Raw genomic sequence first — 61,552 nt, forward strand, 5'->3', positions numbered from 1 at the left:
ACTTTATTCGTAAGTAACTTCCTATTCCATCCATGGAAAACACTTTTCATATTCTTTATAATAGGCTTTACTGGATTTGGATTTTACACCTACCAGATGTTTAGATTTTACAACAATCGATTTAATGGACGGTGTATTATCTTTTTCAACGGAATCGTTTAATTCACAAAGACGATGATTTTTATAAGCAAAACGTCAAGTGACATTTCCATGGCAATCGTGAAATTACGAACACCCAGCCCACTTAATTAGACATGTATTCGAGTATAACGTCAATAGGATTTCATTGTATTTCCTATTTTTAAATTATACTGCAGGTATAATAAAAAATACTATAAGATACACGTGTATAATTGGTCTTTAAAGCACTTGCAACGTTAAAGGCACTCCGCTCTGCGTCGTGCCCTTAAACTCGTTGCGCGTGCTTTAAAGACTTGATTATACACTTGTATCTTAATATACTATTATGCCACTCTGTTACGTTTGCACGCGAGCATAACCGAGCGTGTGTGGCAGCCGCGGCGAGCATCCCTGCACAGTTCCCAGTTTTTTTACTGTCTGCGGTGGTGGAAGGTCGCGTCGTAAATGGCGAGTCGCAAGTGCAATACCATATTAGAAGAATTCATCGAAATTTATAAGTCGCTACCTTGTCTTTGGCGCGTTAAGTGCAAAGAATATCACGACAGAGACAAACGATCGGCAGCATACCGGAAATTGATAACTAAACTCAAGGAATTGGAGCCCACTGCTATTTTTTTATTTTATTATTTTACATTCGTAAATAATTTCTGTAATCCGTTGAAGTCAATCTTAATTCATTTATCAAATTTACGTGGGAAAACTGCTTTCTTTTCAATAACCAACGTTTACACCATTCAGTGCGATTTCTTTTTAACGCATTTCCACAAAAATAAAAAAAAATGCTGTATTGTGGCCACTTTGTCCGTCCGTCCGCTAACTTTGCGACGCTACTAGTTCTTTATCTTAAGAGCTATTGTTCTACTTTTTTCGCTATTTGGTTCGTTATGGTGTCGAGTCTTGTACCAAGGAAGGAATTTTTTCTGTACCGCTTACAAAAAAAGTTATTGTAAAAAAAACAAAAAACCGTTTTTTACATGTTCCATAATTTTACACTTTTGCCGTTTATTAACGATCCTAGAGATTGTTTATAATTTTGCATTGCTATCTGTCGTCTGCCTGTTGGTCTGTCCGTCTGTTCCTTTGTCTGTCTGTCCATCTATATGTCCGTGTGAACGATAACTTTGTTTAGAAATGTTCGATCGCTTTTACATCTCCGTTAGTTATGAACTGAATTGCATGAAATTCAATATGGGCATAGCTTTAGCCATATAATACGCAATGCCAAAAGTTGAATCGAATCGATTCAAAATTCACAGTGCCCTTTTCGCATCTCGACCATTTATAAACCGAATTGCAAACTTTTTTACTTATAAAAGTATTTGAATGAAATTTGATACATAGGCACTTGGAATAAAGGAAAATCAAACGCCAATTTCAAAATTTGGTTTTGCGCATGCGCAGTGCCAACTTTTTTATTTATGGAAGAATTTAAACGAAATTTGATACATAGGCACTTGGGATAAAGGAAAATCAAACGCCAATTTCAAAATTTGGTTTTGCGCATGCGCAGTGCCAACTTTTTTGTTTATGGAAGAATTTAAATGAAATTTGATACATAGGCACATGGAATAAAGGAAAATCAAACGCCAGTTTCAAAATTTGGTTTTGCGCATGCGCAGTGCCAAATTTTTTATTTATGGAAGAATTTAAATGAAATGTGATACATAGGCACTTGGAATAAAGGAAAATCTAGCGCCAGTTTCAAAATTTTATTTTGCGCATGCGCAGTGCCAACTTTTTTATCTATGGAAGCATTTAAGTGAAAATTGATACTTAGGCGCTTGGAACAAAGGAAAATCTAACATTAGTTTCAAAATTTAGGTTTGCGCATGCGCAGTTCCAACTTTCTTATTTAGAAAAGCGTTGAAATGAAATTCTTCTCATAAACTGAAATTGAAGTAGCACGTCAAAAATGGATTGCCCATGTGCAACGCTATCTTTCATATTTGTGGCCGGATTTTTACGATTTTAACAAAAGTTGCATCTTACAAATGGGAAATGAATGCAAGTGGAAATGCGCTTTATGTAAATCGTTTACGATTACTTTTTAACTTGTTGGTTTTCTGTTCCGTAGAACGAGTGTTAACCCAAGTACAGCTATCACATCGTCGTCGTCCATTGTTAAAGAGATCCTACACCCACTGTGACGAGCTCCAATGAGAGTTCATGGCAATACTGTGCATGCAAACCCTAACGTGTATGTTTAATAGGAAACTCGGTTATACCTGTCGGTTATGCATGCAAGGTTAAAACCATCATGCAAACCCTAACGTGTATGGCCACCATAAGTCGTTTTCAATGGATATGCTATAATTACAACCTTTTGTTAACCGCTCTTTTGTCCTTTACTATCGCAAATAATTTACGTAACTCTCATTGAAGACTTGCCCTTGATTTGATATTTCACTACATAATCACACAATACCTCAATAAAATTGTAGAAAACTGTTGTTACTCCCCAGAAACTAAAAGAAAACGAAATTCCCGCAATTTTCAATTTCCCGCTCTTAAGATTTGCGACCCAGCTGACGTCACAGATGCGCACTGGAATACCGGTGTGTGATGTGTGTGTCGGGCGTGTAAGGCCATCTATATATTTACAGTCAAATAAAATACAGAAAACTGCCCCTCCAGCCGACACGATACATCCGAGCCACGAACTTATAAATTAAGATGGGCTTTTGATCAAACAGTTGCTTAGAGGTAGAAATGGCCCTAGCATGGCCGCGACCATGATGTGGACGTTTTAGTTATTTTCTAGGGGAATTTTCATAGTGCTGAAGTTTTGAGACTATTGGAGCCTTGAAAAATGGCATGTGTCACAGTAATTTATTTAGCAAAGGTGAGGTTAATGCTTGTTTATTAGTTGATTTGAATTTCGCGCCAAGTGACTGCACACCATGGCTGCCCCCAATACCGCAGGTTATGTTACGGAAATGAGAAAGCAATATACCGGGTGAATATTCCAAAACCAAACAGGGAATTAACATGGGAAAAACGTTTTATGCAGATCGTTGCCCTCCATGTTAACTTAGAGGGTTTATAATGACACCAATCGAAAGAAGATTTGTTTATCATCTAATAATACGAATTAGTTCATTTTCAGGTGTATTTCTCATTATTATGAGTGTTGTGGGGTGTGTATCTCTTACGAAGTTTGCATTGTTACAATATACCGCCCTCCAAACAATAATGTGGATAGCATAAATTCATTTTTACACACATTTCATTATTTAATGTCAACCGTACGAAATCGTTACAAACATATTTATGTCTGTGGCGATCTGAATATAAACCAGTTAAAAAATGACAAACCATTTGTAGCTCTAAGAGACGTGCTAAACTTACATGGTCTAACGTCTATTATCAGAGAAGTAACTAGAGCTCAGCAACTGCCTAACTCATCTGAGATGAGCGTCTCCTCAATTGATTACATATTGACTAACAATACCAGTTCCATTAAAATAGCAAAAAATTATGAGCTTGGTCTGTCTGACCACTTTGCGCAATATGTAAAAATAAATATCGAACACATTAAACTAGTAAAAACAAAAAATGAATATAAATTATCCAGGTCACTTCACGACAGTTCAAAATTAAACGAGTTCTTGTATCTACTTAAAGGTTCTAGTTTAGGCAAACACAGTAGGAAGAATAATCTCGAGAATAATCCTAATCGAAAATTTAATACATTTTATGACAGCTTTACTTGGTGTATGGATAGGTCATTCCCAAAAATTCATAAGCGAATTATACCTACACTTGGCTTTCGGAAACAAAAAATCGTATTTTCTTCGGAACTCCAAACCAAATATAATATCTACAAGAGCCTCGCATTAATCAGCAAAGTGTCAAAAAACGATAACATGAGTAGGACCTTAAAAGATATGTACAGATCATTGTCTAAAGAAATAATTGCCGAAAAGAAAAAACATTTCTCGCAACAAATTGCTACTCACAACAAAAACCCTAAGTACTTCTGGAGTTTAATAAAAACCAAACCATCGACTACCACGACAACTCAAACCACCAACATAGAGGCAAATGATTTTGCCACATATTTTGGTGCAATGATACCATCTCCGAACCAAGACACTTTGACCGATAATAAATTCGTCTGCACCTCATCGTGCACCTCTAACTCCTTTTTTTACAATCCCTGCACACCGAACGAAATTTATAATATCATTCATTCTCTAAAAAATAACAGTTCTCCTGGATTCGACGAAATTCCCAACAGCTTATTAAAGGCATGTTCTCCTTACATCATTTCAGACCTATCTGACATAATTAATGCTTGTGTGATTAATGGCGTGTTTCCAGATGCTCTGAAATCCGCATGTGTCATCCCAATCCACAAAAAGGGAAATCGAAGTGATGTGGGTAACTACAGGGCTATTTCTCTCTTAAGTTCCTTTTCAAAAATCATTGAAAAATGCATCTATAAGAGATCAAATCTTTATTTGGAAAAATACAACATTCTATCCGAAAAACAATTTGGTTTTCGCCCCTCATTGTCAACCGAGTTCATCTAATACAACACATAATGAATGAAATGGACCTAAATAAAGCCTGCTTCGTTGTTTATTTTGATACTAGTAAAGCTTTTGATAGCATCAACATTGACTTAATGTCTCGAAAGCTTGGCGCTGTAGGGATCAGGAACGAAATACATGACTTCCTTATATCGTTTTTAACAAGTAGGAAATACTATGTTAAATACAATAATACAACTTCAAAGGAGTATACTTTGCAAAATGGAACTCCCCAAAGGAGCACCCTTGGTCCAGTTCTCTTTCTACTTTACATTAACGATCTACCACCAGCCATTATTAATGGGTTTACATTCATGTACGCTGACGACACAGCAGTAGTTGTAAGCGCTGAGAACCCCGACTTAGCTTTGCAAAAATTAAAAAGGGTTGTTCACGAATTTTTAACTTGGTGCAGCACTAATAAACTGAAGATAAACTCCGACAAAACAATAGTCATGAATATGACCAAATCTACACAGAATCATCCCTATGAGATTTTCATTGAGGATTCACTGATCTCTTGTAAACCACATAGCACGTATCTTGGTACTATAATTGATTCCAGTTTGTCGTGGCTTCCTCAAACTGAATACGTTATAAGTAAGCTTAACTCATCGTATTATCTGTTATCACGACTGAAACAACAATTCGATGAAAATTTGTTACTTAAAGTTTACTACGCGGTTGTGTATCCATATTTAAGCTATAACATTACATGTTGGGGAGCAAGTACACATACTCACAGAGAATTTATATTACAGAAACGTATAATACGATTGATGTACAATCTTAATTACGCTCAAACATGTCGGGACACTTTCAAAAATCATAAAATAATGCCACTGCCTTGTATATATATCTTTAAATTACTTATTTATCTTCATAAAAACCAACACAAATTTAACAAAATAAGTCAAGTTCACGATCACAACACCAGAGGTAAAAATAAAATCTTGATTCCAAAACACCAACATTCATTTTATAAAAAATCTCCGTTTTACACCGGTTCAGTATTATTTAATAATCTGCCTGAAACTCTAAAAAAAATGAACCACTCCCTTTTCAAAAATAGAACGAAACAAATATTACAAAATAATTCTTTCTATTCAATAAATGAATTTGTTGATTATATATCTCTAGGTAATAAAAACCTAATGACTGGATGCACCTGAATTGTTAGTCCTCATATTTTCTGTTGTCCATACATGTTTTGTTTGTGATTTGACGTTTCTGTAATTGTTATTTACAATTTTTAGAATTAAAGATTATTATTATTATTATTATTATTTTATCAAAAAATCGGCAATAAACCCAATCACCATGACTATAGGAAGACACAAAGCAGATTCAAACGTTATCAAGTCGAAATCAATATCAGTACAACTGCCATTAATTTATTTGTAAATTGTTATTCAATGGCTGAGGGCAAAGTGTTTATAAAGGCTCGTTTCCTAAACTTGAACTCGTGCGATAAACGCGCCACTTATGAAACTGCTATTGGAGCTGTTATTTTATGGCACCTTGATGTTTATAAATTATGCGTCGTCATTCCGTGACGCTGCATTTCTATTGGTCGTAAACTTGCATCTAAATCTACATCGAAATGACTGAAGTACAGGTAGCACATGTTTACCTAATATACCTATCAATTGAAGTATATACCTATAAGAGTAAAAAATAGTACCTACCTACCTATATTATGTATCAAGTTTTATAAACGACACTTTAGACACGAGAAAAGTTTATAAAACGCGTTACATACTATAGACTTTCTCTACGAAAATTGTGAGCAGTACACAAGATCTCCGTTTTCTCACATATTCAGATCAGCTCTGAATTTTCAAGCGTGGCAGACGTCGCTCGACAGTACTATCAGACAGCAACTTGCGTGAGAGAACTTGCCGAAAACTTCCTGCCTTTGTACCTGAACAGTGCTATCAGACAACAACTTGCGTGAGAAAACTTGCCAGTCTATTCCCGCCTTTATAGGCTGCATGTTGTCTAAACAGAAAACTTCCTAGTGTTAGGTGATTTCAACATTGATTACAGTGATGTCCTTCAGAAACCTAGCTCTGAACTGATGTCTTTATGTGAGAGCTTCAATTTGAAGCAGTTAATTGAAATTCCAACTCACATTGTCATCTACAATTGATCTCATTCTGTGCAGCAAAATAATCACCGGGGTAGGTTCTGGAATTATGGGGGTTAGTCGCATAGTTGATCACGAAAGTATTTTTTGCACCATTAATTATAGTCATTCAAAGCCTCAACAAGTATTTAAAAGGTATCGTAACGTAAAAAGTAAAATATTAATCAATTTAAAGACTTAAGATCAATTCCATGGAATAACATTTACCTACTACCTATACTATGCTGATATCAATGCCAAAGTAAACTTTTTAAATACCTCTCTCAATGACTTATTTAATAAGCACGCACCCTTGAAAAAGAGCCTTATAACGAAATTACCGGCTCCTTGGCTAAACGATAACGTCAAATTCCTCATGCAGCAGCGAGACTGCCTTTAAACTTTATAAACAAATTAAAACTCTTGATAACAAAATTCAGTATAACCAATTACGGAATGAAGTTACCACATTGTGTAGACGTGTAAAAAAAATCACTACGATGAGCTGTCTCGTAAGAAACTTACAAAACAAATTTGGAAAGATCTGAAAAATTGTGTTAGGTACTACAATTTATATCCAAGAGGTTGATGCAATAAATGATTACTTTTCACGGTCAGTTCCTAAGTTTCAAGTAAGTCAATGATATCGCCCATTATTATAGGCAACGTTCCAATATCGATGGTGCCGATACACAGTTTAACTTTCATTCAATCACAACTCACAGAGTCTGATGTCCTTAAGGCGATAATGTTAATTAAATCCAACTGTGTGGGTCATGATGGACTTAATGTCACCATGGTAACACTTTATTTACCGCACTTATTACCTATACTTACGCACGTAATTAACTTCGGCTTTAGGAGTTCTCAGTTTCATCTTGATTGGAAAATTTCACATGTCTTTACCTCTAAAAAAGATTCATAACGCTTCAAAAGTTTACACTGCGCATGCGCAAAACCAAATTTTGAAACTGGCGTTTAATTTTCCTTTATTCCAAGTGCCTATGTATCAAATTTCGCTTAAAATCTTCCATAAATAAAAAAGTTTGAAAAATTATGGAACATATAAAAAACGGTTTTTTGGTTTTTTTACAATAACTTTTTTAGCAATAAACGCAGAAAAAATTCTTTCCTTGGTGCAAGCCTCGACACCATAACGAAACCATATAGCGAAAAAAGTAGAACAATCTAGCTCTTAAGATAAAGAACTATAGCGCGTTCGCACCTCCAAATTCAGTATCGTGCTTATGGACATACAGTACATGCTTGCCAAACGTGACAATGACCGCACAAGGAGATTATGTTTTGTTTTAATACTTCAATTTAATCATATGTCAATTTGACATCAATGCGGTTAGAAAAAAGGATAGTATTATCGAAGAATGACGCAAACTAGTAAGAGAGGCAATTAGTCCATAAGAACCCATACTGAATCTGGAGGTGCGAACGCGCTATAGTATCGTCTCAACGAACGAGCGGACGGACGGACGGACAAACTGGCCACAATAACGCATTTTTTTATTTTTGTGGAAATGCGCTAAAAAACAACTTAAGTCATACCTTGTGGATAACCAAATGCGTTTTACCGGGATCCAATTTTATTTTTTTAATTTTTTTTTTAATTTTATCTGTGTGTACTTTTTGAAATGTTACCAATCTACATTATGGTTCTATATTGTTTACTACCCCATTAAAGATTCGCACACATGTACAGCATATTTAATCTATGTTTGACGTTGCAAAGTTTACTTATTGTAATTAAACCTAGAGGTTAAGTGGAAGAGCAGCATTCGCTGAACTTCACCTCTACATATTTTTGTATTACAAAGAACTCTTTTCACTGCAATAAAGGCACTATTATTATTATTATTATTATGGTCGGTGTTGTCTTGTGAGAACTCAGGTCTAGCCTGGTTAACTAATCGCACGGATTAAAATCAAGTAACGATTAGTGTCTGTGTCTGTGTCTGGTGAAGTTATGTAGGGTCCTAAAAAAAAAATAAAAGAAATAAATAAATAAAATAACAAATAACAATTCTATTATTATTATTATTATTATATTATTATTATAAACACTCTAAAATAGTACAGTCAAAACTCAAATTGTAACCAAATATCCAAGAAAAAGTTTTTGTAACTTTGTATACTTATACATAAATATATTCTGTTTCTAGCTCATCGAAAAATTGAGGTCTAAAAACCCCCGAGCTGCCCGCCCACCTGCGTGACTCATTTCGTGCAAAAGTTCATCCCCTTTTTCCACACTTAACAGTTAACTTAAAACGCTTATATCATAATGGACAGTAACGGCGAAGGTGTTCAGTTAATTCCCATTGGTTCACTAACGTTAGGGCTGCTTTTCAAAAAAGCTGATGAAGCCGAATTTTTGTTTACTTCTTCTCAAGGAAGCTTTGACATGTCACGTAAGATATGAAACAGTATACTACCTTTTTTTATTACGGAACTCGACATCGTTTGTCGTCAATGAGCACTTTCAGTGCAAATTTCTGCAGAACGGAGTGTTGGAGGAGGGTATACTCACTAACATCGGAAAGATCGTCTGAGCGAGACACATCTACTGGCGGTGTAAGAATTTAACTATGATTGTTCAGAAAATGTTGGAAACCTACAAACGGAAAAATAAGATCCCCTCTCCGCCCAATTAAGTAATCATCTAGTAAGGAGCATGGTATAGCAAGGAGATAAACATCGAAATTCGAAGCGCGTATTTGTTGAATGTAGCCATAGAGTAGGTATATAGTTTAGGTATCACATTGTATGTTATTGATATAGTCTGTGGTTATGAATATGAAGTACAACTGCGTTACCGTTTTTATTATTATTGTATTCATGTTTTTGTTCAAGTATATTCGCTAACTAAATAAATATAAGGAAAGTACACTGTGTAATTCATTTATTACAATTACAACAATAGTATTTAGCATGCTGTTATACCTTAACCCAACTACTTAGCTTGTAACTATTTCGGTTTAAAAAAATGCGCTTTATCTGCACAATGGTTTGTGCACAATTTATGCTTGTTTTCTTATTGTGGAGACATAATCGCTAATATGCAGATCTTTAAACTTGTACACAAAGTTTACTGTCTATTTTTATACTTCACATGTTTTGTTATTGTACTAATATAGCACAGATTAACTGCTATGGGTTGCGATAATTCCGTACACGCAATATGCCGATATGCGTAAGAATATCATTTTGGTTCATAGTCTAAAAAGTGAACTTTCTCACCATCTTGGAATTATGATGCGCTGGTAACCTCGAATTCGTTACAAGCCATAAATTTTTCACAAGGATTGCATTTATTCATGATTAGGTATTTAAATATACTTCGTGTCATATCTAGATCGTCTGTGATATAAATTCGTCATGAACATAAATTCACTTCAATGGTAAAGCAGAATTTAGGCGCGCAATGGTTTACCGAACCCTTTCTGTGCCTTTGCAACGAAAGGCGATCGAAGAACTGAACGAAGATCCACCTATGATTGACGAATGTTTGTTGGGTATTCGAGAATGGATCGAAAAGCAACCACATTTAAAGGTCAAATCAGGTTAGCTCAAACTTTTCTCTTTTCTTTGTCCTTTTTTAAATGTGTCATTTAGATGATGACTCGTTACTGGTTTTTCTTCGAGGATGCAAGTGGAGCCTGGAACGTGTAAAAGAAAAACTCGATCACTTTTACACGGTACGCACTTTAATTCCTGAGTTTTTCTCAGACAGAGACCCATTAACTGAAGATATACAAACGCTTCTTAACAGGGGGTAAGTAGGTTCTTAAAAGAAGTGTTAAACTATTTTTGTTTAGAGTTATGTTGCCGTTACCAAATACAAACGGTTCCGATGGGCCAAGAATTTGTTATTTTAATTTCGAATGCGTTGATTTAGATTTACCTAAAATAGTTCCATCAAAATACTTTTTTATGATACTTGACGCACTGCTGGAAGAAGATGATCATCTAATAGTTTCTGGAATAGAAATTATAATAAATATGAAAGGATTGCCTGCTAGCTATTTAATGCAGTTCACCCCAACACTGGCTATGCAGTCTATCCATTGCCTTCAGAGTGCATATCCACTCCGAGTTAGAAGAATACTCTTGATAAATGCAATGCCGGCTATTGAGAAAGTTTTCTCCGCCATCTTTATGCCATTCTTCGGAAAGAAAATTAAAGACAGGGTGAGTGACGATTGCCCTAAAAGGCTACTTTTTAATAGTGCTTGTGAATACCATGCGATCAAAAATGAGTTGCTGTCGAGTCACCTTTGGAATTTTTGTTTACATGGGAAATCGTACTTAACTTAAACTTCCAAAGGCGACTCGACAGCAACTCATTTTTGATCGCCCGTTATTTAGTATAGGTACATAATTCACCTTTATTGCTCACTTTGTTTTAAGATACAAGTGTTCTCTGCGAAAAATATCGAAGAAGCCTATGAGTATATACCCAAGTCTTTTTTTCCCATAGAATTGGACGGGGCAAACGGATCTTGTGTCAAATTGACAGGTATAAATATATCACGACCGTTTCGATGTAATTGCCAAACAAAATCATAGAAAAATGGAAAAACAAGATTGAAAACAAAAGACAATATTTTTTAGAAGAAGAAATGTACAGGAACAACGAACTGATCAGGCAAGGCGAACCGAAGACAACCAGTGACGTGTTCGGTGTAGTAGGATCGTTTAGAAAACTTAGTGTAGACTAATGAGCAAATCTCACAACATCCACAATGTTTTTGCAAGCTAGCAGTCCACGCATCGCTGACAGTGTTTGTTTTTATTACCTTATTTGTTGTAAATAAAACTATAAAACAAAATTAGTTGTCTTTAATGACATGAATGCATATTATGATGGGTGTCAAGTAAATTGGTATAATGTCGAATCCTAGACTCCACTGGAATTCCTAAAGAATTAATATTTGACACACATAACAATCACGCCACTCGCCCCCACATGAAGAACCCTGTAAACAAAGAGTAACATATTCATGCAAAAGAAAGAAAACGCGCCGCAAGAAATTCAAATATAAATTAAATGTATGTAGTATCGATGTTTCCAAATAGAGCACCATTCACGAATCGCTATAATATTTATTACATCGTGTAATTCTGCATATAAAAAAATACTCGTATTATATCATCCCTAAGAGACCATACTGTATCTATTTTATATAAATAAAATCCCGTCAATCGGTCAGAAATTCATATTGTGCGCTGGCAGGTAAAACCATCACTAGGAACAAAGGGATACCTTAAATTGAAAAACAACTTATTTACGTAGAAAACATAATGGAATCTTGCATTTAATTCACAGTATGCTCAGCATAATTATAAAAGAGCAATTTGTGTTTGGAATGCGCTATAAATGATAATGCCCATGCTGTACTGAAATGTCGTTAATTTGGCAAATAATCTAACACGATCATATAATTATTAGATGAATGCAATAAACGTAAAGATAAAAGAAGAAAAATACAGCACCAACTCGGTATTCGAAACGTAAAAATTACCACTGACTTTGACCAAAGCCCACACACGTCTCCCCAAACTTCCCCTTTGAGCAAATCCTAGACAAAAATTGTTAATATTGACGCGCCCAGTGTTTGACACTTTTATTGTAAATTATGGCCCATTTGAATGCAGGACAGAGAAGAAAAAAACACGTGTTCCACGTTCGGAAACGAAACAAAGCGCAATCTTGAATTCTTTCGTAGTGGCCAGGGCCGGTTTTGGGAATATTTAAATCGAATTTTAGCGTGCAAATTCGGTTCTATTACAAGCTCTATATTAATCGCTAGTGCATTGCTTTTGGAGAATGGTTGTGCTAAAGCTTTCGGTTTGTATGGTATTCTGTAGTAACTGAGTTTTTAAAATTTCTTCAGTTTCATCAATTACATCTCCAATAAACCCATAAAGAGCGTTTAAAAAAGCGGCAGAGCACCTCGGTGTGACCCCACGGAGTCATTGGATTTGACCCATTTTCAATAGACTTTTTACTTGTGGCATATAGGTCAACTGTGCAAAGTTTGAACCAAATCGGTCCAAGCGTTTGGAAGTTATCGTGTTCACAGCGTGTTTTTTATGAATTAAAAAAAATGTGCTATTGTTTGCGTTTTGTTTGTAAATTGGTTTGTATAAACTATAACTTTCCCGTGCAACTCGTTTTCAAGATCAGTGAGCGAAGGGGCCTGAGGGGGGGGGGGGGGTTAAAAATTAATGTTATCTCTCATTGTATTCTAATGAAAGGTCTCAACGAAAGGAATTAATTTCTACCAACCATAGCCCTCCTCCTCGACCTATTATCGTGATCGGGTATATTCCCTTATACCTCAAGGACGGATTGTCGGAAGAGGGTACCTACTCACAAAGGGCGATTGAGACTAGGATTGAGACGTCTGCAAGAATTATATCCATTGGTGATATACAGATAAAAAACGTGAACAAGATCCGTTGAGCCGTTCCCTCGAAGAATTTATACATACACACAGATGGAAAACAATTCTTTACAAGTTGCTTAAAACGATCTAAGTTTTGACAGGTTCAAAAAACGGTAATCGCAGTAGCCACCTACCTCGAGCTAGGAAGCTAGAAGCTGATTTTAGCAGCTATCAGTTCAGGTCAGAATTCGGCGTAAATGTTCGTTCTGCAAATAGCAGATAATTTCGTCCCTTAAATCAGGGCCTTCGCGGGGTATGTAGGCACCCAAAACAAAGCTTAAATCACTCCCCCCCCTGTAAAATTCGAAATCGTAATATTGTCCGCTTAAATTTGTCGGTGCAAACGGCCATAAGTGCTTATAAATATATTTATTTGTTACTCAGTTGTAAACGTTGATTAACAAGACAAAACGCAAACGGGTAAACGTCATGTTTAAACGCTACTGACTTGTAAAACTGACAGCTGACCTGTAAAACTGACAGCTGACCTGTAAAAATTTTACAAGTTAGTAATCTAGTAATTTCATTGGCCAGAATTAATGCGAAGTCTCTGTTACATGGAAACATGATATTTTAGACATTTCTTCAAGATCAATTTAAGAACTAATTATTTACGTTTACTATTGTTTACAAATGAGTAACAAATAAAATATTGTACATTATACCTACGCCAGGTGTGGTGTATGCAACTAATCATACACTAAAGTATTGTAATGTCTATGTACATATTGTATCAATGTTCAATGTGAATAAACCAGTTCGTATTTGACTAACAAAGAGACATGACATGGCGCAGTCACGAACCTAAATTTAATTGATAAATCAAGTTATATGAATGAAAATTGAAGCAGAGAAATTAAAAATGGACTCAAATGAAAAACTACGACCTATGAAATTAAGTGGAAACCTAGCCGAAAATTGGAAAAGTTGGATACAGCGATTCGAAATATATTCAACAGCAACAGAGTTAGATGGCAAGGACCAGAAGATCCAATGCGCACAAATGCTTCATCACATGGGTGAGGACGCCATTAACATTTTCAACAGTTTCACGTTTGCAGATAACGAGAAAAATAAAATTGCCTCCCTCAAGGAAAAGTTCGCAAATTACTTTGTTCCAAAAACAAATGTCACGTATGAACGCTACAAATTTTTTACTTCGAGACAAAATGAGGAACCGCTGGAACAATTCATCACAAATCTGAAAAACCAAGCTCAACTATGCAATTTGGGTGAAGAGGCATTAAGGAACGAATTAATAAAAACTATGTTAATAATTGGAATCAAGGACGAAGCTGTCAGGGAAAAACTACTACAAAAGGAAGACTTGACATTAGACAAGGCCATTGAATGTTGTATCGTAACGGAGAGTTCCCGCCAACAACTTCGAGACATGAAACAAAATACATCGTCACAGTCCCAAGGAGTGAACGAGATCGACAGCATTAGAAGGACCACAAGAACAATGGAATCAAACTCACGTGCCAATAAGGAGACGAAGTCACGGTTTGATAACAAAGACCAATTTAAAAAAGTAAGTAATTGTACAAGATGTGGTAAAAATCACTCAATTAATAACTGTTCTGCTTATGGTGCCTTATGCAATAATTGCAAAAAACCAAATCATTTTGCAAATGTCTGTAAATATAAATCACATAGAAATAGGAAAATAAATGAAATTGTTGATCATGATAATTACGAACAAAGTCTGTTGATAAATGAAATTAGTAACAATTCAAAAATTAATAATTGTACTATAGAACTGATTGTAAATAACAAAGTCAATGTGTTTGTCAATTTTAAAGTGGACACTGGTGCTAATGCAAACATAATTTCACTAGACCAATTGAAAAGTATTGAATTTAATGAAAAAAGCATTCAAAGATCGCATGAAATTTTATTAACTTTTACAGGTCAGAAAATTCCGATTGTAGGTAAATGCTATTTACATCTTAGACTAAAAGACAAATTAATTAAAAATGTTGAATTCCATATTCACAAAGGCAATGGGTCGATTATTGGTATAAACGCTTGTGTTGAGTTAGACATAATCAAATTTCACGAGGAGGTTAAATTAAAAGAAATTTATGCCATAAATAAAAATTGTAATTCAGGATACGAAAAGCTAATTAACGATAATTCAAATTTATTTAAAGGAATAGGGAAAGTAGGGAGACCCTACCACATTGAACTAAATGAAAATGCAATGCCAGTTGTTAAGCCTATCAGAAATGTACCTTTTGCGATTCAAGAACAATTTAAAAAACACTTGAACGAATTGGTAAATTTAAAAATAATCGAACGAGTTGAAGGAAGTTCTGAGTGGGTAAATTCCTACGTCATTGTAAGGAAAAATAACGGTTCTCTACGAATTTGCCTTGATCCAAAAAACTTAAATGAGTCCATCAAAGATTCAAAATATAAATTAACAAGTTTAGACGACATAATTTCAAACATTAATGGTTCCACAGTTTTTACACTATTAGATGCTACAAGTGGTTTTTGGAATATACCTCTTGATAAGGAGTCAAGTAAACTATGCACATTTGCAACGCCTTTTGGCAGGTACAAGTTTTTAAGAATGCCTTTCGGTATAAAAACCGCTAGTGAAGTATTTCAGGAACGATTCCAAGAAATATTCGCGGATAACGGAGTGCAGGTATACATTGATGATATTTTAGTGCACGGTAAAGACAAACAGGAACATGACGAGCGTCTAAAAAACGTGTTCAGAAAAGCACATGAGCAAAATGTAAAATTTAACTTAAGTAAGTGTAGATTTGGAGTAGGGGAAATTAAATACTTAGGGTATAAATTCTCGAGTGAAGGGATAATGATAGATGAAGAAAAAATTGATGCTATAAAAAATATGCCTCAACCTAAAAATAAAAAAGACATACAAAGATTCCTAGGTTTTATCACGTATGTTGGTAGATTCATAGAAAATTTGTCAGAAAAAACTCAACCACTTAGGGAAATTATCAAACAAGAAAATTTATTTGAATGGGGCGAACCACAAAATAAAGCATTTGTAGAATTAAAAAATTTAGTAATCAAAGAACCTATACTGAGATATTATAATCCTAAAAAACCAATTACATGATCGGTAGATGCATCAAAATCCGGTTTAGGTGCAGTACTATTACAAGATAACCAACCTTGTGCATATGCATCACGTACTATGACAACAACACAACAGAACTATGCTCAGATCGAAAAAGAATTATTAGCTATTGTATTTGGTGTAAACAAATTCCATCAGTACGTTTACGGAACTAAATTCATAGTAGAAACGGATCACAAACCGTTAATAGCAATTTTCAAAAAACCATTAAATGCGTGCCCTGCAAGACTTCAACGTATGTTATTATCCTTACAAAAATATCAGATTCACCTAATCTACAAACCAGGAAAAGATCTGATAATTGCAGACACTTTGTCACGTGCTAATTCAAGTAAGACATTTGATGATAATTTAGATCTTGAAGCTCAGGTATGCTTAATTCAAAAGAAATTAATAATAACTGATAATCGGGTAGCACAGTTAGTAAAAGAAGTCAGTAAAGATGAAGAACTTCAATCAATTAAAAAATATGTAGTAAACGGTTGGCCAAGTATTAGTAAAATTCCAAGTAATATAAATCCGTATCATAAATTAAAAGCCGAAATAACGCTAGGTACCAACGGTTTAATTTATATGTCACAGAGAGTCATTATTCCGCAATCGTGGAGAAGCAAAATCCTAGACGACATACACACAGGTCACTTAGGTATAAACAAATGCATTTCTCGTGCAAAATCATCTGTTTATTGGCCTAACATGAACTCGCACATTGAAACTCTTGTAAATAAATGCGAGATGTGTAATAGACATGCGAACTCAAATAAACGAGAACCGATGATTTCACACGAAATAATTAAAAAACCATGGCAAAAAGTGGGCATTGACTTATATGAAGTATCTGGAAAAATTTATCTAATTGTAGTAGACTACTACTCAAAATTTCCAGAAATCTCGAATCTTCATAAAAACTTAACATCTAGTAACATAATTAACAAATTAAAAGCAATTTTTGCAAGACATGGAATCCCAAAAATAGTCGTTTCCGACAGTGCAAAACAATTCACAGGCATTGAATTTCAAAATTTTAGTAAACAGTGGAATTTTTTATCAATAACATCCTCTCCGCATCACCAACAGTCAAATGTACAAACGGAGAGAACCATTCAAACAATAAAAAAATTAATTAAGAAATCAACTGAAAATAATGAAGATATTTATCTAGCATTATTATAGCTTTCCGTAACACTCCTGTTTACAATTGTTATACACCATCTCAAATTTTAATGTCCCGATACCTCAGAGACAACTTGTTAATAATTGATTCAAAGTTAAATCCAAAATTAATTAACAACACAAAACTTAATCAGAAAATTAGTAATTCTCAATCGTACAACAAAAAGCAATATGATAGTAAAGGTGTAAGACCGAGACAAGATTTTAAAATCGGCACAGCCGTTTGGTATCAATTAAAACCCAAAAGCCTATGGAAAAGGGTAAAATAGTAGACAAACCTAGTAATACAACTTACAAAGTGCAGACATTAGATGGTAAGGTGTTAATTAGAAATAGATTTTATATTAGACAATGTCACACAAATAATGTAGAAAATAAGGATAAGTATTATTCAAATTTTGTATATGAATTTGATGATGACAATTTAGATTCACATCAAAATGTAATTAGTAATAAGGATAGCGATCATTCTAAACCAAGTGTAAGTGCAAGTGCGAGAGAAGCAAAAGACAAATTAGACTACCACCCGCTCTAAATGATTATGTTCTTTATAAATAAGGGAGATGTGGTGTATGCAACTAATCATACACTAAAGTATTGTAATGTCTATGTACATATTGTATCAATGTTCAATGTGAATAAACCAGTTCGTATTTGACTAACAAAGAGACATGACACCAGGTAATAGTTTTTACTGGCTCTAGGAGATGACAGGCTCGCCTGACGGCTCGCCAGTCAACTTCTCCTATCGCCAGTAAAAACTCACTTACCTGGCTATTAATGTAAAATACTATTACATTACAAATGCATAAAATATATTCTTTACCACGGCAGCGCCCCCACATGACGGCCCTGCCTCAAATACCAGTTCGCGTTTCCGTAGCCAATAGGTCCTGAGTCCTGCCACTTATCCTTGGTTCGTAGTAGATCGAAATATACAGAGTCAGTCGACGAAAAAGAAGTGAGTTGAAATTTCCTCACGAGACATCCGGAATCAAACTTATCGGGATATATAAAATGGTCTATAAAGCCAATAAAGCTGGCCCAAAGTGTTCGGGCCGTTGGTTTTAATTGTTGAGGCGATGCGAAGGTAGTGTAGAGCTTTGATTATAAAATACATACGTATAGTCTATATTCAAAGACGCAGAGCATGTTTAGTAGATATTCACCTAAGCACGTAAGTTTCAAAAAACCCAGAACCATTGCTTACGTTTGTGTAGCCGAACAAAAGTAAATATTTGGTTCAAAGTAGCCTAACACGATTTTAGGCAACTGGTAACGATATAAACGGCTCGGTGAGTCATTAACCAAGGAGACCCGAGCGCCAATTCTGTGGTAGAAACTAATCATTTTCAAAAACCCACGAGTCTATCATTCGGCGCGACCCCTTTTAATTTTAGTAGCAAACTTGGCCACAGTTTGTTCAGATTATTTTTTTCAGATGATAAAGCTACGAAAAATTGGTTCTTGCCATTCCTTGAATCACGATCTTGAAACTTGAAAGTTATATCTTCGAGAATAATGTTTTCCAAATGATAAAAGCTTTTAATTCTTTAATTTCTGGCAACCTATTCCTTGGTTGGTTTTGATTATTCGCCTATTTAATGCAGTTTGTAATTATCTTCCATGACGCATTTGTTATGAAATGAATATATGAATTGTAATTGTAAAGGAGTTCATTCCCAGAATGTTAATTAGGGAATAAACCTAATTATCTCCTACCGTGCCTTGTCTCGTGATTCTTGTGCTACTTGAAATATAAGACCTCATAAACGACGATCACTAAAATTTTAGTTTAAAATCTTACAGGACAAAGCGTAAAAACCATCATTATGGTACTAGGGTACTATCATCTAGGAAGTGAGAATCTAGAAGGTGCGTGGTAGTGTATTATTATCATGGCACTCGCCACGATACTAGAAAAATGTTCGACAGAAATGGTAGGAGAAATGTTCCCTCCCTTTTTTATTTATACTTCATATAGGTATAAATTTTTAGCGTGTTTTTTATGAATTAAAAAAGATGTGCTATTGTTTGCGTTTTGTTTGTAAATTGGTTTGTATAAACTATAACTTTCCCGTGCAACTCGTTTTCAAGATCAGTGAGCGAAGGGGCCTGAGGGGGGGGGGGGGGTTAAAAATTAATGTTATCTCTCATTGTATTCTAATGAAAGGTCTCAACGAAAGGAATTAATTTCTACCAACCATAGCCCTCCTCCTCGACCTCTTATCGTGATCGGGTATATTCCCTTATACCTCAAGAACGGATTGTCGGAAGAGGGTACCTACTCACAAAGGGCGATTGAGACTAGGATTGAGACGCCTGCAAGAAATATATCCATTGGTGATGTCAAAACAAAAGCTCTGTCGGTTAAAAAATGCGCTTTATCTGCACAAGAGTTGTGCACAGTTTATACTTGTTTTATTGTGGAGATGTATAATCGCTAATATGCAGGTACTATGCGATCAAAAATGAGTTGCTGTCAAGTCACCTTTGGAATTTTTGTTTTCATGGTAAATAGTACTTAACTTGAATTTCCAAAGGCGACTCGACAGCAACTCATTTTTGATCGCCCGTTGTTTAAATCTCTACACAAAGTTCACTGTCAATTTTTATATTTCACATGTTTTGTAATACCATACGTCGACATAATTCCCACACGCAATATGCGTAAGAATTTAATTTTGGTTCATAGTCTAAAAACTGAATCTTCTCAGCTTTTTGGAATTGTGATGCGTTGCATGGTAACCTCGAATTCGTTACAAACCATAAATTTTTCACATCATCATTTATTCATTATTATTTACATACTTGGTGGTATATCTAGATCGACTTTTCATATAAATTCGTTATATTCACTTTAACTTTGAAGCAGAATTTAGCCGCGCAATGGTGTTCCGCACCCTTCCTGTGTCTTTGCAACGAAAGGCGATCGAAGAACTGAACGAAGATCCACCTATGATTGACGAATGTTTGTTGTGTATTCGGGAATGGATCGAAAAGCAACCACATTTAAAGGTCAAATCAGGTTAGCTAAACCTTATTCATAGACTAAACTAAGGTAATAATTTTCTTTCTCTTTTTTTTAAATGTGCCATATAGATGATGAGTTATTACTAGTTTTTCTTCGAGGATGCAAATGGAGCCTGGAACGTGTAAAAGAAAAACTTGATCACTTCTATACGGTACGCACTTTAATTCCTGAGTTTTTCTCAGACAGAGACCCCTTAAGTGAAGATATACAAACGTTTCTTAATAGAGGGTAGGTATCACAGATCACTTCAAAAAGAAATGTTCAACCATTTTTGTTTAGAGTTATGTTGCCGTTACTAAATACAAACGGTTCTGATGGACCAAGAATTTGTTATTTTAATTACGAATGCGTTGATTTGAATTTGCCAACAATCATTATACCAAAATACTTTTTTATGGTACTTGACGCGCTGCTGGAAGAAGATGATCATCTAATAGTTTCTGGAATAGAAATTATAATAAATATGAAAGGATTGCCTGCTAGCTATTTAATGCGGTTCACCCCAACAGTGATTATGCAGTCTATCCATTGCCTTCAGAGTGCATATCCACTCCGAGTTAAAAGAATAGTGTTGATAAATGCAATGCCGGCTATTGAGAAAGTTTTCTCCGCCATCTTTATGCCATTCTTCGGGAAGAAAATTAGAGACAGGGTGAGTGACGATCGCACTACGAGGCTATATACAGTAGATACTTTTTAATCATTTATTGTTTGTGTTTCCGATTACATAATTCATCTTTATTGGGCACTTTGTTTTAAGATACACGTGCTGTCCACAAAAAATATCGAAGAGGCCTATAAGTATATACCCAAGTCTTCCTTTCCCGAAGAATTGGGCGGGGCAAACGGATCTTGTGTCAAATTGACAGGTATAAATATATCACGACCGTTTCGATGTAATTACCAAACAAAATCATAGAAAAATGGAAAAACAAGATTGAAAACAAAAGACAATATTTTTTAGAAGAAGAAATGTACAGGAACAACGAACTGATCAGGCAAGGCGAACCGAAGACAACCAGTGAGGTGTTCGGTGTAGTAGGATCGTTTAGAAAGCTTAGTGTAGACTAATGAGCAAATATTTTGCTCACAAAATCCACAATGTTTTTGCAAGCTAGCAGTCCACGAATCGCTGACAATGTTGCTATTGATTTTATTACCTTATTTGTTGTAAATAAAACATTGTGGCCAATATGAGTTGTATCTACATTATTATACCTATCTCGTTTCTTTTGGGCACGTTCCCGTTCCATTCCTCCTTGACTTCTCAGACCATACGTTGCAGCAGCCTTTCCATATCTGATCATGTACCTAGTCTTCCACCGCCGTTACAACAATTTAGGATACGATTCACTCCATTGCAACTGACCGCCATGTAACCGATTTCCCAGCACTTTAAACACCTTCGTTTGATCGGTCTTCAGGCGGAACCTACAAAGCATAAAGCCCAGCCTCAATAAGTCCTCGATCGACTTTTCTCATGTTTTAGACCGAAACTCCGCGCTTTCGATGCAGATTTGAGGATTGCTTCAACGTACTGCTCTCTCCTTCGTGGCGTAATCCAAACTTTCACCTCTAGCGTTCGGTTATTTTCTTGCAGGACCATCTCTTTCCCCTCTACCGCGTATCTAGTTTTGTGCATCATACCCTGATTCTGCTGCTGCGAGTCCACTCCTGGCATGCCCGCTTATCGTATCACCTTAAGGACATCACTCACGTGATTCTCCCTTCGCAACTTAACTAGGACCGGCTCCGACCTCGACGCACGTCTCGTAATAATTGGCTGGGGTGTGCCCTCACTTTAACTACTAGTTTACCCATTTGTTCCCGCTTGCCCGGCCTTTCTTTTTACGATTTACGGTCTTTTGTTTCAGTGTTTCACCAATGCCCGCTTTCTGAGTTCTCTTCATCCCGGCGTATGTTAAATCAGGGACCCGCTTATAATTAAGCCCCTTAACCGAGTCTCATTTCTGGGTTTATGTAATAGCGAGTAGGGACGAGGACGGGGTAGGGAGGGGGGAGGAGTACCGGCAAAATTTCATAGAATTTTTTTATTAATTAATACATACCAAGAAATTGCTTTAGAATAACGTATGAATGAATTACACCATTAAAATTACGTGTTTCAGTTCGTAACATATTTATTATAGTTATAGGGTGCGATATTAGGAGATACCTACCTCTTGACAGGCTGATGCTACAAAAAAAGTTAAAATACAAAATTGTCTGTTGGTTTAATGTGTAGGTATACCTCAAAAACGTTTTTGTTGTACAAAGTGTTCCATAAATGTGGTATGAGACATCGTTGTTGTAAATAGAACATTATTCTATTCCAATAATAGATAGTTCTAAAAATGTCGCATACTCTTTGTTCAGAATCGTTAAACAAAACTCGTTTTTAAAAAAATTAATATTTTCTCAAAAAATCACTGTAGTTTCCAACAAAAATAAACATATTTCATTATTTTAAAATGCTATAAGATAAAACTATTGTGTTTAGTGCAAATTAACACTTTATATGGTTGTTTTTCGTTTTCCATACAATTGAATACGTGTAAAAACTTTTATTAAATGTAACGTACAAATGTTCTAAATTTAGTTATGGGGGCTTCCTACGCCGTTGTCTATTTTTTCTGCTTCTGCGCACAACAAAGCCTTGAAAATGCACTGATAATTTGAGCGGCAAATTTAAACACAAATTGTCCGTTATATACCTACTTTATATCTCATTTTTAATAAATGGGAAACCCTTTCTTATCGTAAACTGTTCACTAAGCAATGCTTTGCTTTTTATAACACATGTTCAATACCTCAATGTAATATTAATCGAGTTTCATACACTTTTCCCTAATTCCTCCCTTAAAATGAACTAACATATTTACAATTAAATTACAAAAAAATTGTATTATGTGATGTTTCACAATGTATAGGTTTGATTACCTCCACGTTGATTACGCTAATGATCTTGATTTTTCTTACTCGGTTGACTTTGATATATCCAAAACTTAATTTGGGTAAATTTATGATAAGAAAATTTGGGAACTTTGTGCTCCGATAAAGCGTCAATTTTAAATAAATCATCAAAGTCAAAATCGATACGTTACCTGAATTATATCTTCAAACGAGAAAAGTTGCGCAATTAAAGAGTAATTGTGATACTGTAAAGAAAACCAAAATATTCAGATTACTTCCGAAGATATGCCAGAAAAACCGAAATTTACCGATTTTGTTTTTGTCTTATCTTCGGAAGTAAACGGAATTTTCTGGTTTTCTTCTAAAGCATGATAATACCTTTTTAATTGCGCATCTCTAATTTGACCTTAGTCGTATCTTCTATGGTTTCGGAGATCCCCATGATACCAGTGTATAATAAATAATAAATTAGTTTGTTTTCAATATATATTTTTTATTATAAAATTAAGAAGTACAATTACGCGATACAGATCTTCACCAATAAGAACTTGACACCATTTTACGAGTTCGTGATTTTCTCGTACGTTTGACAGGCACGGTTCAGTCCTGCAGCTTGAAGAAACTTTGCGTTGGAGAAACGATGTAGAAGTAGTAAACTTGCTAATCCAAGTATAGCGACATTTGCAACAGCACCAGTAACTACAACTGAAAACGAAATTACTTCAATGTGATATACCTACAATTTCTCACTTTAAACACTTACCTACGGTACCGCCAACTCCAATAGCGTCCACAAAAGCTAAAAATTAATATAGTGTTACATTTTCAATATGCATATAGATACAAAAAAGGCAGCTAATTCAAAGTTCAATGGTAAAAACTGTGGCTGCTACCAATAGCGCACCCAACTTCGTTGGAAAATGCGCTAAAAAGTTAAGAAAATTGCAAAATATAACACGTTTAAATTTACCGCCAAACACTATTGACACTGACTGTACTTTAAAAAATAAAAGTAGCGTCATATCTTGTAGAGAAATGAACGGACGGATAGACAGACGGACACACTATGGAAAATGTGGAATAATATTTTGTTACATTAGAGCGTCTATTCACAGAGATAGATATGCTGTACTTCAATTTATTGTTGTACCTAGGTATGTGTAAGCTCCTATAGTGCCTACCCTTCTAAAGGGTTTATGTTAAAACTCAAAAGAAATTATTTTGCCAGACGCTCCTAGATTTAAAATTATGTTGTAAAGATAAGAGTGAACTCCTCCTTTTATCAAATGGGGCGGTAACACGTAACTTAAGTTTGAATTCCGCAAGACGTGGCAGCACTTTCCTAATAAAATTTCGCTCGAATTTTACAGATGCAGCGTCCCGGGCCGTGTCTGTTTACTGGTACATAATAAACTTTTTTTAGTTGCTGTGAATGGATTTTGCCAGAGGAAGGTTAACGCTAGGATTGTATCGAATTTGTTTTGCTATTATTTTTGTTGTTTAAGATCTACGACCCTTTGAATATTGTCTAAAATAGCAATTCTTTATCGCTCTGTATCGTATGATTTGAAGTTACTATTTAAAATACAATTGGATACAATCCTAGATTACACCTTTATAAACATAATAATCATTCACTTTTACCATTATTACATTTTCTATACGAATAAACAGACACGGCGCGAAACACTTTTACATAGGTTTTTGCGCTGGTATAGAAGCCTCTTAACATAAGGTGAATCTAGTTTATTGTCAATGCAATGTACGAGAAGGAAAACAAATGGAGATTGGGACGTCTGGAAGAGAAGATCTCGAAAACGGTTTGTGGGAGGAATGTACTCTCAACGGGAAGAAAGATCGTCTAGACGAGACACGTCTACTTCCAATGTAAAAACTTAATTGTGAATAACTTGAAAATGTAGGAGTACCTAAACCATCCACAAAGGGAAACTTCAAAAATTTCGCTTGACTCTTCCTGCATTATGTAGCGTGGATTTTGAATGTACCTATGCCAGGCGGTCTTTACATGTGTATGTGCAAAGAAACCTTCTTCCTTTAATAACCTACTACTATAAGTGGGTAAACATCGATAAATATAGCACTTCACTTCCTTATATCCCAACTATTTACTATGCTATTTCGGTTTTTAAAAAATGTGCTTTATCGGCACAAAAGTTGTGCACAGTTTATGCTTGTTTTATTTTCTTTTTCAATGCAAACTCACATAATAGGAATTCAAACGAAGTGTGACACCCAGCAATGTGTAACGTTTCTCTCTTTCACAATTTAAATATATATATATATATATTCTTACGCGATTTATGTATTTCGTCTGTAATCCGTTTAGTTAAGATACCTATGGCATATTTGTTTTTACCTTAGTTCTATATTTCCGCCGCCGGCGTCGAGTGTTATTTACAATAGTTATCTGTTTCGCAGCCAGAGGTTGTGCAGATGCGTTTCGTGATAGTTCTAATTCGATCCTTTCTTTAATTTAATCTTGCGTACAGTTGTATTTTTTTGCGCAGAGAATATCTGCATTCACACTGGTTACGTGCAAACTATTCTTCTCGATACGCCATTACTGTTACTTGTCTTATTGTCTACCAGAAAAGGGCTCTTGTAGTGGGTATCACCATATTTCTTTGGAGTGTTTCTCTTTATTTCTGATGTGCTGTGGTGCTCTATTGAATACGCTTCTCAGACGTTGTAGTTTATCTCATGGAACACGTACATAAAGGTTTCGCCGTAATTCGACCCTACTTACAAAGTTACACAGAAAAAAATCGAAATCGTTGGAACACATAGTGTACCTATGCAAAGTAAACGCACGCTAGCGTAGTATTAAAATGCGAATTATTTTTACCGCATCAAGATATTGGTCATTTGAGCCGAATCAAATTTCAATTTTACAACGGTTCAGCAGATTAATCAAAAATTACGGTAAACCAATAAAAAAATGGCGTGTGAGTTGAACACACAGTGAAAAATGTTTCTTATCTATTTCGGTTTGACCTGCGTTTTAAATTACGTAACTGCGCGCGATAGTGCTTTACGAGTAGGTAGTTCTACTCCATTTAGTTTAGACCATGGTTTATATAAATAACGTACATCCAAGACCTCTTACCATCAACAAATTCTGCAAAGTTGGTAGGCGTAGGGCGATCGTCCTCCGTTTCATTCTTTCTCGTAGGTATCTTAAACGACGCGATGATTTTACCCGATTGATTTAGTAATGGTTTATACTTCTTTTCTATTGCAGCACCTAAAAGCAAATTAAAGTTTACCAGATCTACCACATCGAGCTAGGTAAAGTTTTACTCGTCAAGGGTAACAAACTTTCAGGAACGCCTGCGAATAAATCATTAACTTTTGAAATTTGTCCCATTTAACGTCACCTTCTGAAGAAATCGTGTCAAGTTTCTCTAACCCTTCAACAATGTATACGCTTCCATTCCCATCAGCGGAATAAGGAAGTGTAATTTTGCTAATGTTGCGACCATCAACGTTAAGAGTTTTTAGTTCCATTGCTGCTACATCTGCAATTATATCAGTAATTCTTAGGCCCATTGCAAAGCGGTACTTGCCTTCTGTAGGTGTGTCCCCCATTAAACTCGTCGAAGCATTTACAGATATCTGATCTAAGGATATATTAATTATTAGTTATCAGTAGTGATTAACGCATTAGGGCTTACTTTCATCTGTTCCGATTGTCAATACTGTTGCAGATCTTCCCTTCGGTATGCTAAGCTTTATTATGGTCTTGCCATCGTCGGTGCTAAAAACATCATACTGACCAGGCTGAGAACCGTTCACTAAAAGTTTAATTTTTATTCTACTAGAACTGTTGATGGGAGAACCATGCCTGCCATACCATTTTCTTCAATGATCAACGCAGTATTTGGCGATTTGTCTTTCTGATATGGCGCAGTTAAATTATGGACCAGCTTCCCACCCAGATCAAATGTTCCAAAATTGGCCAAATCCTTAATACCTATAATAACAATTGATTACCTGTTAATGCCTAGTCAGGAACGAGAACTGATGACGGCGGTATGCGCAACAATAGGAGAAGGTAAATTTCGACTTACTTTTGATTCCTTTCAATTCGTCTTTCGGTAATACAAACTCAATCAACATCTTGTTGGTATCATTAAACAAGAATTCGTGAGCGATCCCTAGCGCAGTTTCACCTAAAATGTATCACTTTTTTTGCACTACTTTGGCGACTAATTTCTCACCTTTCAGCGATGATAAGTCGATGAATTCTGTAACTTAAAATTCGTAACTAGCCCATTTCATTGTCTTGTTACCTTTGGTATTCGTTGGCAAGTCGTCGATACCTTCAATACCTTCAAATGTGAAAATTCGTTCCCTTGCGTCCTTATTTACGGCGGGTAAAGTTATTTTAGCGGAGTTTCTACCATTTAGAGCAAAAATTTCGAATTTCATTTGCGATTCATGGTTACCTAAAAAATTTAAGCTTAGTAAGGTTGGGCGTTCATTTTAACTTAAGGTTATTCTTAAACGCGTTACTTTCTCAAACTGCACATTCGCTTAGAGAGGATAGCATTCATGTTACACAAGTTATGTATAATATTTGCAACAATAACAACAATAATTGCGTTTTATTTTTAAAATAAAGAGATTCTTTGTAACGGGAGCCCGCTCGCGCATTTGATTTATTTAATTTTTTTTTCGTTTTGCGTATGAAAGCTTGGTGGCGACAGGAAGTCGCGAGATAAAGAAAAATTAATGAGAAATAAGGCACCGTCTCACTGAATCAGATCAGTTTCGTTATCAAGACTGCTGAGTCGAAGTTTTTGCTGAGTAGAGTTTTCTGATCAATGGGTTTGTGGAGATATGATTGTTAAGGGGATGAATATAATGTTGTGTAAAGAGTAGTAAGAACAGTTCGTAGTACCGCGAGAAGCTGTAATTACTCTGGCCCTGAACTAGGAAAGCGAGTTCTGCACCGATCACGCGATTGACGTTGTTGCACGCAGATAACGTAACTTTAAGTTACATTCTTTTTACTGACGGATTGTTCTGAGGCAATCATATCAAATCTCTAAAATTCGAACCGTATTTCTTCACAAAGTACAGGAATCACCATTGAATTTTTTTATCGTCAACCCTTGGGGATCAGGCTGCACTAGAATTGTACGATACAGGAATATCGGTTCCATAAAGTATGCTAGATAAGGTATATTTTTCTGTAATTTTCTTTAAAAGCGACAAATTAATCTTCGTAAGACGTAGTTGAATAGTAAGAGAAAAACCCGGCGAATTTGTGGTTTTACCTAAGATGGACGACACTTGACTTTGACACGATGAATCATGAAAATATTACCGAGTATAGCTATACTATACTATGGATTCAGTATTGATGCTCTCCCTTTATATTGTGGAGTTCCTCAAGGGTCCATATTAGGCCCTTTGCTATTCATTCGTTACACCGCAAATATTCACAAATGCCTGTAGCAGGTGAAGTTTCACCAGTGTGCAGATGATAACCAGCTAGGTATATTATCATTTTCATGAGTGCATGTAACACAAACTCAGGAATATGTAACCAGTGACTTTGCAAATTGATCGATGATCCTATTCGGGAGAGCGAACGATACAGAACAGAACAAAGGCCTGGTAAAAATTCGGATAAAAGACGTTATGAGTTCAAGATAAAGAACGTTGGAGTGATAATGGATTCTCATCTCCGTTTCAAAAAGCAAGTTTTAGAAATGATCAAAACGCCTTTATGAATTTAAAACTCATATTTCATCATCGCTATAGCGTAGATCAACATCTAAAAATCATATTGTGTGAGCACCAGAACTCTGGCAGGTCAATTATGGTTAGGGCCCTTATTTGGATACAGCTGACAAATATAGAGTTCAAATAATTCAAAATTCGTAACTTAGATTAATTTATGTTGATCGCATCTCGCATAAATTAACTGAAGCAAAATGGCTGAACATGGAAAATAGGAGACTTGTGTACTATACCTAAGTATAAAGGCAGATCTATTTAATTTGGGAGTCCGTCGAGTGTAGTGAGGCACTCAGCGTCAAGCTTAGTTGGAAGCGCGACAAGAAAAGATACTTACGTGTTAAACCAGGTTAGTATCGAGGAAAATTAAGTCACCGGCGAGTGCGTGTAAGACGATGAGGTTTAACGAAACATCCGTTTTGCGCCATGAAATATACCTGATTTAATGAACGCATGGTATATGGATGAACTTAACCGGACTCTTGATTACTACAAACTGTTCTGGATCTATTTATTATCTTCTAGAAGTTGGCAATAGAGTGTAGAATTAATTGCTCAATTTGTTGTGCCACTGATAGTAAAAGAAGATACAGTATATAATTGATCAGTTTTGTAGCCATTTCCATGTATAGATATGTAAATTATTAACGATCGTTTATAATTTTGTATTGCTGTCTGTCTGTCTGTCCGTCCGTCCGTCCGTCCGTCCGTCCGTCCATCCGTCTGTCTGTCCGTGTGCTAACTTTGTGTAGAAACGTTCGATCGCTTTGCAGATTGATACATATGTTCTTCGGGATATATGAAAGGTCGCTATTGTTTTTTGGCTGCGTAGACTAACGGGCCAAAAAGTTACCGCCCAAAAACTGCCCAAACCTCCAAAAAGGGTTTCTCTTATAACTCTTGTTACAAAGAACATATGAATGTCCGGTTTTCTGTGTTAGTAAATATTTCATAAACTTCAGGCAACTATGCAGATGCAAAAAACTTTTATATTTGCGCAATCCCAAATTTTTTATTTGTTAGGATATTTAATGGAAATTTTGTATGTAGGTGCCTCAAATAAAAGTAAAACTAGAGCCGAATCAAAAAATTTGTTTTGCGCATGCAAACTAATGCCGATTCAAAAGTTCTTTTTACAAGCCATGCTGATCTGGTGGGACAGAATCAACCCCTTAAGGTGTATTTGTAAAAATGATGTATGTGTGAAGATGTCGAGGATCGTTCGGTATTCAGTTGTATCGGATTTTTTTGCAGCATTCAAATAAGCTCCCATCATTTGGAAGGTGTCACAAGATTAATATTTTATGATTTCAGTTCCGTTTATTAATTATTAACCGATTTCATGTTTGTAATGTTAAGTGAAAATCAGGATAAAATTACGACGTCGTAGTTTGTGTAGGTAACGCAGACTTATACGCTTGACCCGAAAATTGCAAGAGAAAATGGGTATTAGGGGGACGTCTGAATTTAGAAATTTTAACCTGACCAATTAAGTAAGAATAATTATGGCTGGCTAGGCGGCTGTCCGGCTGAGATCTCAGCAACTACAATAGCTAGAGAGTTCAAATTTGCACTAAAAGCTTTCCGCTATAGTGCAGATGTGCAGGTTCTAGTCTATTTTGAGTTAGATTACTTGTGAGATCGATAATTTAAGAAAATAATTTTGATATGGATTTTGGAGGTGCTATAATTTTATCGTTAGATAGGGCTACCAGTATAACAACTTAATTATTTACTTTGCGATTTGTTTTACAAAATAAAGACGTACCCTCAATTGTAATTCAATAAAATTAATTATTTAACGCAGCCAAAATTACTCGTGAGATCAATAATTTTAAACTTCGCTAATAAAATACTGATCTGTATTACCAAAAATGCGCTTTAATCATGCATATGCTACTTTACAACTTGTTTTGGTTTCTATTTTATTTATTTCTATGGTTCATAATTCATTAATCATAATCATATGCTGGTATTGCATTACATCAGACTTTCTCAATCTTATAACTTATATTTGGGGTGCATATACATAATTAAATGTGAAATCGAAAACGTCCTATTTTGGTTTTAATCCGTAACCATCTTCAACGGTTGTTGAGGGTGTCAAAATTTTAAGTCATACAACGCGGCTTGAAAAAACTTTTTAAATTTTTTTCGCATACACTGGACAAAATGGCTTAAAAAGCTCTACAAAAAATTTCATTACAATTTTTTTCTGAGTTCCTTTGTTTTTGAGAAGTTTTGAATTGAAGTTAGACTATTTATTTTATTTTTTTAAATTCCTATTTTCTCTAAAAGTAAGCATCAGAGTGAAAAATATCAATTATAAAAAATATGTGTCTTGATGAGGGTTACAAAAAAGGGTTCTACACTTTTTGCGTCGGGTTCAAAATAAACGCGCTAGAGGGCATTTTCTAAATGTTATACTATGACCAAAGATAATTGCAATGACTATTAAAAGTAGTCGGAAAGTCAAGTCAGGAGTTTACCTGATAACTACTTTAAATGCTTTTGTGTTTAGAAATTATTTTGGTAAAGACTAACTGTAAAAAAGCAAAAAAATAATAATACTAGGGATGCCGCGAATTTTGTTTAATAAATTTAATGTGCTGCCAGACAAAAAAGTTTAAGAAACACTGATATAGACCGATCCCTTTAAAGATATTGATGAATGGGAATTTTGTCGGTTAAATAGTAGATAGGTATAGAGAAAACGTTCCTTAAAGACTCGGTCGGTTCATTTTTAACCGTTGGAAAATTTTAAAAGAAACATTTCCACTGTATAAAATATTTTAAATATGCATGAGATGAATAAACATAGAAGGTGTTTTCCATTCAAATTCAAAAGTAACAAAAATCTTCTAATTCTGTTGACCATATCATTTTTAGCGCATTTGCACAAAAATTTGAAAAAAAATGCGCTATTGTGGCCACTTCGTCCGCCCGTCCATCCATCCGGGCGCTACTAGATCTTTATCTTGAGCTATTGTTCTACCTTTTTCGCTTTTTGGTTCGCTATGGTGCGCGGCTTCCACCAAGGAAGTAATTTTGTCTGTGCAGCTTAAAAAAACGTTATATAGCGCGTTCGCACCTCCAGATGCAGTATGGGGTCTTATGGACTAATTGCCTCTCTTACTAGTTTGCGTCATTCTTCGATAATACTATCCTTGTTTCTGACCGCATTGATGTCAAATTGACATATGATTAAGTTGAAGTATTAAAACAATACATAATCTCCTTGCGCTGTCATTGTCACGTTTGGCAAGCATGTACTGTATGTCCATAAGCACCATACTGAATTTGGAGGTGCGAACGCGCTATAGTAAAAAATCTATGTTTGTCATGTAGGTACCATAATTTTACACGTTTGCCCCTTATTAACGATCCTCGAGATCGTTTATAATGTTGTATTGCTCCTTGCCCATCTGTCTGTCCGTCTGTCTGCCCGTCTGCGTCTGTCTGTCTTTGTGCAGTTGTGCATGATAACTTTTGTATTTGCGTAATCCAATTTTATTTTTTGTCCAGATATTTAAATAAAATGTTGTTTGTAGGCATCTCAAATAAATTTAAAACTGCGAATGTTAAAATAGGTATTCTCGATATTGATACATGCTACAACCAAAATACGCGGCAGGCCGATTTTGGTTTATTTTAAATTTTAATATACCTACGTAAATATATTTAAATTGTCTTTATATGCGATCACAGTGGCAGGTTTGGAAGAAATATACCAAACTTTCCTGATAAAATTTGGTCAGAGTATTTCCCTAAATTTGAGCCAGCCGTCGGTATATTTTGTGCGATTGTGAAATCTAACTTTAGAACTAGGTATTTTAACCCTGCAATGTAACAACCGTTACAATTAACAACGCGTTTGATAAACGGAGTCGTAAATTATGGAAAATATATCTAAACTAGCAGAACGTGTCAATTCTTCAATGACGTAAAGCTGTACTCTTTACTTACCCGTTTTCATATCCGAACTTGATCCATTTGTTGTAGAGCGTACAAGGATATTACCTAAAACAGAAACTATTTTTATTAGAGTTGGGAGCACGGAAGCTCCTTGTTTAGGAAATGTGTAAGTCGAGCTAACTTTTACACATTTGCCACACCCTTTATTCCTCCAATGGAACATCCAGAATGGTATTCTTGGTACTTACGACATAATGTACAAAAAACTATACTTAAATGATTTTAGGAAGAAAACGCACGACATTCTATACCTTTTTTTTGGACTCGAATGTCCATGTGAATGTAAATACTTACTACTATCTCTTTGTACAGTGATGATAGTTGGTACTTGAGATTTTGGAATAGTAAACTTAATATTCAACTTATCATTTACATCGTACACCTCGTAATGCTTGCTTTCTGAAATAAACATTTCTGCAGTTAATACAAAATAGAGTTAAAAGCGTTACCTTCGGTAGAGTCTACGTCTTGCTCATCAATAACCAGCACTGTACCATAGTAACCTTTAGCGGCAGAATTTGGTATGGTAACGTTAGTTTGAACTTGCCCGTTAGAATTAACCCTACTGAAATCGATTCCTTTTTTGCTATCTAAAATGCAATAACTTTTTATAAGTGAGTTGTAGTAGTTATTCGCGACTTACACGTGCCATTTCTAAATTTATCAAAATGTGCACGTGTGGTTGGCACCAGCGATCCTGCAAACATGCACAGTTAAATAGTAGATATTTTAATTTGTATGGGTACCTTTTGTCGGAAGTTTAATTTTGAGAATTTTTTGTTTCTGAAACTGTGAGAGAAATTCGTACGTGATTCCTGATTTTTTTCCTAAAACATAAGTGTGCACAAGTTGAAATTTCACTCGCAAGGAAAAGAAAGTGATCATACCTTTAGGTGAAGGTGACTCTTCCAGTGTAACTAAAAGTACATCGTATAGTACATCAAATAATTTACAACGGTTTGAATTTCGCGCCAATCAAAAAATGGCGGTTTATTTAAAATTACAGACGTGAAAATGAGTTTTACCCTTAGTGTCTGGTGCAACGTTGTCAATGTCATTAATCCCTTCGAGCATAAGAACCAATTCGCTTACATCTACACTTGCGGTAAAAGGTAATGTAATTTTCATGGTGTACTTTCCATTCGCTTTTACTATCTCCAATTGAGTGACAGCCGACTTCTCTACATCTACAAAAACAAACCATTTATTTAATGTTAGATTTTATTTTGACTTTACGATCTATTGCTGTAACTTTAAACCAAGCAGGTGGTAGTAGTTTCCCGAAGTCTATAGGGTCGCTAATAAGTCTGGAAACGGTCAAAAATCGGGGAAAATATGCAAGATATCAAAAAAAGTTTTTATTTGTTACTAAGTTGTAAACGTTGATTAACAAGACAAAACGCAAACGGGTAAACGTCAAGTTTAAACGCTACTGACTTGTAAAACTGACAGCAGACCTGTAAAAATTTTACAAGTTAGTAATCTAGTAATTTCATTGGCCAGAATTAATGCGAAGTCTCTGTTACATGGATAACATGATATTTTAGACATTTCTTCAAGATCAATTTAAGAACTAATTATTTACGTTTACTATTGTTTACAAATGAGTAACAAATAAAATATTGTACATTATACGCCAGGTAATAGTTTTTACTGGCTCTAGGAGATGACAAGCTCGCCTAACGGCTCGCTAGTCAACTTCTCCTATCACCAGTAAAAACTCACTTACCTGGCTAATAATGTAAAATACTATATACAAAGTTGTGGTGCTTTTCAATTACTGCTAGGCAGTAATAATTTTAATTATACAGGGTTGATCATCAAAGCGTGGTTTTCACCAGCTGGTGGCCGCCTTCTGGAGTTCCTGTTCGGTCTGGGTGCGCTGGGCATCGGATAGGACAGCGTTTTTGGCGAAGTATTTCTCCAGGTCGTCAAAGAGGGTAATGGGGTCTTCTAGTTGGTTTCCGGAGAAGGTTTGGAGGCCGATGGTAATACTCCGTAAGATCTAACGGATTCTGTGAGCGGTCCGTGTTTTTCCGACGGGTACTTAATACAAGCTTCATTTTTCTAACAATTATTGACGGAGATACAGTTAGGTACATTTTCGACGCCCAACGGTGGTGCACAAATTAACAATGTGACGTTGAAGTGTCGGCTTCGGGCACCATTACACATTCCTTTAATAGTTTGGTGAACATTATGTTGATATGATGGCGTAATATAGTTAATTATGAAAAGATAGGGAGCTTATTCCGACATTTATATTGAACTATTGTTGTGTAAGAGTACTACTTACCAGTTGCCAAAGTCATATTTGTAGTGGAAGTTGCAATAATTTGTTCTAAAGCAAATGAAGAATTATTATATTGTTAGCAATTAGCTATACTAACTATCATCCTTCTCGATCGTTAAAATCGATGAGGATTTTCCTCTTGGTGTCGTAAATTCAATTGTCATTATTCCATCCGTGTTATTAAAGACATTGCAGTCAGGTGCACCTGAATATCCCTGAGTAACAAATGTGAGTTTCTACCGTTCTTAATTTTACCTGGAGACTGAACAATATCAACTTCTTCCATCAGTATAATTGGATCGTGTTTTTCTGCTATGGCACGTGGTATAGTAATTACAGCATCGAGTTTTGTACCTAGATTTCTTCTCTCAAACACAACACCATCTTTCCTGACTAAGAAATGATGCTAAAAAAGGTCACGCTCGAGGTAAATACTCACAGGTACTATTTGCTAAATGCTTAGATGGTGATATTGAAGATTTAGCTGAAACGTATGCTTAATAAAAACTACGCAGAGCAAACAATCCACATTACTTGTTGCCTCTATTCCATGCGGAGGTAGTTCAATTTTGACGATCTGATTGTTGGAGGAACCAGGTTGAATTTCGTATTTAATTCCAGTTGTGGTCACACCTACAAAATATACAAGTTTCTCTTACATTGCGATTGGAGCACAACAAACCTTTGGAAGATGGCAACTTGTCAAGGTCAACTGTAACTGTAAGTGGTATTAGTAAGACAAAATCGTGTGCAAGGGATCTTACCACTGGTGGAGGTCGGGAGGCGGTTTATTTCCTTTATTCCGTCAATAACTAGAGTTATTCCACCGGTAAATTTGTCTACATAAGATGGTAACGTAATCTTTGTCGTGGTGTATCCATCAGTGTCATCTACCCATTCAAGTTTTAGTACTGCTGACTGTCCAGCATCTGAAACATAGTTAAAAACATCAAATAGGTAAAATTGGAAACAGTGTGTATGCGTTCTTTGCAAATGTCCGTTACTTGTTCCCTCATATTGCAAAATCGTGAACGTTACTTTTAAATTAAGGACGGTATTGAGAATATAAGTCTCTTTAGAATTAGGAAGCGACGTACCTTCACTCGTCATGCGTGAGGCCAGATTTGATCTACAGGTCACAATAATTTCGCCTAAAAATGTTTTTTATATACTGTCACATACCATAGGTGCAACTTCTCTCGTTCTACGTACCGTTAACTTTCCTGATACTTGCAGTGGTAGGAGATTTTCCTTTTACTGTCGCAAACCTGATCGAAGTTTTCCCATCCACGTCAGGGAGAACGTCGTACTCCATTCCTTCTGGAATATATCATTTGTGAATACGTTACCTGGTATTGCACAAACCTTTAGCACGATCTACTGGAATTTCATCAATAACCAATACCGTTGGAATACCATCTCGCAGTGCAGAAGAGGGTATTGCGATTACAGTGTCGAGTTCGTCGCCCAAAATTGTTCGCTCAAATTTGACGCCGTGTTTGTTGTCTGTTAATTAACAATTAGTTATTGGCAAAATATGTTCCTCCTTACTTACAAGTGCCATTTCCTAATTTGATGTCAGTAGTTTCAGGTAACTCTGAAAGTACCTATATTAAACCGGGTTGAAATTTGTAATATGAAATTTTTCATTGAGTATAAAAGAACACATGGATATTTTAAAATGGTTTAGTAGTTGAAAGGGTTTTAAGGATCGTTTCTTCAGAGTTAGGTTTGGAGTTCAATTGTTTCTTGGCGCGAATTTTGTGTTTGATATTAATATCATAGCAATCGGTTTTGAATAAAATAATTGATATAGATTGTCAAGTTGTAATTTTCAAGTCTAATAAAATATTCTTCCTTCGTATTCAATATTATAGAATCTCATTGGAATTTGGATCAAATATAATAGGTTATGGGCGAAAGCAACAATTATAATATTGGGATCCAGCAGTTTAACGGCTGCAATTTTGATGAGTGGCAATTCAGGGTCAAGATTCATATGGACTCCCTGAATTTAGTGGACGTTTTAACGGGCGATCCACCCACTGAAGGAAAGGATAGGAGTGACTTCTTGAAAAGAGATAAGAAAGCGAAGGACCGTCTGGTCAGTCTCATAAAAAATGAATGCTTGTCATATGTACGTGACAAGGAGACTGCTAAAGAAATGTGGGAAAGTCTCCACTCGATGTTTGCAAAAAAGTCTGCTGTTAATCAATTGTTAGTAAGGAAACAATTAGCGAGACTTAGAATGGGTGATGATGACAAAGTTACATCTCATTTGGTCAATTTTGAAAACTTGATTCGAAAATTGAAAAGTAGTGGTGCTGAAATGGAAGAAACCGATTTATTAGCTCAATTTTTCTTAACGTTACCTGAGAAATATGACCCATTAATAACAGCGTTGCAAAATTTGGATAAACTAACATTCAGTATAGTTAAGGAGAGGCTACTGTTAGAGGAAACCCGTTTTGCTGAGCGTCATGAGGATGAACCGCAACAAAAAACAGCGTTTGCAGGAAAGAAGAAGCACTGGAAACGTTTTCAAAGGAATACTAAATTCCATGGAAAGTGTTACAAATGCAATAAAATTGGTCATAAAGCTATGGATTGCAGGGTAGGTGAAGCGAGGAGTGCTACTAGTGGTAATTATTCTAACAGTATTTGTTTCATGGCCGATTCAAATCGAGAATTTGTGGAGAAAGGAAACCGCACCATTGTATTTAAGTTAGATTCAGGAGCGAGTGATCACTTGGCAAATAAGAAGTGGTACTTCGCAAATATGAAACAGCTGAGGAAACCAATCACAATATGTATTGCAAAGGAAAATGAATCACTGATCTCCACGCACTCCGGAGAAGTAAATGGAATAAGCAATAAAGGCATTGAAGTTTGTATGCGGGATGTACTGTACGTTCCAGATCTACGTGATAATTTGCTGTCGGTTAGAAAATTGACTAAAGCAGGTTTAAATGTGGTATTTGAGAAGAGTGAGGCGATAATTTTAAAAAATGGACAAGTTGTTGCGACTGCGTACTTAAATGGCGAACTCTATGAATTGGAAATTGATTTAGTGAGCAGTAGCGCCTTTGTGAGTACTACTAGTAAATTTGATTTGTGGCATAAACGTTTAGGTCATATTGGTAAAGATAACATGTTGAAATTAGTTAAAGAAGGTTTATTGGAAAATATGCAAGAAAAAGAGTCTGGACTATGTAAAATTTGTATCAAAGGTAAACTGACACGTAGTCCATTCAATCATACAAGAGAAAGAGCTAAACAGCCATTGGAGTTAATTCATTCAGATGTGTGTGGACCGATTAACCCAGTTGCTTGGAATGGTTCAAGATATTTCGTTTCCTTCATAGATGATTTTACACATTTTGCAAATATTTACTTGATTAAAAAGAAATCAGAAGTATTTGATGCTATGAAAGAATATGAAGCAATGGCTACAGCCAAATTTATACTGCCCATTTCAAAATTAAGAACAGATCAAGGTGGAGAGTACTTGTCTAAGGAACAGGATAAATGGTATAAAATGAAAGGAATTCAAATACACACAACGGTTGCATATTCGCCTCAGCAGAATGGAGTGGCAGAACGGTTTAATAGAACTCTCACTGAAAAAATTAGAATGATGTTGATGGAATCCCAGATGCCGAAAAGACTGTGGTGTGAAGCTGCTTTAACTGGAGTATATTTGATCAACCGAAGTCCTACTGCTGCACTGAATGACAACAAGACACCGGCTGAAAAATGGTATGACCATTCACCAGATTTAAATAAGCTGAGGGTGTTTGGGTGCAAAGCATTTGCTTGGATTCCTGATCAGCTGAGAAGAAAACTGTCTTCAAAATGCAGGGAATCAGTTATGATTGGCTATGCTCCTAATGGGTATAGATTGTGGGATATAGAAAAACAGCGAGTTTTTACTGCACGTGATGTCAAGTTTGATGAAGAAAGTTTTCCGTTTGAGAAAAGTCGTGAAAATGCTCATACCTATACAAAAACCAAGGAAAACATATTTCAAAGATCTCGAGCAAGAGGGGGAAAATGGTTTTGTCGAGAATGTTGATGTAATTGAAGATGTCTCGGAAAATTCAATTATTGAAAATCAACAAGAAACAACTGAAGAAGAAAATGAGTCTAATGCCGAGGCGCTCCCTTCGCCAAATAATCAATGTGACGAAATGCACTTGAGGCGGAGCGATAGGGAGCGCAAGAGACCGAGTAAGTTGAAAAATTTCTTTACTACTTATAGAGCAAGTACTGCTGGTAATGTTCTTCCAGATGTTCCGGAATGTTATGGAGATATTTTTGGAAGAGAAGATAGAGATTTGTGGATCAAAGCAGTTGAAGATGAACTCACATCAAAGGAGAAGAACAAAGTATGGAAGATTGTCGAAAAGCCCGGTTTAAAAAAAATTATGGAGTCAAGATGGATTTTTTCTATAAAATATGATGAAAATGGTGTTCCAAAGAAGCATAAGGCAAGACTAGTTATAAAAGGATATTTACAGAAACATGGCTTCGACTATTTTGAAACTTATGCACCAGTTGCGAAACTCACTACAATTCGAGTTTTGTTAGCTGTTGGTATTCGTCTTGGATATTTTTTTCAACAGCTTGATGTGAAAACAGCCTTTTTGCATGGAGATCTAAAAGAAGAGATCTACATGACCATACCTGATGGTATTACAAATGAAGAAAACAAAGTGTGCAAGTTATTCAAATCACTCTACGGTTTAAAACAAGCTCCTAGATGTTGGAATGAAAAGTTGAATAGTTATCTTTTGCAAATTGGATTTGTAAGGTCAAAACATGATTATTGTCTTTATACACGCAATGAAAATGGTCAACATATTTTTTTGGTCCTCTACGTAGATGATTTGCTTTTGGTTGGAAAAACACTTTCAGATATGGAAAATGTGAAGAGGTTGTTGTCTGAACAATTTTCAATGTCAGATTGCGGAGAGTTGAAAAATTTCCTGGGTATGAAGATTAAAATTGGTTCAGATTACATAAACTTATCTCAGCCCCACCATATTGAAAAGATTTTGAAGAAATTTGGTTTACAGGATTGCAATGCAGTGAAGACTCCTATGGAGAAAGGATTAAAGTTGCCTTGTACAAATTCTGACGACAATAACAACAGGAAATCATATCAAGAGTTGCTGGGTAGTTTGATGTATTTGATGTTATGCGTTCGTCCTGATATTTGTTTCCCTATCAGTTATCTTGGTAGATTTCAACAGCACCCTATAGAAGAGCATTACCAATCATTGAAGAGAGTTGTTCGTTATTTAAAAGGAACCAAGAAAATGGCACTAAGATTTTCTGTTAATAGTAACATTCCACTTGTGGGTTATGCGGATGCTGACTGGGCTGGAGATACTGCAGATCGGAAATCAACAAGTGGTTTCGTCTTTAAAGTTTTTGGATGCACTGTTTCCTGGTCTAGTCGAAAACAATCTACAGTAGCAACATCTTCTAGTGAAGCAGAATATGTAGCATTAAGTGCTGCATGTGGAGAAGCTATCTGGATAAAGGGTATATTGGAAGATTTAAATATAATTATAAAAGAAGGTGTAAATATTTATGAGGATAACAGAGGCTGCATTGGAATGGCTAAAAATATGGAATGCAAGCGCTCAAAACACATAGATGTTAAACATCATTTTATAAGGGACTATGTAGAAAAAGGGATTATCAAAATAGAGCCAATATCAACGAAAGAGCAAATAGCTGATATATTTACCAAATCTTTAGATGTAACTCAGTTTGAGAAGTTAATTTGCAAGATCGGATTAGTCGATTGAGAAGGGGTATTAATATCATAGCAATCGGTTTTGAATAAAATAATTGATATAGATTGTCAAGTTGTAATTTTCAAGTCTAATAAAATATTCTTCCTTCGTATTCAATATTATAGAATCTCATTGGAATTTGGATCAAATATAATATTTGAGTATTACAAAATATACAGGGTGGTCTCAGTAGAAGGTTGGTTTTTACAAAATGTTGAAATTTTAAGGCGAATGATCCTTTATTGCGGTCCTGACTGGATATTTGCATGCGAAAGGCTTAGGGTACCGGTTTGTCGCGCTATAAGACTAAATTAATGGAAAGTACGTGACAGTCAGGCCGAGAGCGGTCGTTATCCGGCCATGGGAATTGCCTAGTTTGCGGAAATTTTCCGTTAGGCAAGTTCGAGGTGCCTGACAAACTGAAATGAGTTGGGCGGTAAACAGAATTTAATTATATTGGCTGACAGATTCGGACATGGGTATGAGGGTAGTTTCAAAAAATAAAAGTGGTATAAGAATGAAATCTTGGAAAGCGAGCCGGGGGGATTAAGGTTTTAGACTGTGCGAGCGTGGTGTTGCACGATCAGAGAAGTTAATTCAGTCGGCCACATGCAAAAGTATAGCAAGGTGGTAGTATTATACATAATAAATAAGTCTTTCGGTATTACGCGGGTAGCCCCGAGAGAGTTCGCGTACAACGGATAAAAAATTGTAAGTGAGCCATCTGAAGTTTGTAGAGGAGATTTGGCGGCAGTCACTTACAAGACGAATCAGTAACCCCGTTACGCGACATCGAGGGGGAAACATTGTCTTTGCGACTGTGTACTTAAGGTAATAGTTAATAGTAATAGTAATAGGTTCAGAAACCACAAACAAAACCTATACTAGGTACTTATATGTAAAAATGGTCGCGCCACCTTTATCCGCTGACTGCGTGGTACTTTTTTCCATCATCTCAGAAGGTGCTTTAATTGTTATAACTCGCTTGTTAGAACGATCTGAAGCAATTTCGTACTCTAAACCGGATGTAACACCTACAAAATATGTATTGGTAACCCTTTTCGGAACAAGTACAACAAAAAAGTACAACCTTTGGATGTAGACAGGTCGTCAATGGCCACTACAATAAGAAAGATGTAGTGCGCAATTCCGCAGTGCGTGGAAATTTACCTGTTGTTCCAGGTGGTATGTTATCCACGTCTTTGGCCCCTTCAAAAACAAAAGCCAGCTCACTTGAATCATCGGTCGGAGAAAACGGTAACGTAACTTTTGCAACGTACGCATCGTTTTTTTTAGTCGTTTCAAGTTTGAAGCCGCCTGAAGCCTCTGCAATAGGTTCACTATTAACTATGTACAGTACTAAATAGTCATAACTTACGAACTGCTGCAGTAGAAGGATCAATATTGGTAGATGAAGTGGCAATAATTTCATCTGAAATAGAGAGCGAATTTACAAGTGTTCGACTAGTAGTCTACCTCACTTCCGTCTTTCTTGATGGTCACCACAGTTGGAGATTTCCCTTTAGGGACGGTGAATTTGATAGTGGATCGACCTTCCTTGTCCAACAAAACGTCATATTGTGCTGCTTCTGCGATTATAGGGTGATGAATTGTAATAAACCTTCTTTGAACTTACCACCAAGTTTAGTCACACTGGTTTCTTCTATACGTAGTGTGTGGGGAATATTCTCCTTGAGTTGCGCATATGGTATTGTTACAATGGTGTCAATTTGGTTATTTACATTGCTTCGCTCAAACTTCACCCCATCCTTGTTATCTTTAAAAAATGAAATCGAATTTTGTTACATAGTTTTGTGTTGTCCTTACTCACATGTAAAGTTTTGGAAACCGACCGGAGTTGCAGTTGTTACGGGTTCACCTGTACATAATATAGAGCTTTTGTAATCAGTACCTACTTCCCACAATGGTTTATTAAACTAAGTGTGAGCATAGTACCTAAGTAAATATGACACTATGGTGGGGGGTGCGCCCAGAGGTACCTAATTAACCTTGATCGTATTCGAGTTACCATAGTTTTTTGCATCACAGCATGACGTTATTTTGTACCTACTTTTGTGATAATCACCCGTGGTGTAACGCGCGCTATCTTTGTCTTTTTTCCCGGCATCCAACGAATTTGTTATGACATCTCTTCGACTTGAGCTCTGTCGCGGCTTGACCCGCAATCCCCACGGCTCTCTTAGACTGAACTTTCTCTTGTTGATAAAATAAATTTTCTTGAGCGTCAAAACTTTTATTAGACGAAGTTTACGCCCTCGCGACCGCACTTCTCTTGCATTTTTTCTCAGAGCTCGCGAAACGAAACAGAAATTCCGTTAGTGGTCGCACTCGATCGATACTCTCCGCCGTGTTCTCCGCCAATTGCAATTTACTGTTCTTATCTGCCAGGAAAACCTAAACGACGCCAACGAAAACTGAATGACTCGCGTTGTTTACCCCGTCCGGATGTCGCCATAAACATATTCGAAATTCCCGCTCGCATGAAGCGGTATCTATAAAAATTGACGTGTATGGCTTCCAGTTTAGACCATGGCCAGAAGGAGCGAATTAAAGACGGGCGAATATTTGGGAATTCGCTCCTTCTAGACAAGGTTTAACGATAGCCCGCTCACGGATTTTGTTTAATTCGAATTTTACATAAATTTTGCCGATTCAGAGGTAATGCACCCCACGCAAAGTTGAGTTATGGGTGCCAAGAAATCTAATTAGCAAAGAAAAAATTAGGTTTATTGGTGGAATTAGAGTGAATCAGAAAAAGTGAAGTAGTGGCAATTAGGTGGTAGAAACCTGTGGGGTAATTCGTGATAAGTCACGATATCACTCGCGTCGAGCGGTTAAAGGAATTTAGCTTAAGCGGCGGTGGCGAGTTTGCGTAGAGATCTGTTGGAAAAATTCGAGTAAAGTCGCACGCGATCAAAGGTTTATAGTGATCTACAATTCAAAGGAGATATCCGAACAGGCGAACAAGAGCGTAAATTTGGAACTAAGAAACAAATCATGGTAATATTTTGAAGATCAATGGACTAAAAGTAAAACTTACATGACGTAATTCACTGCCCGTCTGCAGCAGTCGATTTGTGCGCAGATAACAATTGTTTAATGATTTTATGCTTACCGTCGGATTACGTAATTTTGAGTAATCGTGTAGAAAATTCAAAATCAAAGAAATCATACCTTTTTTAAAAATCAAAACAATTGCAATACCTTTACTCGATGACTGCGTCGTAATTTTCTCCATCATCTCAGAAGGTGCTTTAATTGTTATAACTCGCTGGTTAGAACCATCGGAAGCAATTTCGTACTCTAAACCGGATGTAACACCTACAAACATGTATTGGTAACTCTTTCTAGCACAAGTACAACAAAAAAGTACAACCTTTGGATATGGACAGATTGTCAAGGACGACTACAAGAACAACGATTTAGTACGCAAAACCGCAGAGAGTTCAATTTTACCTGTTGTTCCAGGTGGTATGTTACCCATATTTTTGATCCCTTCAAGAACAAAAGCCAGCTCACTTGAATCATCGATCGGAGTAAACGGTAACGTTACTTTTGTAATGTACGCGTCGTTTTCCATACTCGTTTCAAGTTTGAAGCCGCTTGAAGCCTCTGCAATAGGTTCACTATCAATCGGTACAGTACTATAGTCATAACTTACGAACTGCCACAGTTGAAGGGTCAATATTGGTAGAGGAAGTGGCAACAATTTCATCTGAAATAGAGAGCGAATTTACAAGTGATCGACTAGTAGTCTCTAACTCACTTCCGTCTTTCTTGATGGTCACCACAGTTGGAGATTTCCCTTTAGGGACAGTGAGTTTGATAGTGGACCGACCTTCCTTGTCCAATAAAAGGTCATACTGCGTTGCTTCTGCAATTATTGAGTGATGAACTGTAATACAATATCTTCTTGAGCTTACCACCAAAGTTGGCCACACTGGTTTCTTCAATACGTAATGTGTGGGGAATATTCTCCTTCAGTTGCGCGTATGGTATTGTTACGATGGTATCAAGTTGATTATTTACATTGCTTCGCTCAAATTTCACGCCATCCTTGTTATCTATAAGAAAATGGAATCGATTTCTGTTACATCTTTCATTGTTGGTCTTACTCACATGTAGTGTTTTGGAAACCGACAGGAGTTGTTGGAGTTATAGATTCACCTGAACATATCAAAATGAGCGCTTTTGTAATCAGTACGTTCTACAGCGACTTAGTGGGTGAAACAGGGGTTCAAGATGACTATAGTAGATACGGCGAAAGTTTAAAGTGAATGCATATATAGTTTTTAGTCCATTTTTTAAGAAATAAAAAAAATGTGCTATTGTTTGTGTTTTGCCCGTCCGTCTGCCTGTCCCTGATCTTTTAATTAGTTTTAGGGGAATTTTTGAAAATGGAGGGGTGGGGGAAGGGGAGTTAAGCTCACGTTATGTTAATTGGGAATTGGTTTTACCTTTCATTGTACTCTAATTAAAGGTCTGACCGAAAGGAACTTTTTTTTTACTGTCAGTCTCTTACCCTTACCTTTGAATGTAAAATAATTTTATATTCAAAGCCCTTACTCAAAATTGAGAGGGAGGCGGGAGACACTGGTTTTATTCTTCATAATACTCTAATGGAAGGTCTCAACGAAAGGAATGAACTCCTACTCCTCTCCTCTCCAACATCTTTTCGAGAGAAGTTACAATTCCTCATATCTGAAGAACAGAATGTCGGGTATGAGTACACACAAAGGCAAAAATATCTATTGATGATGTCAAAACTGTATGTGGGGATATCTCGTGAACGGAGTGTCAGAGGGGAGTACACAAAAAGGGAAAATGGAACGTTTTGAAAAAAATGTATTTAATGGTAGAGTACTTAGAGTACTGACAAAGAGAATATAGAGCATCTGGACGAGACACATCTATTGGTAATTTAGACGAATATCTCTGGGGGTGCTAAAATGCGTTTTATCCTGGACAAGAGTTGTGCACAATTTGTACTTGATTCAATTAGCAATTGTTTCGACGCGCCTTGACGTAATCGGCCTTTATCGTATTCGAGGTACCGTGGTGTTCTGTGTCAGAGCATGAAGTTGTTTAGGCCCCCTCCTCCGACAAAGCGTTTTCGAGATACTTTGCCTTTACTAGAAGCATATGTATGTGTGTATGTATTTCCAAAAAATATCTCTATAAGTAAGAAAGTTGACATTGCGCATGCGCACATTAATCGTCAAGATTTTTCTCGGTTGAGGTTCCGTGCTATTAGCTACCGAATGTAAAACAAGTTAAAAAGTAATCGTAAACGATTTACATAAAGCGCATTTCCACTTGCATTCATTTCCCATTTGTAAGATGCAACTACAATGCGATCAAATATGAGTTGCTGTCGAGTCACCTTTGGAATTTTTGTTTACATGGGAATTCGTATTTAACTTGAACTTCCAAAGGCGACTCGACAGCAACTCATTTTTGATCGCCCGTTACTGTTAAAATCGTAAAAATCCGACCACAAATATGAAACATAGCGTCGTTGCACATGTGCAGTCCATTTTTGACGTGCTACTTCAATTCTTTTCTAAATAAGAAAGTTGGCACTGCGTATGCGCAAAATAAAATGTTGAAACTGGCGTTAGATTTTCCTTTATTCCAAGCACCTATGTATTAAATTTCATTTAAATACTTCCATATATAAAAAAGTTGGCACTGCACATGCGCAAAATCAAATTTTGAAACTGGCGTTAGATTTTCATTTATTCCAAGTGCCTATGTATTAAATTTCATTGAAATACTTTTATAAATAAAAAAGTTTGCAATTCGGTTTATAAATGGTCGAGATGCGAAAAGGGCACTGTGAATTTTGAATCGATTCGACTCAACTTTTGGCATTGCGTATTATTATTATATTATATATATTATTATTATATGCCCATATTGAATTTCATGCAATTCAGTTCATAACCAAAGGAGATGCCAAAGCGATCGGACATTTCTAAACAAAGTTATCGTTCACACGGACAGATAGTGGGACAGACAGACAAAGGAACAGACGGACAGACCAACAGACAGACGACAGACAGCAATACAAAATTTATAAACGATCTCTAGGATCGTTAAGAAACGGCAAAAGTGTAAAATTACGGAACATGTAAAAAATGGTTTTTTGATTTTTTTACAATAACTTTTTTAGCAATAAACGCAGAAAAAATTCCTTTCTTGCTGCAAGCCTCGACACCACAACAAACGAAATAGCGAAAAAACTAGAACAATAGCTCTTAAGATATAAAGAACTAGTAGCGTCTCAACGAACGAGCGAACGGACGGACGGACGGACGGACGGACAGACAAATTGCCCACAATAGCGCATTTTTTTAAATTTTTGTGGAAATGCGCTAAAAACCGAAGTAAATATCTTGAAAACACTGTAGGAGTAGTTAATGTCTCGCAGGGACGGGTGGACGGAGAAAGTGACCATAATAACGCCTTTCAACACGAGTTGGAAAATGCGCTAAAAATAGTCAAAATACCTTTATCCGGTGACTGCGTTGTAGTTTTCTCCATCATCTCAGAAGGTGCTTTGATTGTTATAACTGGCTTGTTAGAACCATCTGACGCAATTTCGTACTCTAAACCGGATGTAACACCTACAAAATATGGATTGGTAACCCATTTCGGAACAAGTACAACAAAAAAGTACAACCTTTGGATGTAGACAGGTCGTCAATGGCCACTACAATAAGAAAGATGCAGTGCGCAATTCCGCAAGTGTGGAAATTTACCTGTTGTTCCAGGTAGTATGTTATCCACATCTTTGACCCCTTCAAGAACAAAAGCCAGCTCACTTGATTCATCGGTCGGAGAAAACGGTAACGTAACTTTTGCAAAGTACGCATCGTTTTTTTTATTCGTTTCAAGTTTGAAGCCGCTTGAAGCCTCTGCAATAGGTTCACTCTCTCAACTGGTACAGTACTATAGTTATAACTTACGAACTGCTACAGTTGAAGGGTCAATGTCGGTAGAGGAAGTGGCAATAATGTTTTCTGCAATAGAGAGCGAATGTACAAATTGTGGGACTAGTAGTCTAACTCACTTCCGTCTTTCTTGATGGTCACCACAGTTGGAGATTTTCCTTTAGGGACAGTGAGTTTGATAGTGGATTGCCCTTCCTTGTCTAACAAAACGTCATACGGCTTTGCTTCTGCGATTATTGAGTGATGAACTGAATTAAATCTTCTTGAACTTACCACCAAAGTTAGCCACACTGCCTTCTTCTATACGTAGTGAATGCGGAATATTCACCTTCAGTTTTTCGTATGGTATAGTTACAATGGTCTCAAGTTGATTATTTACATTGTTTCGGTCAAATTTCACCCCATTTTTGTCATCTATAAAACTATAAGTGCGGAAACCCACAGGAGTTGGAGTTGTTATGGATTCACCTGAACATAATATATAATCTACAGTTGTTATTAAACCTTTGAATATAATAGTAGGTGAAAGCAGGAGTTCCAGTTGACTACGTTAGTAGATACGGCAAAAGTTAAATAGTAAAGTGTGCATATGAACGCATTATGTTTTTTTTTTCAAATGCCAATAATTGCTTCGGCACACCCCCACGTAGGTACCTAATTGGCCTTTACCGTATTCGAGTTACAACGTGCTCTACGTCAGAGCATGAAGTTATTTGGATCCATTTCTGAGCCCCTCCACCCCCTCTTCTAAATTTCTTCAAAGAAACCTCGAGTTGAGGTCTGTCGCGGCTCAACCCGTAATCCCCACGGCTCTGTTAGAACGAACTTTTTCTTTGCTGATAAAATAATAACAATTTGAGGCCTCTCGCGGTCGCACTTCTGGATGTATTTTTGCTCAAAACCCCCGAAACGAAATAGGTATTCCGCCAGTGCTCGCACACACTCAATACTCTCCGTGCGTTCTCTAGCTACCAATCGCAATTTACAGTTCTTATCTGTAAATCGTAGCGACCAGAAAAACCGAAACGACCTCAATGCAGATTAACGATTCGCGTATGTTCTTATCCGCATAAAAAAATGTTGATGAAGATTTCTCCGAAATAAAACGTTTTATTTAAAAATCTCGTAACTCTGTCTTGTAAAACTCATATATGAGAAGGTGTTAATTTAAAAGTTACCGAAAGCTAGAGGTGACTTAGGAATAGTCACATGTTCGGAAACCACATACCATATAGCTCTTTTAAAAATAAAAACAAATGCAATACCTTTACTCGCTGACTGCGTTGTAATTTTCTCAGAAGGTACTTTAATTGTAATAACTCGCTTGTTAGAACCTTCGGAAGCAATTTCGTAGTCTAAACCGGATGTAACACCTACAAAATATGTACTGGTAACACTTTTACCACAAGTACAACAAAAAAGTACAACCTTTGGATATAGACAGATTGTCAAGGACCACTACAATGACAACGATTTAGTACGCAATACCGCAGAGAGTAGCATTTCACCTGTTGTTCCAGATTGTATGTTATCCACATTTTTGACTCCTTCAAGAACAAAAGCCAGCACACTTGAATCATCGACCGGGGTAAACGGTAGTTTAACTGTTGTAAAGTACGCATCGTCTTTTTCATTCATTTCAAGTTTGAAGCCGGTTGAAGCCTCTGAAATAGGTTCACTATCCACTCGTACAGTACTTAGTCATAACTTACGTACCTACTGCTACAGTTGAAGGGTCAATATTGGTAAAGGAAGTGGCAACAATTTCATCTGAAATAGAGAGCAAATTTACAAGTGATGGACTACTAGTGTAACTTACTTCCGTTTTTCTTTATGGTCACCACAGTTGGAGATTTTCCTTTAGGGACAGTGAATTTGATAGTGGACCGCCCTTCCTTGTCCAACAAAACGTCATACTGCGTTACATCTGCGATTATGGACTGATGAATTAAATGAAATTTTCTTGAACTTACCACCAAAGTTAGCCACACTGATTTCTTCAATACGTAGTGTGTGAGGAATATTCCCCTTGAGTTGCGTGTACGGTATAGTTACAATGGTGTCAAGTTGATTATTGACATTGCTGCGTTCAAATTTCACCCCATCCTTGTTGTCTAAACGAATGAAAGTCCTCTTTGTTATCTATTTCTTTGTTATCTTTACTCACATGTTGTACTTCCTATACCGGTAGGAGTTCTTGGAGTCGTCTCGGATTCACCTACACATTTCAATTTGAGTATTTTCAAAATTAGAGGCTTTTAGAATATGGTTTTACTGTAGACCTTTAAATTAAGTAGAGATCAAACATAGTTTTATGAACAAATGAATGGTAAAAATGAATTTTCGCCTGGTAGCCTAAATTAAGATTTAAAATGAATGATTTTTTACTCACTACATTGGAACAAGGAAATTTTATACGTACAAAAGACCACATTGTAACTTTAGCGTTTTTTATCATGAGATTATATTAAGTTGAAAGATGCTACGTTATGAGGGACGTGTTTAAGTCGCCCGGGGGGTGGATAACGCGACTCTGCAAGACGGTTCGCAACATTAAAATGTTGATGGTAACCGTGTACCGCTAATAAAGTACCAATTAAACAGTGATCGTGAACAACTGTGTAGTATGAAAATATTGATAGTTAAATTGTAAGGGTGTACAACAATGTTAAAAAAACCGCGCTTCCCAATTAAATAAATGCAGCAATACTTGAGAACTCCGATAAATCGAAGAATTATTGATGGTTGTCCATAGAAGCAGCATTTTGTTTTTTTTTATTGTAATTTTATTTTGAGTGCTAGCGTTTGTTAACAAAAACTTTAAACGACCGGTTTTGAATTTATGGCGAAACCTATAAAAGTTGAAACAGCAAAGATGGGAATCAAGTCACATACCTTGTGCAACTGGTGGTTTTTTTGAAGGTACCATAATTTTGACTACAATTTTTTTATTATCATCCTCAAGTACTTCGTAGTTTACTCCAGTTTCAGTCGCACCTATAACACGGCATTACAACGATTTCAACCTAAGTACAGTTGTACAACCTTTGGAAGGAGACAGATCGCCAAGATTAACTGAAAGAAGATTATGATAAAACTAATTAATTGGTTAGTGAAGTGTTCTACCAATAGTATTTGATGGTATTAGGTCGACATCTTGTATGCCATCGATCGTATAGGTTATTCCCTTTGTCGCCGTCTTGAAACCGAAAGGTAAGGTAATGGTAGTGATATGTTCGGCATTAAGCTCTGATGATTCAAATTTCATTGAAGATGAAGGGCCAGTTGCTATAATCTGGTTTTGTAATACAGTCAAATAGAATAATAGTGTCTAACCTTCAGAAAAAAGGCCGTCTAGTCTTGTTGCTACGTTTATAGTGATGTCGTCTGAAACAAACAAGACTGTACGTGCATTGGAATATGTTCATTGCAACTATTTACCATCGCCCTTTTTGATTTCCACTCGGCTTGGAGCTACACCCTTCGGTATCGCGAGTTTAATCGTGGTTCTTCCATCTTTGTCCAAAAAGACGTCGTATTTAATTTCGTCTGAAACTGTTACGCCTGTAGCTACCACATCGATTTCTTCGATGGATAAGATCGTTGGGATGTCTGCTTTAATAGCGACCTTCGGTATGGTTACAATGGTATCGAGTGTTCCGGCCAAACTCCATCTTTCGAATTTAACTCCATCTTTGCTAACTAAAATGGTAGGAATGTTTGCGGTAAACTGTTTCACCATGTGACTCCTTACAGGTGTGATTTCCTATGTCTGCCGCTAAACCTGTTGGTGGCGGTGTTAGAGGCGGCCCTGAAACATTTAGGGATTGCAATGCAAGTTATAGTTTTTTTTTGCTTTTCCTTCTAGCCCAACGGTTAGGAAACATTTGAATAATTACCAGGAATTGGTGCAGGTTTAATTGGACTTGCCGTTGTTGTCGGTCCTATAAAATAATATACCCAGTGGAGATAATTGATCCAGTGCAACAAACTCACGTTTCGTCCTTCGAATTAATCCCCCGCCCCAACGCGCTGTCTCCGTTGCCAGTTGCTCTAATTTACGATAATATACAGTGATAAGCAGTGTAGATGGTCTTTATTAAAGTACGGTGACACCATTATTTAAGAGTCAGAAAGGTTTATTAAATGGTTGACGTTTTGGAAAATTTTAAGCAACTTGATGGGCTTTGAAAATACGTTGCATCTCTTAACCTTGCAGGGAGTCGCCGAAAGGGTCCCAGTTGGATACGTGTTTGGTATAAATGTACCGTAGAGAATTTTCTAGAACGTTATCAAAGCGCCATCAGAGATACGGTATAAAAGCGGATGTGACTAATTCTTTCTGTGAATATGACCTTCGAAAATGTTCTAGAAGCTTTTTGTTTGCTATATTAGCAAATTAAATTGTGTTTAGTGCGAAATCCGACTGGTGTCTAAATGTGTGTCCACTTTCATTTTTTTTATTGCTCTGGTCCAGAAAATGTGAAAGTGCCTAATTTTTATAGTTTTTGAATAGTTACCCTGAACGGTTGCAGGTTGAGTTGGAGTTGATACTGTTGTTGGTCCTATAAAATAATGTAGTGGAGATCATTCATCCGGAACAACAAACTCACGTTTTGTTCTTCGAATTAGTCCCCCACCCCATTGCGCTGTCTCCGTTGTTACTTGCTCTAGTTTACAGTAAAAACTAATAGTATAAAATCGCAGGTAAGGCCAACCTTCGCCCATTTGTTTAGCGAGTGAAATACTTCTTTTAGTTATCTTAATATGTAAACAGACACATTGCAAATGGTTGCCTAAAAGACAAAATTAAAACTATGTACCCTTAATGTCTGATTGCTAAAAAATATATTTCACTCGGTAAACAGATGACCGAAGGTTGACCTTATGTGAGATCTTGTACTATAATGCAGAAAGCATTCCACGGGTGTATTTACATTTCAAAAAATGTTTCGGCAAAAGTTTACCTGTGTCACCAACTGATGTAGTAGGAGCAACTGTTGTTGTGGTAGTAGTTGCTGTAAAAAAAGCAGATACTGATTAGGTTTTAATGCTAGAACAAAAATAGGAAGCAAAATGTATGAGTAGAATGCCGACACTTACCCCCACCACTTTCTGTGACGTCACGGAGACCTTGGGTTTTTCCCAAGGTCGTGGCCTTGGGTTTTTCCCAAGGTCGTGGCTTTGGGTTTTTCCCAAGGTCGTGGCTTTGGGTTTTCCCAAGGTCGTGGCCTTGGGTTTTTCCCAAGGTCGTGGCTTTGGGTTTTCCCAAGGTCGTGGACCTTGGGTTTTCCCAAGGTCGTGACCTTGGGTTTTCCCAAGGTCGTGGTTTTGGGTTTTTCCCAATGTCGTGGCTTTGGGTTTTCCCAAGGTCGTAGTCTTGGGGTTTTTCCCAAGATCATGGTTTTGAGGTTTTTCCAAGATCGTGACCAAAGTACAGGATCATGGTCTTGGATCCTGGGGCAGGGTTGTGATTATGGATTCTGGATCAAGGTCGTGGTCTTGGATGCTGAGTTGAGATTGTGTGATTTGGATTCTGGGATTTGAGTTTGGACTAAAATTGTGCTCTGGGATTTTCCTAGCGAATTTAAAAGAGAGAGGTGTAGAGAAAAATAAGAGATGCTGTATTACAAACCTAATCTAAGTACATACTCTTAGAAAATGGTAATCCATACATTTCAAATTTTACAAAGAAGAAGAAGAGGAAAAAGCAAAGCGAGAAGCAAGCAAAACAAGAAAATATTTGTGTACTTACTTTTTCTTAGTTTTTGTTTGAAAATCCTTGTTTTTCCAAGTTTATCCACACACACACACACCCTCCCTAACACATAAGAAAGAGAGAGATGCACAGATTAGCACTGTATAATTACGTAAACTGCAGTAGATTATGCGAGTCTAATAAAACTTGTAACAATACGTTAGGTGATGTTAATGAGTCGGTAGTCAAATACTAACTGAAATTAGAGCGTACATTTCTTATTTGGGTATTTCCCGAGGCCATTGCAATGGGTTTCCTCAAGTCATGGCCTTGGACTATGAACTTGTCGTAGCATTGGGTTTTTCCCAAGGTCATGGTCTTGGACTTTGACCTCCCCAAGGTCATGGTCTTGGACTTTGACCTCGAGTTTTTCCAAGGTCGTGGTCTATTTTATTCAGTTTGTTTGCATACTTCGACGAATTTACAATGGAGAATAAGATTTATCACCCCTTTAGTGCAATCGTAAGTGGACCAAGCGGATCTGGAAAGAGTTATTTTGTTGTAAATTTTCTTAAAAATGTAGGAAACATCTGCAACGTAGTGTTTGAAAGAATAGTATGGCATTACGCTGAATGGCAGGAATTGTACGACGATTTAAAGGGTATTGAGTTTCATCAGGGACTACCTGACATGTCTAATTTCGATGGTTTAAAACCAACACTGGTGATCATAGATGATCTAATGCGTGAATCAAATGGGTCCATGGTAGACATTTTTACAAAAGGTTGTCATCACCGAAATCTTAGTGTATTTTTCTTAACCCAAAACATATTCCATCAAGGAAAAGGCCAGAGAGATATTTCTTTAAACACTCATTACATAATTCTATTTAAAAATCCTCGTGATCGTGCACAAATTAAGCATTTAACTCGACAAATTTTACCTGAAAATTCAAAGTTTTTAGAGGAAGCATATAATGATGCCACATCTAAACCACATGGGTATTTATTATTCGATTTAAAACAAAGTACACCGGATGTATTCCGATACAGAACGTCGATTTTCGAAGAAGACGGCGCGTGTGTAGTATATACCCCAAAAAAGGGTATTAAAGGTTTAAATCTTGATAAATTAGGCATTATTAATTTATAATGTCTGCAAAGCTGACTAAACACGCAGAGTTGCTGCGTGCTCTCGCAAAATTGGGGCCTAAGGAGCGTCAAGCCTTAATAAAATGTTTGGATGATGATCAAATTCATTGCATATGTGAATGCATTTACAATACTTTAAAAGGTAAAGCTGAACTGACTGATAATCAGAAACGAAGTCTCAGTCGTCATAAGACTATCTTGAGACGTATGGTAAAGCCTCACGAAACAATAAGAAAGAAAAAACAGATCTTGGTGCAAAGCGGAGGAGCGTTCCTGCCATTTATATTAGGACCATTACTTGGTGGTATACTCGGAAGTTTGTTTAAATAATAATAATTATGGAGCACGGAAAGAAAATGTTACTCGTGCCTCAAGAAGTTATACAGCGGCTTAAAGCAAATGAGAATAGGAAAGAAGATGTTTTATCACGGATAGATGATGAAATGATGCAAATCTTAAAGTCGAATTTGTCTGATCATGATAAGTGGCAGCAGTATAATCAAGTTCTACAGAAATATTTACATTTTGCTGACCAGATGCGGAAGCCAGTAAGCATCTCAATTGATTCAAGGCCAGAGGGTATATCGGAGGTTGACATATTAACCACAATACCGCAACTTTTAAGAAGAAAGCCGAAGGATTTTTACGGATGCTCACGGCCTCAAGTAACATCGGCTGGGATAACAAAGGAATTGTCACAATAAAAGGTGAGGTTATTCCTTCGTCGAATATTATCGATCTGGTCCATGATACAATAAGACCGAGGAAGACATCAAACCCCGAAGGTTGGGAGAAGTTTGCGGCTTATGTTAAAGAAATCAATGTACCTCAAGAATTCGTGGGCAACGTGAGAAGACGGAATACCCCGCCTCACCGTACCAGCACGGTAAAACTTAATATAAATCGAGATAGAAGCTTTACCGATTACGATGCCGATTCCGAATTAATTTTACCACAACAACAACCACCCCAAAAACGCCGAAAAAGAACTAAACCTCTCAATATCTCTGAATCTCTGTGGGAAGCATTTGAACTTTAAGGATGGATATCATATATTACGATCCGGCCCATCCCGCAGGTTTCGCTGGAGCATCGTCCTTGCTAGCAGAAATAAAGAACAAATACCCCGCTGAAGATATCAAGACATGGCTGCAGAAACAAGAGGCTTACACTATGCACAAACCTGTTAAAAAGAAATTTGCCCGAAACAAGTACATTGTCAATAATATGTTTGAGCTCTTTCAAGCCGACCTATGTGATATGAGAACTTTAACTAAGTTTAATGACGGTTACAATTACATATTAACAGTCATAGACGTATTCAGTAAAAAAGCGTGGGCAAGACCCCTCAAGCAGAAAACAGCATCTTCCATAATTGAAGCATTTGCATCAATCTTTAACGAGTGTGGTAATACACCGGATAATATACAAACCGATAAAGGGAAAGAGTTTATTGCCGGTGATGTTCAAAAATTCTTTAGAAAGCATGAAATAAATTACTATGTAACTCATAATCCTGATGTAAAAGCGGCCGTCGTTGAGAGATGGAATCGGAGTTTAAAGTCCAGAATGTGGCGATGGTTTACATATAGTAATACGTATAGATATGTGGACGTTCTACAAGATCTTGTGTCTGCGTATAACAAGAGTTATCATTCTGCAATCAAGATGGCACCGATTGAGGTGACAGATGAAAACATTTTAATCGTTTGGCAGAATCTGTATGCGAAGGGATTTGGTAAAGAGGCTCAACCTAAATATAAGGTGGGACAACACGTGAGAATAGCCAGAAGCAAGCATCATTTTGAGAAGGGCTATGAGAGCAATTTCAGTCAAGAAGTGTTTAAAATCGTCAAAGTTATAAATCGTCGACCTCCAGTTTATAGAATAGTAGATTTGAATGGTGAAGATATAGAGGGAACTTTTTACGAAGAAGAGCTGCAAGTTGTTACACTTGATGAGAATACAGTGTTTAAAATTGATAAAATCTTAGAAGAGAAAGGTCGTGGGAAAAACAAAAAGTATTTGGTCAAGTGGAAAGGATATAGTGAAAAATTCAATTCTTGGATATCTGCATCAGAACTAAAAAAGATATGACGGAGGAATTTTATGCAACCTTATTGAGCAATAGTTCCATGGAATACTTCCCCAGCAATACGACGTCAAACTTTGTAACACAGCTACCAAAACGTATAAGATTAAATGGGCGGTGGTGCGTTGGTGTTTCGGAAATTCAGTACCCGTGTTCGTTCGCGTCAATAAGTGAGATCGATAATTTAATATATTATAGAGTAACACCTCCGGAAGATTTATCTGCAAAAAGAGTGTTAAAAAACGCGGCGGACTTTTTTCGTGATGACTCCGAGCAAATAACGTATCACGCTAACGGCTGGCATGTAATTCGTTTGGCATCAGGGAACTACGATACTGTCGAGGATGTAGTTAGAGAAATGAATAAGCATGAGATTATAGGAAGATTGGTGACTTTAGAGTATTACACTCTTACTAAACGTGTATCAGTTCAAATTAAGACAGAAACACTCTCGATACTGGGTTTTTCAGAGCGTCTTGCTTTACAATTGGGATTTCGTCCCGAACAAAACATTGTTCAAGATCCAGTGCCACCCCATCCCGCCAGCATTTGGATTGCCCTCACAAATGTTCATCTATTGCGATATTGTAGAACCACAAATCGTGGGGAACGTTGTATCTCCACTAATGCGAATAGTTAATATAACTGCTGAAAATTACAATTACGGCTGTCATAAGGATGTTGTGTTCTCCCCAACGCACTATATACCTGTGATGATAAAAGAATTTGAAAATATTGAAATAAACATAAGGACTGATACTGGACAATCAATGCCATTCGAGTTTGGAACATTGAGCTTGAAGCTACATTTTAAGAAATGGGGGGTCCATACCAACAGTACTACGTAAATCAAGCCGGTACTGGCATTGGTACGATTTATAGGGGGTCACCGTATCAAAGAGGTCATGGGATAGGAAGCTGGTTAGGTGGAGTGTTTCGTAGTATTTTACCATTGTTTAAATCCGGAATGCGTGCAGTTGGGAAAGAAGCTTTACGAACCGGTACGAATGTACTAGGCGATATAATCGAGGATAAGCCTATCAAGGAAGCGTTTCAAGATCGAATTCACGAAGCAGGAAGAAATCTAAAACGCAAAGCCGATGAAAAAATTGATACATTGATGCAAGGATCTGGTTATAAAACACCTCACATACCCAAACTTGATCAGTTTAAAATTGCAAGTCGTAAGAAAACTACATCAAGAATTAAAAAACCTACAAAGCCCAAATTTAGTGACATATTTTCAAAGCAATAAACATGGCATTCCTTCACGCGCAGTCTTGTGAGTGCATAAAATCAGAGCTGGATTTGTTCGCACTGCCAGCTACTCAAACAAGTATTGAAAGTGGCGAATGGGTTTTTTACAAACCTTTATCCTCGTTAACCGATGATGCTCCGATAGAATTCGTAATCCCCGGAAGCGGGAATGATTATTTGGATTTAAGTCACACTATGCTCTATATCACGGCAAGAATTGTAAAACAAGATGATTCAATATTGGGTGTTGGAGATGTTGTAGGTCCAGCCAACAATTGGTTACACACGCTGTATAGCCAGGTGGAGATATGTTTAAATCAGAAATTGGTGTCGCCACCTAATAACACATATGCGTATCGTGCATATATTGAAACTTTGCTAAATTATGGTTTGGAAGCCAAAACATCACATCTGGGGTGTTCATTGTGGCACAACGATACACCAAAAAAAAATGGACACATTAACAGCAGATAACGTAGGTTTCACTATACGTCAAGCCGCAGCAGCCGAGAGTAACATGATAGAGATGATTGGACATGTCCATGCCGATTTGTTTAACCAAGAAAAATTTCTCATAAACGGTGTTGAAATGAAAGTTAAATTTGTGAGATCCAGAGATTCGTTTAACTTAATGGCTGGTGCAGGTGCAACTTATAAAGTAAAAATTGTCGATGCCAATTTGCTGGTACGAAGAATGAAGATAAATCCTACAATTCTTCTCGCTCACACTAAAGCATTAGAAACGTCCGCCGCAAAATATCCTATTACTCGGACCGATGTAAAAGTGTTAACAATACCAACCGGAATACAGCGTAAATCTTTAGATAACGTCTTCCTTGGACAGCTGCCAAAACGTTGCATAATCGGTTTTGTATCCAATAAAGCGTTTAATGGCGATTACGCGTCTAACCCTTTCAATTTCCAAAACTACAAGATTAATTACATGTCCCTGTACATCGACGGACAGCAAATTCCTTCAAAGCCGTTGCAACCTGATTTCACACGGGAAGGATTATACGTACGGGCATATCATACTTTATTTTCGGGGACGGGTATTCATTTTTTGAATGAAGGAAATAACATATCGCGTTTAGATTACCCTCACGGCTACTGTTTAACTACCTTTGACCTGACACCTGATTTATCCGCTAACGCCACAACACATTGGAATTTAGTTAGGAATGGTTCATTGCGCATCGAAGTTGGATTTCAAGATGCGTTAACTGAAACAGTAAACTGCTTGGTATATGCGGAGTTCGACAATGTCATTGAAATCGATAAACACCGAAATGTTAACGCAGATTTCAACAGTTAAAAGAGAAATCTCAAAATTGCGTACATTGCATAGTCTTACGCACATCAATAAGTTCGAAAAGCAGAAAAATAAATTAAGCTGATATCCTACGTATGATTTCACTAATAATAATAAATAAAAGATCAGTTTATACGAGTCCTTAGCCAGTTTAAATGTTTTCTGCAACGGATGCATACGTCGATATGCAAGGTTTCCGAGGTGCTCTTAATGAGTTTATACCCAAAGAAATTTCGATTGTTTCCTCGGAGGGTCCGAAATGCACAACTCTGTTAATAAAACCCCCTCAAAATTATAGTATTACTGCAACTATGAAAAAAAGAGATTCGATATTTAGAGGATTATTATCATGGCTTAAAGTGGACCTCCGGTCACATTCGATATGAAAATTTTGAAGAGGAACTACGTACCCTGCTACAGCCATTTAGCAAGATCTATGTTAAAGGACTAGAGAAGCAGTACATTCTAAATTTCCTAAACAAACCTATAATAAATGCAGAGGATTGCGGATGCCCTTCTTTAAAGAAGCTGAAGAAAGAATTTGGAGGCATTAGGTGCTTGAATCATAACAGTGAAACTTTAATGTGCTCGCAAGAAAACGCTTTAATGCTATACGAATGGACCCAAATTAGCTCCACCGATGAATTCCCTAGAACTTCAACGAGCCCTGAATCACATACAGGATTCTGTAAGGCCTGGTGTTTTTGCAGCTGATAAATTACCAAAATTTATTCGTCGTCCATATGGACTTATAGTCAATACAGATGTTTCCACCAGACCTGGTCAACATTGGAACGCTATCTACATCGATAAAGATGGAATTGGCGAATTCTTTGATTCCTTCGGAAGGTCTCCATGTGGCCTTCATTTAAAATTTTTGAAAGCCAACTCTAGACGTTTTACATGTAACTATAAAATGTTACAACATCCCCTTTCGACTTTTTGTGGCCAATATTGCTTGATGTACTTAGTTTTTAAAATGAATAATGTTGCCACTAGCGATTTTGTAAACATGTTTAATGATAACTTAAAGTCTAACGACGACATCATCCGTTTATTGTATACTACTACGTTTTGTAATATAAATTTGTTTACATTTAAGGGTTGATACTAATAAAGACAAGTTAAAATCGTTTAAAGATCGGTTGATTTTTTTATAAAAAAGCATCCCTTTTGAGTGAGGTTCATAAATATGGTTTAAAGCATAGCGGTCGACTACGTGACCACGACCCTGGAAAAACTCGAGGTCAAAGTCCAAGACCACGACCTTGGAAAAACTCGAGGTCAAAGTCCAAGACCATGACCTTGGGGAGGTCAAAGTCCAAGACCATGACCTTGGGAAAAACCCCAATGCTACGACAAGTTCATAGTCCAAGGCCATGACTTGAGGAAACCCATTGCAATGGCCTCGGGAAATACCCAAATAAGAAATGTACGCTCTAATTTCAGTTAGTATTTGACTACCGACTCGTTAACATCACCTAACGTATTGTTACAAGTTTTATTAGCCTCGCATAATCTACTGCAGTTTACGTAATTATAGAGTGCTAATCTGTGCATCTCTCTCTTTCTTATGTGTTAGGGAGGGTGTGTGTGTGTGTGTGGATAAACTTGGAAAAAACAAGGATTTTCAAACAAAAACTAAGAAAAAAGTAAGTACACAAATATTTTCTTGTTTTGCTTGCTTCTCGCTTTGCTTTTTCCTCTTC

General features: G+C 36.6%; 4 protein-coding genes across 4 annotated transcripts; 3 read left to right on the forward strand and 1 right to left on the reverse strand.

Annotated features, from left to right (window-relative positions):
* Positions 1–9,739: 9,739 nt before the first annotated feature.
* On the forward strand, positions 9,740–11,648 carry LOC116170877 (retinol-binding protein pinta-like). Its single transcript, XM_031487421.1, has 5 exons — positions 9,740–10,379; positions 10,432–10,591; positions 10,635–11,007; positions 11,227–11,335; positions 11,386–11,648. The coding sequence occupies exons 1-5, from the start codon at positions 10,241–10,243 to the stop codon at positions 11,535–11,537; spliced, it is 933 nt and encodes a 310-aa protein (XP_031343281.1). The 5' UTR covers positions 9,740–10,240; the 3' UTR covers positions 11,538–11,648.
* An 8,730-nt stretch (positions 11,649–20,378) lies between these two features.
* Positions 20,379–21,727, forward strand: LOC116172037 (retinol-binding protein pinta-like). The gene is made up of 5 exons (XM_031489129.1): positions 20,379–20,593; positions 20,668–20,827; positions 20,879–21,251; positions 21,360–21,468; positions 21,519–21,727. Exons 1-5 carry the CDS (start codon positions 20,455–20,457, stop codon positions 21,668–21,670), a joined length of 933 nt encoding a protein of 310 aa, XP_031344989.1. The 5' UTR covers positions 20,379–20,454; the 3' UTR covers positions 21,671–21,727.
* A 2,275-nt stretch (positions 21,728–24,002) lies between these two features.
* On the reverse strand, positions 24,003–53,064 carry LOC116171422. The gene is made up of 52 exons (XM_031488259.1): positions 52,947–53,064; positions 52,854–52,898; positions 52,330–52,386; positions 52,233–52,277; positions 52,088–52,144; positions 51,775–52,035; positions 51,670–51,720; positions 51,460–51,621; positions 51,379–51,408; positions 51,229–51,330; positions 50,501–50,551; positions 50,307–50,447; positions 50,153–50,260; positions 50,050–50,103; positions 49,842–49,997; positions 49,762–49,791; positions 49,599–49,706; positions 48,607–48,801; positions 48,453–48,560; positions 48,349–48,402; positions 48,142–48,297; positions 48,063–48,092; positions 42,274–42,390; positions 37,105–37,146; positions 36,915–37,055; positions 36,762–36,869; positions 36,647–36,700; positions 36,314–36,478; positions 36,232–36,267; positions 36,084–36,182; positions 35,989–36,033; positions 35,805–35,942; positions 35,647–35,754; positions 35,553–35,597; positions 34,282–34,443; positions 34,144–34,173; positions 34,003–34,083; positions 33,900–33,953; positions 33,706–33,846; positions 33,551–33,655; positions 33,248–33,301; positions 27,826–27,981; positions 27,754–27,780; positions 27,604–27,705; positions 27,387–27,506; positions 27,208–27,327; positions 27,100–27,153; positions 26,911–27,051; positions 26,834–26,863; positions 26,640–26,777; positions 24,276–24,311; positions 24,003–24,217 (listed from the first exon to the last, which is right to left on the reverse strand). Exons 1-52 carry the CDS (start codon positions 53,059–53,061, stop codon positions 24,072–24,074), a joined length of 4,911 nt encoding a protein of 1,636 aa, XP_031344119.1. The 5' UTR covers positions 53,062–53,064; the 3' UTR covers positions 24,003–24,071.
* Positions 53,065–58,091: 5,027 nt separating this feature from the next.
* On the forward strand, positions 58,092–59,846 carry LOC116170620 (uncharacterized protein F54H12.2-like). The gene is made up of 2 exons (XM_031487124.1): positions 58,092–58,458; positions 59,176–59,846. The coding sequence occupies exons 1-2, from the start codon at positions 58,092–58,094 to the stop codon at positions 59,844–59,846; spliced, it is 1,038 nt and encodes a 345-aa protein (XP_031342984.1).
* The last annotated feature ends 1,706 nt before the right edge of the window (positions 59,847–61,552 follow it).

Source organism: Photinus pyralis, unplaced genomic scaffold (genome assembly GCF_008802855.1).
Source record: "Photinus pyralis isolate 1611_PpyrPB1 unplaced genomic scaffold, Ppyr1.3 Ppyr1.4_LG5, whole genome shotgun sequence".
In the NCBI taxonomy this organism is placed as follows: Eukaryota; Metazoa; Arthropoda; class Insecta; order Coleoptera; family Lampyridae; genus Photinus; species Photinus pyralis.

What these genes read in the sequence shown, in the direction of transcription:
- LOC116170877 (XM_031487421.1), top strand. Translation starts at nt 10,241, where the DNA reads ATGGTTTACCGAACCCTTTCTGTGCCTTTGCAACGAAAGGCGATCGAA. An exon ending in ACATTTAAAGGTCAAATCAG is followed by an intron (nt 10,380 to 10,431) that starts GTTAGCTCAAAC and finishes TGTGTCATTTAG; the next exon opens with ATGATGACTCGTTACTGGTT. An exon ending in CAAACGCTTCTTAACAGGGG is followed by an intron (nt 10,592 to 10,634) that starts GTAAGTAGGTTC and finishes ATTTTTGTTTAG; the next exon opens with AGTTATGTTGCCGTTACCAA.
- LOC116172037 (XM_031489129.1), top strand. Translation starts at nt 20,455, where the DNA reads ATGGTGTTCCGCACCCTTCCTGTGTCTTTGCAACGAAAGGCGATCGAA. An exon ending in ACATTTAAAGGTCAAATCAG is followed by an intron (nt 20,594 to 20,667) that starts GTTAGCTAAACC and finishes TGTGCCATATAG; the next exon opens with ATGATGAGTTATTACTAGTT. An exon ending in GGAAGAAAATTAGAGACAGG is followed by an intron (nt 21,252 to 21,359) that starts GTGAGTGACGAT and finishes CTTTGTTTTAAG; the next exon opens with ATACACGTGCTGTCCACAAA.
- LOC116171422 (XM_031488259.1), bottom strand. Translation starts at nt 53,061, where the DNA reads ATGGGCGAAGGTTGGCCTTACCTGCGATTTTATACTATTAGTTTTTAC. An exon ending in GACCATAAAGAAAAACGGAA is followed by an intron (nt 50,104 to 50,152) that starts GTAAGTTACACT and finishes TCTCTATTTCAG; the next exon opens with ATGAAATTGTTGCCACTTCC. An exon ending in GGGGGACACACCTACAGAAG is followed by an intron (nt 27,052 to 27,099) that starts GCAAGTACCGCT and finishes ATATAATTGCAG; the next exon opens with ATGTAGCAGCAATGGAACTA.
- LOC116170620 (XM_031487124.1), top strand. Translation starts at nt 58,092, where the DNA reads ATGGGGGGTCCATACCAACAGTACTACGTAAATCAAGCCGGTACTGGC. An exon ending in TCAGTTTAAAATTGCAAGTC is followed by an intron (nt 58,459 to 59,175) that starts GTAAGAAAACTA and finishes TGGCTGGTGCAG; the next exon opens with GTGCAACTTATAAAGTAAAA.